The 60,948-nt window shown below is 48.0% G+C and overlaps 1 protein-coding gene and 2 long non-coding RNA genes across 3 annotated transcripts; all 3 read left to right on the forward strand.

Moving 5' to 3' along the window:
- The first annotated feature begins 2,242 nt into the window (after positions 1-2,242).
- On the forward strand, positions 2,243-8,415 carry LOC142602251 (uncharacterized). The gene is made up of 3 exons (XR_012835917.1): positions 2,243-3,699; positions 5,110-5,210; positions 8,244-8,415. It is a non-coding gene; the product is annotated as an uncharacterized LOC142602251 (long non-coding RNA).
- Positions 8,416-26,460: 18,045 nt separating this feature from the next.
- LOC142602326 (uncharacterized) lies at positions 26,461-38,927 on the forward strand. Its single transcript, XR_012836031.1, has 3 exons — positions 26,461-26,650; positions 31,639-31,823; positions 37,456-38,927. It is a non-coding gene; the product is annotated as an uncharacterized LOC142602326 (long non-coding RNA).
- A 2,960-nt stretch (positions 38,928-41,887) lies between these two features.
- Positions 41,888-51,429, forward strand: NABP1 (nucleic acid binding protein 1). Its single transcript, XM_075756207.1, has 6 exons — positions 41,888-42,209; positions 42,323-42,461; positions 45,568-45,639; positions 47,050-47,122; positions 47,394-47,460; positions 49,013-51,429. Exons 1-6 carry the CDS (start codon positions 42,119-42,121, stop codon positions 49,198-49,200), a joined length of 630 nt encoding a protein of 209 aa, XP_075612322.1. The 5' UTR covers positions 41,888-42,118; the 3' UTR covers positions 49,201-51,429.
- Positions 51,430-60,948: the final 9,519 nt, after the last annotated feature.

Below are 60,948 nucleotides of genomic sequence, written 5' to 3' on the forward strand. Positions count from 1 at the left end.
TTTGGGAGGTTTTCAGCAAGTTTGGCTGAGGTGGACAGTTTCAGACTCAGAAATTATTCAGTAAGTCTTCCTCTAAGCCCAGAAAACGTGTCGCGCAGCGAGATGCTGCAGGAGCATCCTGGGGGCCGAAGGGCTTGTGTGGTGCCTGGAAGGAGACAGGAAAGGGAGCTCTGGTGAAAATGGGGACGGAGCAGCTGTCGAAGCAAACACTCCCCCTCCTGCGTGCTCCAGGCTAAACCCCTGCGAGCTGGCTTTGCCGCAGGGCTGCAGGCATCGGCGCTGTGCGTCTCTGCTCCTGACCCACAGCTCGCAGCATGGACTGGGACTGCTGCAAAAAGCTCCAAGGAAAGACAGCAAGAGGTGTGAATGAGAGGTTTCGGTTTGGCAGGACAGGCAGGCAGGGGAGGAGGAAAGATATCCGAGCTCAGCTTTTTGTGCTGTGCTGATATTTCAGAGAAATGGATTTTTGCCTCGTTAGCTGCTGGCTCAACATTTATTGGTATAAAAATGCACCAAAAATCTCTTTTGCTTCCAATCCCTCCACCTGCTACCTGGGATCTAAATATTTAGGTCACACCAATATACTTTAGTAGGGTACTCCGTTCTAACCTGTAAAAGGATGCTGAGCTTCTCGGCTTTCTGGTACATTTTTTTACATCAAAGCTGTGTTTGTAGAACTGACTTGTTCCATTGCTCTTGTAGACGAGAGTAATTAGAAATCAGGCAGCAATTACTGGTTTGTTCAATCTGGTACATGAGCAGGAGGAGCTGTTCTGCAGAGGTATAAATTATTGGAGCTCACCGTCAGGGTTTTCATTACAGGGATGTTTCCGACTCTGGTGGTGTGGTCGTGCGTCAGCCTGACACGCAGCCGGTTCCTCTGTGAAAAGGCTGATCACCTCCTGAAGGACCATTCACGGTGCGGTGCAGTGCAGGGACACCAGAGAGCTGCCGGGTACCCCAGAAGCTACTCACCCATTTCAAACTCAACATACGCTATGGTACCTCCATGGACAAGTTCACCCAGGGCGAGTCCTGCATCACCTGGGGCTGCACGGCTCACCAAGCTGGGCTGGGCATCACTTTACACCAAAACCAGGAGGAGCTCCGAGTTAACCGGGTCCTGGGTGCATTACAATTACATAGGATGGTGTTCCCCAGGGGGTAACCTCACCTTGCTGAGAAGGTCTCCAACCTTCTCCCTGTACACAGCTGCCTTTGACCAGAGAAGAACAAGCAAGCCGTGAAACGTAACAAAGGATGATATTTTTCTTTCTGCATCATCCCATAAATTTTTTTCACTAATAATTAGGTCTTCTCTTGCAGGACAATCCTGGCTGCGCTACAGATGCTAGCTGGGAGATCACCAGTCTGCTATAACATCGGGGTTAACCACACGTCTCCATGCTGTGCCTTTTTGGGTGGCTGCCCTCTTGCTGAACCTCAGTGAGGCAGTACTACCAGCTCTCATGCGGTGTGGCAAACAACGGAGCTGATGAGCGGGCCGTTACAGCATGTATGCTTGGAAACTTCTCCCTCTCCCCTGCCATCCCGTCGCTCCCGAAGTCCCCCGTCCTGTGACCCGATGCATCGGGGCAGGGCTGCGCGGGGTCCCGCCGGCACGGGGGCCGAGTGGCTGCGTGGGCTCAGAGTGCCCGTCATTGATCTGCTGACAGATGGACACCTCTGGGGCAGGGATTTCTCACGTGAGCCAATGCTGTTGAGCGTAACGTGGGTCCCGCCAGCACAAGCACACTGAAATACAACTCTCTGTTAATGCAGATGTCCTAGAAGCCAAAACAAACCATAGTTTTACACCTTCTGCCATGAGGCGGTAAGTCACAATGTGCAGAACCACCTCTGTGCTTGCGTGGAGCTCTTGGGATTTCTTTAAATACTTGAATTCTCATGCAAGCAGAAATACTTTGTCCAGGGGTTGTAACTTTCAAGACTGGTCAAGTAATTCCTAGGCGCCTCACTCTGTGGCCAGTCTATGGCCAGACTTTATTGCTCAGTACCCTGTGAATGTGGCTGCACTAGAAGTAAAAATAACTAACGGTAATATTTTTGCTTGACTCTCATTATAGATAGTGTAAAGGGTAGCCATAATAGCTGATACTGAAGTTATCAGGATCTTCTTGCCAGCAATGGGTAAAAAGAGCTCTTTAAACAAAAGCTTTTAATGCTTTACCCTGTATTTGATTTTTTTTGTGTGTGTATACATATATATTTGTTTCAGAGAACAAAGCAAGCTGTTCCTTGTAGCACTATTTTCCATCCACCTGGATGCTGCAGGGAGTTTGTGCAGTTGCTGAAGGCCAGTGCAAATTCTGCAGGCAAGAATTGCTGTGTAGTCCTGTGGAGCCACACACCAACAAGAAACCTTGACGTTGGCACGCCTTGCGTGCCAGAAACATCTTTTCACGTAAATGAGAATTTAAACTGTGTGAGGGACAGAAAATGGGCTTGTAACCCACCGGAGGGAATGGATATATGGCAGCAGGCCACACCACCACCTCTTGGGCAGCTTGTGAGTGCCTCAGCAGGTGCCAAAGGAGAGAAGGATGGAGAGGGCTAATGGGCTGGTCTGCAAATGCGATTTTGCAGCTGGCATTGCCAGGCTGCACCTGCCAAGAATCTCAAACCTGAAGGCAATAAGCTAGAGTGGAGTGGGAGATAAAAAGGACTAAGCAGGTTTTGGCAAGCTGGTTGCTCGGGGAGCAGGAGGACTCCCCTGGCAGGTCTGCTGTATAGAGGCTTTGCACCAAAACCGTTTTGGAAAGAGGGAGGAAGGCAAGTGAGATCTTATGCCTCCATCCTTGTGGTAAGTGGAAAGTCATGCCTGGCTCACCAGAGCTAATGAAAACCAGCTGCACAGGGAGGCAAGCTTTTCCTTCTTGGTGCTGGAATGCCTGCTGAGGGGGGAGAGCTGGAGGCAGAGGGGGGGCTCAGCCTCGGGAGCTCACCACGCCCCTTTCCTGGCTGGAGGTGTTGATCTGCCCACGTCTTCATTCAGACAGCTCCTTCCCACCACCTCCCTTCCGAGAGCTGGGAAGCTTTTTCTTCCTTGGCCGGTGCTGCAGACACTTGGCTTGGCCTTCAAGTGGCTGATTCCTGTGCACCTACCAGGGAGATTCTCCAAGCATCCTCCCGAGCCAAAGGGAAGGGCTGTGCAGCGTTGACAGGCTGCCGGGTCGAGAGAAGTGTCTAAGCTTGCTCTTCCTGCCCCTCCTTGAGGCCAGGGAAAGAGCCCAACGAGCCTGCTGAGATACCCTCTTGGCACTGGGCAGCTGGTGAGAAGGTGTGGGTAGGAACTGGGGCTCCGTGCTGCCCATCTCCCGAGACCAGGGAACGTTCCTCTGCTCTCCTCATTGCTGCAGCATCAACAAACCTCTTTTTATAGGTGAAAGATTAAATGCCTACCACAGCTGTTGACCTGCTGACGGTATTTGTGTGCCTGCTGTCTCTGTGCCAGCGGTTTGTCCTGGCTGGCCGTCAGGCAGGACGGAGAGGGCTTCAGGTGAGGCTGTAAGCAAGGCAGAGATGTCAAAAGCCGCAGCAAGTGCCTCTTGGGTTAGCGGAAATGGAGTCGGAATTGGGTGTGACACGGGTCAAAAGAAAAGTTGGGAAATGAGAAGCATTTCTTACCACATTGAGTTATGACCGTTAAATCCAAATATAATTAAGTTAGAAAAGCAGGTAGGTGTTTTGTGGTTAACTATCCCGAATGAATGATACTTAAATTTCTTCCTCGCACTGATTTACTTACCTACCCGTGGAGAACCTCATCGCAGAGCATTATGTATTCAGAAGGAGATTTAGTTGTCTGGCACCTATTGTAATTAATTTGTGGCCAATTAAGGACTGCAAAATTTGGCCTGTAATTAGGGTATGACAGGTACACCGAGTTAGACAGTTAATGGCAAAGTGTTATGGCTATGGAGCAGATGTTTCAATGGGAGTTGTCAGAGCCTGATTCCATGAGTTGCTCTGAAGTCACGTACTAAAACGCTTCCTGAAGGTGCTCAGATAAGCACTGAGATGGCTTCTCCCACGGGTCTGGTTAGCCCTGGATGAGCCAGTCCTGTACAGGACTCTGGCAAGGCTGGAGTTAAAGGAGAGAACGGGCTAGACATGCAAACCAAAAAGCCTCAGAGCTGTCAAGATTGATAAGAAAGCTTAGGCTGAGACTTGGAAGATCAGTAAAGACAAACTCTAAGTAGCAGGAGGAGATAATCTTGGACCAGATAGTTGGTGTCAGTATGCACATATCAAAGAGAGGTAGGCAGGCACTTTGGGAACAAGGCTAGAGGCAGTTACAGGGACTATCCTGAAGGTCTGTCTGCTGAAGCCTGCTCCATCCAACATCTAGCTGGGCAGGATTTTGTGGAATTTGAAGAAACTGCCCGAGAAACCAAGCAAGAAGCTAGCTGTGACCCTGAGAGGGAAACAGCCAAAGCAAACTGAGGCTTATCACGTGCAGAGACAAAAGGATGGGTAATTTGGGTGGGCAGTGACTGCAGACCTGCTCACATGAGCAGCAGAAAACCTTGCACTACATCTGTTGGTTTGCTTTCCAGAAAATTGAGCTTTTTGACGCTTTCCTGCTTGCATGTTTCCCTAAAGGGGAAATAAATCCATTGAAAGCAGGAACCAGGCATCCCCCCAGCCCGGGAGCTCAGGCAGCCGGTGCTCACCAGCCATGAAGTATATATAATATCACAGTGCCCTCTTGGGGGCAGGTGTTCCTTGCAAACACTGTTATGATTTGCACACCGCGGCGCTCACTGCTCCCCATGTCATTTGTTCTAGGAGCTCGTGCTGCCCAGCTAAATCATGGATTTTCCCACCGAACACTGCCCTTTCTAAGGGAGAGTTCAGAGGTTTGGCTTTGGATTTTTATGTTATTATTATTTCAATAGAAATCCTTTCTCTGCTGCTGATCTGTACCCTAAAATAACAGGGCGAGGAGCTCCCGAGTGAAGATGGCAGTCTGCCCTCAGAAATGAAACCTGCCTTGTTTAAACACTTTCAGATGACTCAGCCCCAGCAAGAAACAAATTGTTTTAACAATAGATTTAATTAGCTGGTGTTTGTATTCCTTCGCAGCGCTTGTGTCCCAGTGCACCTGCTGGTAGACCTGTCTCAAAGCCCTGGCGTCTCCTGCAAAGGAGTGTGAAGAACGACTGAAGCGTTAAAGAAGGACACGGGTAAGTGCGGCAATTCTCCGCCGACCGCGGGAACAGGCTAGAGAGGAGGGGAGTGTGACGGGTCTCTCTTCTCCTCTGGCTTTTGCAGTACTGTCTCTTGTTAAACGGTAAAAAGAAATAAAACGTGAACAAAAATGCAACTTCCAGCAAATATTTGGGATGATCCTGTGGAACCGTAACTGTATCGCAGCCAGTGTGGCTCTCAATGCCCCACTGTGGCCATGGATGCTCTGAATGTTGGATACTTAAGACCAAACATTTTGCCTGTTTTTCGGTAGCTGCTCTGGTTCTCTAAAACAGGCAAACAAACAAACAAACAGAAACTTTTGTTCTAGCACAGGCCTATCATTTCCCTGATTCCTTATGCTTACAGGATTATAAAAGAACCTCTATTTTAAGGAGGATATGAAATGAAAAGTCTCTGACATTTGTGACAGTTTTCCCAGCATGTATACACATGAGACTGCATGTGTGGTTTTGGGTTTGGTTTTGGGGTTTTTTTGTGTGTTGGGTTTTTTTAACAAATTCATCTAAAAGCCCATCTGTGGAAAGGATTCAGTTGAAGAAGAAGTGCCACCTGGCAGACAAGTCCATGAACCCTGAAAGCTGGTTTCTCTGAAAAGCCTCTAAAATTGATGATGAGGGCTTCTGTATCTTTTCTTTTTCTATTTTTATTTCTACAGCTAGTTTACTTCACGTCAGAAGTAGAGTTTTCCTAAATGCCAGGTCTGAAAGCTTGTTCCGTGCTCTGGCAGCCACTCTTTCTGCTGCTTCTCCCCTCTTCCCGTGTCACCGTGTCCCTGAGGACGATGCTGTTACAGGGCAGCAGCCCTCGGGCATCATCCGACCGTGCCGGGCAGTGCGTGGTCAGTAGGGAAGACAGAGCAAGGGCAAATAAATCACGGCACGGGAACGCTTATCCAGCCAGGCATAGCTGGGGAACGCTAGGATAGACTTCCTTCTGTTTTCTTTGATTAGGTGCCCCTTCGTTAAACTGGAAGAGGTATTTCTGAGAACACCTTGCTTCGTGTACTGAAGTCTTTTTCCTTGCAAAGACAAGGCCTCTCCGACTCCCTGCTTTGCTTCCCAAGCTCCCGCGAGGCAGGATGCAGCATCTCTTCTGCGTTCTTCTCGCTTGTCCTCAGCCAGTGTAAAGGCATCGGCTGCTTTCGTTTTGCTCATTAGGGGCTCTGTCTTAAGGGGGCAAGTTGTTCCATTGCTACTTGCTGGACCCTGCTCCCCGTTTGCTGTCGCTTCGGTGAGATTTCACGGGCTAGCCTGAGCCGGTTTGTGCCAGGCCGGGCTAAAGCTGAGCATTTTAAGAAAGTATCTGTATTTTAGGAAAGTGTCGTTTCTGTGGACAAGGGAAGAGGAAGAAAAACCTGTTATTTGAGAAGCTGTGATAGTCTGACAGGGCAAGGCCTTGGCCTCTGGAGGAACAATACTTCTGCTGGGGACGTGGCTTACATCTGTTTGGTTTTGGCCAGCCTGTGGGCCTGAGGAGCGTGCGATCAGCAGAGCCCGGGCGATGTCCTGCAGGCAGCGGTTCCAGCCGCGGGGACTGGGCCCAGCCTGAGCGGGATCCCGCCGGACGCTGCCGCAGCGCTTGGAAAGCAAAGCAGGGACGGTGGCTGCTGCGCGGGGTGTCTCTGCCTCAGGTACGCAGGCCCTCTGCCTCAGCAGCAAGCCTTGAATTTTGGGCAGACAAGAGCTTCTCCTGCCCATCTTCCCCCCAGCTGGTTTATTTATACAGCTGTGCAGGTGTACTTAAAATTTATTTTTGGGGAGATGACAGAAAATATTTGCAGGTTCCTCCTCCAGCTCACAGCTTCCAGAGAAAATAGCCGATTTTTTTTTTATTTATTTGGAGAAGATTGTGCATTCAACCCCATCTTGCTTTCCTGTCAAGCCTGCGTCAGCGGGTAGTAACAGCAGCATGGAAAGCAGGAGTGCACTGATGGCATCTCCAGGCTCTTAGGCACTGCTCTAACGCTGGCAGCGGCATGAATCGGTTTGTCGAGACAGTAAATGTCTTATTCCCCCTGGATATTTGGGCGGCACATGGATGCGACAGGGAGCGAGGCATCAGTGTAACCGTTAAGATGGCAATGTCTCCCTCACGCTCGTCCTTCTCTCAGAGTCGCTCCGGTGTCCTGAATGCACAGGGGCATGGAGGAGTCATGAAGCAAGGTTTCATCAGTAGCTGTCAAATGCAGAAATAAATAACTTCAAGCAATATAACTTCACTCAATTTGTATCCGCTTGTGCCGGCCATACCTTGTATTTACATGGTGCCACGGGAAACCATTTTTAAATGTTAAAATTTAAATTAACACATGGTCCTGCAGGCTAAATCTGTAACAAATGATAACATTTCCACTGTAGTTTGTTTTGTAGCACCTCAAGAAAAGCAGCTGATTGGAGTGATTTATTTTTACTCCTGGGGGACAAAATAGCCTCAGAGCCTTTGTGAGCTCTAGAGAAAAAGCAACCGCAGCGCTGGGCAGGCGGTATCTGCAGTCACGGAAACAACTGATAAAAACTTTCCCATCTTATCACTTCCCAGACAGGTTTTTGCTATAGGATGGAGACATGAAAGAGTCTCTAGGGTCCCTCTGCCTGACACAGCAACACTAGCAACAGTCCTGGCATGGTTTAAGAAACTGGTGGTGGTTCTTGCTCTGTAAGACATGGCTGGCTGATGGGGTTGCAGGGGGGTGCAAGGCACGGGAACGGGAGGGTGAGAAGAGCCTGGGACTTGGCAGGGGTAGTACGTGGGGTGACTTACACCCACGGCATGAAGGGAGACAGGTCTGCAGGGCAGGACCCCCTGCACTGCATTTCATCCAAGTAAACGTGAATCGTTACCCTATGCACGTCTGGCTGTAACTCCTATGTCTGGCCCACAGGCCGTGGCTGTGCTGATCCCACGCTTCTCCATGGTACAGAGCTGAGCCGGGCACGTGTGTCCAAGCTCCAAGGTGATCTGGAGGCAGCAGTCTTAATGATGCTTGTGACTCTTTCTCCATCCAGACTGGAATTTGGATCACCCCATGGTAGTCTATTGATGGTGGTCACTGTGGCATGAAGACCCAGGGAGGGACCAGACTTCAACTACTCACTAGCTGCATTGCTCATAAGGTTCAAACTTCACCCTACAATAAGAAAATGGGCATCTGGGAGAATGGTGAAAAAGGTCCAAGAAAAGGACCAGCATGATGTGTTTGTGATGTACGTAGAGCATGCAGATTTTCAGCAATTATTGCCTTGTATTCGTGGAGGAGCAGGCTTATGTGTGGGAATATTTCCAGGGCCACATCTCTCTGATGTCTCTATTCCACTGTAATCAAACACATAACTTCTGTCCCCCCAGATACTACAGTATGGTTATTTTCTTCAGTATTCATTTCTTCATGGATCAAAACAGAAACGGTGGTGGCAAAAGGAAGCAGTAAGGCCTAAAACAAGGCTCTGACAGCGGGACCCTCGTGGCTATCTCCAGTGCCTTCTACCCAGTTCACAACCACGGCCAGTAGATGCAGGTGTGTGCCAAGGCAGGCTGGTTGGTCACAGAGGCTATATGGCAGTAGCAGTCCAGAGATGCTTCAGATCCTGGACATTTACCAGTTTCTTGTCTCTTGCACAGCAGCAACGACAAAATTAGACCATTGATAGGGTCAGATTACTTTCCCATGTGACACACACACACACACACACATATATATATGCAGTTGGTCTGACACCAGCTGAGAAAGCCCTGAAGGCCAGTGAGTAAGCAGACCCCACCAGTGACTAAGACCTTCCGGAAAGGTGTGGTGAGCCTGGTGGTGGAGCAGCACTGCACACCTCTGGGATGGATGGCTGGGATCAGCGGCGCGACCCGCAGGGGATGGATCCAGCCCCGGCACGCAGAAAGTGCCGTGCTCAGCATCTGCGCTGGGAATGTGTTAATGCCTTCCTGCCTTTTTTTTTTTTTTTTTTTTAAATATTCAAGTGACCCTTTTTTTGTGCGCGGTGGTCAGTTTTTCATGAGGTGTAGATCTAATTAAAAGCCCACTGATTGACCTGCATGGTTATCTCCTAAACTGGGTAGGGTTCTGTGCAAGCAGCTTTACACCAGGGAGGCAGCTGGTGATGGCACACGTGGCCCGTGCCGTCTCTCTTTCCTCCCAGCACCCCTCTCCATAGGTTCCTTGCATTGCTAGGTGAGATGCGTCATTCCTTTCTGGATTTTATGGTTTCTGAGACAGACTGTTTGAGGGAGAGTTTCTGGGTCAGAATTGCAGAGAAAAAAAGCCTGTTTAGGAGGAGATGAGGACTTGCTTCTTGTGTCTCATCTCCCCGCCCTTTCCTGCTAGGAAAATGCTCTTTACCCTTATAATGAAGGGGAAATTCCCACCCAGCTGCCTTTGTTTTCAGCTTGGATGTTCTTCCATCATCTCCTTGCCGGCAGAGGCAGCCTCTGGTTAGGGAGAAACTGCTCTTTCTCCAGCCCCTCTGAAATTCCTCCTCAGCTCTGGGAATACCAAACATATCTGACATGTCAGGCTTGATTGCAAGGTGCTGATCAGGCATTTTGGCCTCAGGCATGGGAAAAGGCCCTGGATTACGAAACCTTCAATTATTCTGCTGGCACATTTTGTGGATTGTCCCAGTGTTGACCCCCAGATGCCAGGTGTCCTCCCTGGCAGTGGTCAGAATAGCATGGCAAGCCATCACCAGAGCCTTTTCAGGCAGCACCTTTGCTCTTTGTAGCCCCTCTCCCTGCTCTCTCCCAGGAAGATCTGATTTTAGGCACTCTTGCTGCATTTTCCTAACTCCAAAAAAAAATAGGCATGTCTGTCTAATTATGCTTAATGCTCTCTGGGTGCGTAATTGGAAGAGCCGGGTGAGAGTGCACTGTGGTTCTGCTTCCTCTTCTCTTTTATCCGGGACTTCGTTACTGACAGCTGATCGTCCTGTCATCATTTTGCTTGCGTGCATGGTTTACAATCTCTTTCATCACAAATTGATCGTCCTTTTCCAGCCCCGTTTGAGCTTTCTTGTGTTAAAGAGGGAGAGATCCCGCTGTCTGGGCTGGGCTTCCCGAGGTAGACGTGGGAACAGGAGCGGCGTGTCCTGCCCGCTCGCTCTCCTGTGCCTGCCCACGCTGGCGTTTCCAGCCCCCCGCCGTACGTCTCAGAGGGCGGCTTCAGTTCCTCAAATCCTTGCATAAAATATTCTGGGGAGGTTTTGCTACGTGCTTTTCCAGTCTCTACAAGGTGGCTGCTGTCAGGGACAGGGACTAGCACTGTAAAGACCTCTCCTCTCACCCAGCCTGGCTGCTCTTGCATTTGTCTTGTCCTCAGAGGAGAGGGGAAAAAAATTAGCTGCTGGGTGTTGTCATGGTGTTGCCTCCTGCTTCCCATTTTGCTTTGCTCTGTGTGGGCAGATGTCACTTGTTTTCTCCTGTCTAAGGTGACTGCAGCCGGTGCCGTGATCCTGGGTTAACGCACCAGACCCTAAACGTTGCCATTCGCTAAGGCTAGTGACCGATACCTGGCGCAAATGCGATCCCCAGCAGCGCTGCCCCTGTCTGGGAAACTACGTCTCACAGCCAGCCTTTGCTGTTCTGCCTCTACCCTTCGCAGAAACAGGTATAAAAAGCCTTTGACCGAAACCCGGCACAAGCAATGTCTGCTCCCCTGCGCCCCTCGCGCCGGCAACTCCGTGGGGACGTGCGCCCAGCGCTGGCGCGACACGGGGGCTCCGCAGAGGTCGGACGTGCCCACCTGCTTCCAGCCCAGCATTTCTACCTACTGCAGGAGATTTCAGCTCGGTTGCCTACGCAGGGGCTCCAGAGCAGCTTTTCTCCAGTTAGCAAAGAGCAGCTTTCCAGCGGGGGACACCCTAGGTGCTGCAGGAGGGGCTAAGGGAGGACTCGTTCCCGTCTGGCAGCAGCAGGAACGAAGGGCAGCTGAGCCGGGGCAGCAGCAAAGGCCCGGCAAGGGGCTGTGAAGGGACCAGGAGAGCCTTGTGGAGAAAGGATGCTCGTGGCTGCGTTTCCCGCCGAGAGCCTGCGTGGAGGGTTATTCTTTATCATCCCTCCCCTCCTTTGGGGAATCAAATCCACTTCATAATTTGCAAGTTTTGGCCTTTATAAGATTTATTTTTCTACCGAACTCTGGTAGGAAGGGAAAATCTAGGGCGGGTGAGTAGCTTTAGCAAGTATCAACCTCTTGAACTGAAAACACGTTCTCTTTATCTCCTGTTCTACATCTCTGTAACTTCTCCAGCAACCTCTCTGACAGATCTCCAGGAAGCAAAATAAACACTGGGTTTGGTCTAGTTTACTCTGCAGAACAACTACTTGCAAAATCAATGGTTGGTTGTTTTTCTTCTTCTCCTGCGCTGAAGCCAGAAATAGGTCAAGCAGCAAACCAGCGTTTCTGAGGGAGCCGTGAGCGACTGGTGTACGTAGGTGTATTTCAGAGGTGGCCTCTCTCTGGGGTTAACGTTCCCCTCCTGCCTAAAATCCCCGCAGCTTCCTTCTGCTAGATGGAGGAAGTGAATTGTTTGCAGCAGAGAAATGAAACCACTTAGATTTTCTTGAACAAAGAAGGTAGGTTTTTCAATAGAAAATACATCTAGTACATCCTCCTACGATGCGCTGCACCCATGCCACCCAGCTTTGCTTTTTCATGTCTGACGTCTGGGCTTGGGAGCCTCACCCCTCGCCAAGACCCTCTCAGAAGGCAGAAAGCCTTAATGGCAGTGAACGCGAGTGTCTTGCATCGTATGAAGCTATGTCAGATCACATACGGTGTTGCCAGGTCTATTTTAAGTCACACAAAAGTTAATTTGGTCACAGCGAGACAGCAATATTCAGAGTATTTTAGGTCCCGCTCTTCCGGTTCAGTAAGGTTGTCCCACTTAATTTCCCTTGGAAAATCCCAGCCCTGGTGATTGGCTTTCCTTTCCCCAGATCGTTCAGATCTTTGCTTGTCTCTTTTGAATGTCTGGCAGCACTGTCAGTGACACAGGCTGTAACAAAGTGCTGCAAGGGCTTTCACAAGCAGTCGCTGCCTTGGAAAAAATAGGGGTCTTTGTTTTCTCGTGTGCCATGTGCCCCCCCGAGTGTGAAATCAACCCTTCAGAACACACACAGGGCACGAGGGCGACAGCCCGCAGATCGTTTAGTATTGCTCTTAATTGTCAGGGCAGCAGGCGAACAGTGATCAGACCCATGCGATGTTCTATTTCCTAGTTATACTGTGGTTTTTCATATCAAACTGGCTTGCTTGAAAGGCCGAGTTCTTGGAGCTGAAACCTGGGACACACTGGGCAGCTGCCACTGAGGTCCATGGGCTGAGCACTGCTGAAATGTTCCTCTTCTGCTTCCTATGAGCGGTCAAGCCAAACAGCAGAAGTAACTTGTGGGCTTTCTCCAGCTGAGGTCATAGGAAAGAATTTTTAAAAAGCAAACAAAGCATCAGCCTGCCTTGGAAAATGCAAATGAGAAACCTGCTTTATCGCAGCATCTGAACGGGAGCTGCTCGCGGAGGAAAGCAAAGGAAGCCAGAGATGGGAAATGACCTTCGCACGTGGCTCCGCGGCACCGGGGGTGATCCACTAGCATAGCCCAGCAGGGTCCTTGCTCTGTCACCTCCCTCACCGGTTCTTCGAAGCGATCGGAACAGCCACCTATCGCGCTCATGCTTGTTTTCTCTCCTTCCACCTCAAGGTCTCCCGTGGTAGTTGCTGCAGCCTCTTTCCCTCCTGCCTCCTAGTACGTACAAAACGTCCCTCCGATCCAGAGAACACACGGCTCAGCTGAGCTTTCTCCAGCGTGACCTTCTCATTTCTCCTCTCTTTGAATTCCTGCACGACCAAGCTCACGCTGCTTTTCAGTTTCAAGGTCTTTCATCAGTCTACTCCTCTCTGGGTTTTGCTCCTGTGCGGTCTCCTGTGATCCAACATTGTATCTCTTTCTATTCCTAAATTCTCTGATATTTTTTCCCCTTCCCATTGCACCTGCTGTACCACCCTGTCCTTCAGATACTTCGGTAGTGGTCTCTTGCAGTCTCCACCATCTAGAAGTGTCCCTGGCCTTCCTCAGGTAGGGCAGCTGATTGTGTCTCCAACACTTTCAGGGACTTGGAGCCAGTCCAGCATTAAATTAGAAGCCAGTCTGCGTAAAACAAAAATGGACTTGCATTTTTGCAAGCCGAACTAACTTACGGACTCCTGGAACTGTGTTTAACTCTGAACCCTGGAAAAAAAAGTGCTCTACCTGGGAGCTGAAAGTACTGGAAGCCTCATGATGGAGCATCTTCAAAACTAATTTGATTTATACACAGGTCCGATATTTGTCCAGGTTGAATTGTCTGTGATGTTTTTGGAACTCACTGATCAAATTCAGCGTCACAGAGAAGCTCGTTTCTTCGCTCCATGCGTGTTTGGTACGGTCAGTGTAATACCACATTCTTTTTATGGAACCCAAAGGTTCCATGACTTTGTATAATATGTGCAAAGAAAAAAGCTTTTACTCGCTCTTGTTGCTAATGACGGTTATGAGGGCAGGCACAAATAACAGGTAACCAAGCACGAGATCTTGGTGTGGTGCACAGCATATGAACACGGAGCGTTACGCTGGCCCTGCTTTATATTACAGTCTAATTACAGCCCGTCACAGTCAACAAACCAGTTCCTCCATAATGGAAACCACACATACCGTGTTTTATACAGTAGACTAAAAGATATTGTGAGCGTTGGAGAAAAAAGCCTCTGACTTTTCATTTATGATGGATTTGCATTGGTATGTATAATTTATCTATACAATAAAGGGTAGTTACTCCCATATTGACCCTCAGGAGTTTAATAAGTAACTGTGGACTGACAACCTTCTTCAAACTCCTACTTAAAAAGTAACAGAGGTTAGGCTAGCATGAATAATATTCTGTGAACACGTGGGGTTTTTTTGTGTGTTTTCTTTTAGAAATGAGAGATGTATTATTTTAAGAAACGGGTTACTTTACCCCCCTTTCCCTCCCTCCGTTACGTGTCTTTCGGAGGCACAGCCCAGCCCTTGTGCAGAACAAGGCGCTGGGGCACGAAGGCAGCAGGTGACCACACTCGATGGGTTACCCCGCGCCCGCCGAGCACCGCGGGCTGTGTGTACGTACCTGCTCAGCCCACCCCAGCCGGGCAGGACAGCGCTCGGGGCCCCGTTTGAGGACTGTCACTAACAGTGACAACACTGCTAACAAAGCCGGGGAAGGGGCAGGGGGAAAGAAACTCACCGTGGTGTTTTGTTCCGAGGCTTTCCTGTGGAAACCCCGGTACGAAGGGTTTTGCTCCTGTTTGCTGTTGCTAATTTGATATTTGTATCGGCGCTGTGGTTTGTCCTTTACATCCTGGTATTCTGGGGGGGAACAACAACAGATGCTGTTTGTTTGTGAGCCTCAAGCATCAGGGAAGAGTCTGACGAGAAAGCTTTGATAGCACTGGAGTGGTAGGGGAATGGGCAAATATTAGCCAGGAGAGTACAGATGTGCAGGGGATGCTCTGAAATGCGAAGAGTTTGTGCTAATCTGTAGTTTGTTTGTTAACTAAATTGACTCCGAAGCACAAACGCTTGGGCAAAATCAGCTCAGCAAAGAGTGTCCCCGTAACAGCAGCTTTTAGCAAAAGCCAAACAACAAAAAGCCCTGGGGGACCCAGACCTTGCATTCATCTTTCTCGTAGCATCTGCAGCGTCAGGGGACTTGCTTGTAACTTGCTGCACCACAGGGATTTGTGCCACGGCCCCCTTTCTCAGCCTGCGCTGCGAGGCAAGCAGGTCAGCCACCAGCTCGCTCTTCCCTCGGGACGTCGTCCCTCTGAACTCAAGGGGAGTCTCTGCGTTACCACCAGCGTCACAGACTCTGGAGCAGGCTCTGAAGCTTGTCTTCACTCAGCTGAACTCCAGTCAAGTCCTAAAGCATAATATTTCTTATTGGCTTCTCGTTTCCCAGGGCTGTGAACAGCCTTGCGTGAAAGACGGGGCTCAGGGACTTGAGTCTGACTCTACTCCCCGAAGAGCAGAGGGGGCTGCAAAAATGGCAGCGGTGGCTCCAGCCGTACCTGCCTGCCCTACCCTCTGCTAGCCCCCTGCGGGGAGCTCCTAAATGATGTCCTCTGATGCCTCTCACCCAAGTGGCTTTGGCAGCAGCAATAGCAGCTTATCGTTGTCGTCTCCTCAGCCGTCACCCACCAGAAAAAGAGATGCCGGGGTGCAGATGCTGCGGGGCTGGTGTGGGCAAAAAGCAGAAGGCAGGATGAGGGTAGGTGAGCGGTGCTCTGCTCCAGCCCCACGGAGCCCCGAGCACCACGCTGGTTCCAGGGGAGCACATCCCGCTCTCCTGCTGGGGAAATGACGACAGCCCTTCACACGTGCCCTGCTTGGCTTGTAATTCATGGCTCGCTGAAGAGAAAAGAGGAAGCTGAGGTTATCGCTGCTACGCATCGGCTGCTGCTGCTTTTTGGAAAATTCTTTTTAAGGCAGTAATCATTTTATACAGAGATAAATCCAGCTGAGCAACGTTAAAAGGAAGACAGCATTTAACACAAAAGCAGAAAAAAAAGACAGTGTGATGCAAAAGACAGACGCGATGGTTGTTCTAGATTTGCATCTTCCCACTCGGGCCCTCGTGTCAGTGAAGAAGCACGGGATGTTCTCCGCAAATACCCAAGTAAAGCCAAACCCATCGAGAACGTTAGGTGAATGGGGCCATGCAGTGGGAATGATCTCATCTTTTCGGATAGGTAGTGTGAAATGGGAGCTGATGAGCACGCAGCTCTCCCAACCGTAGGGCGGCATACCGGTTGATGGTTTAGGTGCTAACTATTCTTCCACTGAGGCAAAAAAAGAGATGATTGTTCTGGGTTTAAAAGGTATAGCAGGGCTGTTAGGAAGCTAATAGTCATCGCTGTAAGTCAGGTCTGATTCAGCTTTACTATCGCTTGGAAGGACTGCTGGAGAACAGCCTCTCCCAGGAAAGCCTGGAGGTTAGAAAAGCCACTGGGGAGTCCGAAGTCACAGGCTTCTGCAGGGCCAGAGTATTGCTCCAGGCAGATTTTGGTGCGAAAGGTGTTGCGAGGGAGGCCCTTGGCCGAGGCTGGTGGGGCTGCCTCTTGGCGTGCATAACCACCCTGGACATACTGAAGACCTTGCTTGGTCCAGCCACCTCTGCATAGCGCTCCGGGGAGCCTTGCGAGTAGGAGCGTTACACGGGGATAACGCAGAACTGACTATACGCATAAAAATATGCATAGTGCAGAACTGACTATAGGCATGCGGTGCCACGCAGCTGCACGCGAGCGCAGTGCGAGCGGAGAGGAGCGGTAATGGCGCGCTGCGCTGTCCCAGCGCTCGGACCAGGGCACTGGCTGCATCTCTCGGCCCCTTTGGGCTGCTGTCCCCCTCGGGCGGGATGCACGCTGGTAGCGGGCATGCGGGCAGGGAGGCAAGCCCATGCTGAGCCCCCCCGGGGCCTCCTGGCTTTCAGGACCTGGTTCTGCTGCCTGGCAGACACCTGGGGAGCTCGGTGCTCATCCTGGGTAACGCAAGGGGGCAAATGCCTGCTCCAAACTCCAGCCCAGCTGCCTGAAAGTCACCGGTCTTGTCTTCATCAGAGGGTTGCGTTTCCATGGCCGCATGAGCGAGCCAGCTCAGCCTCTCCGGGCGGAGGAGGAGGGCAGAGACCGAGAAGCCTGGCTAGCTCCTGGCCCCTGAGGTCCACCACGACCTCACCCCAGGTTTTGGTGGCACCGAGATCTTATTCCATCTTGCAGCTTCAGCTTTTCTCAGGTTGCTCTGGTGCCTGCTCTGTGTGTCCCGATGTCAGACAGATTAAGACGCGTTCAGCGTGTTCAGCTCTAGTTTAGTGCTTTTCCTGTAGTTACCTGGTGAGTGTATTTATCTCCGGCGAGTATATTTGCCTCGGTGTATTCACGTCGGTGATACGGCTGTTCTAGAAATGGCTACTGTGTTTGCTGCTGGATGTAAAATGCAAGAGCTACTGAACAAAAAAGCTTGATAGGAAGAAAAATTATAGTTATTCATTTAAATCAAAGAGGCCCCTTTCCCCTTGTTCTGATTTCCCCCCTTTTGTGCTTTACAGTTGCTGTAATATTTACGTGATTTTAGATATATTTGCCAGCATTTTGGTATGGTTCATACAAGAAGATTGATCCGTCACGGGTGAACTCTGGCACATACTGCAAAGGCGAAAAACCTTTGTGCGAATCCGCTTTGGGTCACCGTCTCTGCCCCAAACGGGCTCACGATGGGCCAGTCCCTTCTTCCCTCTCCAGTATCAGGCTGCCGGGAGAGGGCAGGTGCAGGCAGCTGCCCGCAGCCCCCCGGAACATCAGAAACCTGCCACGCACAGGTAAGAAACCTAAAGCCACCAAAGAAAAGCAGAAAAGCGTAATATCAAATGACCTCGCAGCATGTTTAGCGCCTGCTCATTGAAGTTACGGCAGCAGAAATGTAACGCAAATTCGCCGCGTTTCGAGGTGTGACCACGAACTAACAGCGACATCCGGATACCTGCCATGCTCACGGACTCTTAAAACATGAATCTAGCGCCACAGCTCGAGCCCCTTTCGCTGTTTCTAAGTGCTGTGTCTCTGCTTGCTCCTGGAGCTGACTTGCAGGATTTCTAGTGTGCGTCCAAAGAAGACTGATAAAGAAAATCAAGTGGAGATGCACTTTTTTCTCTGACTTCTCGGAGCAACAGAGGCAGGTGAGCCGGTACTCCTCACAGGTGGCCCAGCAGCCGAGCAGGCGGTGGCAGTTGGGTTCTGCAGCCCTGGTATCACTTCCTAAAATCAAGAGTAGGGTTTTTTCATGCTTTTTATTGCCAAGCTGCAGCCTGCCAGGTAGTTTGCTGCAGCAGAGGTGACATCTGGTCAAGGGTTTATGAGGCTTTTGTCCTCCTTCTAGAGTTAGGGGTGCATGGAGCAGGAAGCTTAGTCAGCCCAGCGCGCATTTTAAGTCCTTTTCCAGATTTTTTGTGTTTGGACTTGAGGTGTGTTCTTATTAGGCTGATTTTTAATCTACTTGAATGCATTTTCAAGCTCGCAGATGAACACGTACCTTTTTGTGTGCTGGCACGTGCATCCAGGCACTTTGAACGTTTAACCCATGAATGTCAGGCTCGAGCTGCTGCCGATTCCCTTAGCGTGCCTCTGCAGTGAACCTCCGGTGGCTCTCCACCCGCTCCCATCAGCCAGCGTTACCAGGGGATCTGCTGATTGCATCCTGATATTCACATTCAGGGAAAGACAGTTTATGTCAATACATAGTGGTGAACCGCCTTCTGAGACACTAATCCAGCAAATCCTACAGACCCAGTGTTTTCTGTTATTTTTGACGTTCCATAGGTCAGAGGCTTGTAAGTGCATAGAGCATGCTGCTACAGGGCCTTCTGCTTCAGAGAGGGTAGCTGCTAATAAGGCTTCGGGGTTTCCCTTTGCATCCCTAGGAACTGAATTAGAAATAAAGCTATAACCTTGTATTAGGCTAAGCTTGATTAATGAGGTAGGCCCCCCTACGTGCTGCAAGGAGCGACAGTCACCTGGGAGCCTCTGGCTACGATGCCTTGCTGCGCCTGCTTTCAGGAGGAGAGTGCCTCTTGCTCCTGGCAGAGCTCTCCGTGGGGTCGCAGTCCCTTCAGAACGTCAGCAGTGCCTTGCTCCTTTGCAAGCGAGTCTTTTTTTTGCTCTGCTGCAGCCTGAGGTGAGCTCGCTGTTTGACGAAAGAGGTGCATCGCCCCAAACCAGCATGAGCCGCCACACGTCTGGAGTTACTGTCTCCAGACTGGTGCCATGGGATGTGACTACAGGGTGTGCAGGTGGCAGAGCAGAGCAAGTTCTCCTGTATCTGCTTGCCAAAGATAGTGCGGGAGTTGCGTACAAGCAGAGACGCATCGCAGGAGATTGGCTTCCTCACTCTTGTATCTCCCTTGTATCTCATGGGAATTTGAAGACCTGAGAGAAAAGGATATAGCCTGCTGCCAGCTGTGAAGGACAGCTCCTATAGATTGTTGACACAGGGCAAGGAAAAGGGTTTGAGAGGTCCCCAGAGCTGTGGGACCCTGGCTGTGGGGTGTACCGAACTGTTCGGCTGCCCTGTAGGTGTGTACCTGTATTAACCCTGCGGTGTGACGCTCTGCTAACGCAAGCCCAAATCTAAACGAGTCGTCAAATGTCCTGGTTAGGTGCAGAGGGTGGGAGGCAGAAGAAATTAGATGTTTCATGGGTTTTTAGGCACAGCTTTGGAAACTGAGGATCTAGCGGAGCAAGTGAGCAGGAGTGAAGTGCAAATCTACTTAATAATAAAAATTATTAACACTAAGACATCGTTCCAGTGCTTTGTGATAGAAAAAATAATTAGCCTATAGCACAAACAAATGGAAGATCATGGATGATTAAAATTATAATTAAAGCACGGGAATGATGCTGGCACCACAGACATCTCTGCAGACTATTTGAACAGTGCGTTAAACAAAGTCAATCATTTCTTCATAATAATGGTATTTACAGGAGCACAATGGGAATGAATGCAAGGCATTTCACTGCAGGCAGCCTCGTGTTTTAAAACATACTCACAGTATTAACATCCAGAAAGAATAGGTACGGTCTGAGTTGAAAAAATGGTTAATGCTACAGTTCAATTTTCAGATGCCAGGCTTTAGTATAATAAGCAGCAGCAAAGAAAATGAAAATGAGGGAGGACATTGAACAAGGGCTTTTAAAAGCAGATTTCCTATAGAGACTTTAGAGCAGGATGATTTTGATTATGTTGCTGTACTAGATAAAATGAAGCTGGGGGGATTCATAATTATAAACGTCTATAATCCATGAAAAACAATTTAAAGATAAGGTGATAGAATATTATTAGCAACTTCAGGCAAAGCTTTCCTATTTGTGGTCATTATTCGTCGTCATCTTTGGATCTAATTAAAAAAAAAAGACAAGATATAGCTCTGTTTCAGCAAACAGCAGGAAAGGAAAAACTGAGATTTTTCTTTTGCTTTCAAGGGATAAACTCCCTTCTAACCGGATGATTTTTTTTTCTTTTTTGTGAAAAAAGGAGGCTTCAAAATTGGGCTACAAATGCATTAGTAGCCCTGGGAAACTTTAAAAGGTATTAGAAAAGAGTAAGGAGTGCCATCCCAAGCTGTGCCACACCCTGCAATATTGTGAGGAGGTGATCGGGTGCTCCATTTCCATTTTCTGTTTTAAGGATAAACAGGGGACACTCAAAGAGATGAAAACCAAGAAGAGCTAGACCAGTCAAAAAGATGTTGAGAATTAATTTGTGTAAATCCTTGCCACAAAATCAAAGAGGGCGGTATGGTGCAGGAGAGACCATAAAGTGAAGTTCTCAGTCCTTGCCATTGAGTTGTACCAGCCCCATGACGTGGGGCTGCCTCTTCTCTAATGGGTTTAAGAATTGCGTTTGCTGTTTGGTATTTTTCTGGAAGAACCTGTTATCATTTCTCGTTTGTTTTATTCCAAGCACTTGGTACTGTTCGCTTACAATTTTGGGTTGTTAGTCTGCTCCATGATGAGAGTTCCCATACTCCAGTTACCTGATTTTAATAAAAAACCCCCACCCAACAGATCAAATATGTAGATCTTTTCATCTGTTTTTCATTCACAGGTACAGATCCAGCTGATAGTGAGGCTGAGCTAGCAAAGCTTCATTGTGTGCTTGGAAAACCCACGTCTCTGCTCTTCCCAGTTTCCCAGCCGAGCACTGCGAGAGCCTCGGCACGCAGCCGAGAGCTTCCACCGCAAGGCAGAGGCCTGAAATCAGCAGTTCCTTCTAAAAAAAGTACCGGTGCCCTCCAAGGCTGATTTGGACAGCGGTGGTAGATGTGGAGCAATGCCAGGATCAGTCCACCTCACTAGTCACGGGAATAAATTTACCCCAGTTTCTACGATTCATCTCTCATTAGCGAGGCGGAGTGAAGGAGCTGCTTTGCGCTGGGCCCTATCCAGCAGTGTCATCCGTCGGTATGTCTGTGATGGTCCATACCGCGGGAACCAGGAGAACTTTGTTGACAGGGAGGCTAAGCTGCTTGATTTTGGGTGTATCACACCTTGCTTTGGGCAGGTTGTGGGGACAGATGCTGATCTCCGTTATACCAGTGGAACGTTGATTATGGTTGAGTTACTCCAAGCTAGAACAGCACGTGTTCTAGGACCAGAGACAGGTGAGGTTTTAGCCATGTTTCCAGGCATATCTACCAGAAAACATAAACCCGCAACTAGTAAGGCCTTTGTTTTGCATGCAAAGCTGTCAAACACTGGGCATACAGAAGACAAGGGCAAGGGACCTTAAGGAGGTTACAGAGATGCTGGTACCTCCTATAAATGTTCTGTTTGTGCCTTCAGAAGGCAGACCTTTCTCAGGGAAAATAAAAAATGCATCACGGAATCCAGCTGGTTTTAGTGTCCTTGAAATCTTTTAGTTGGATTTTTTTAAAGACTAAAGTGATAGAAAAAAAATAGGTACAGTGCTGTACACAGAAAACGGGGAAGACGGCACGGAAGTGCTGCTAGGAGAGTGGTGGTCTCTGTAGAACAGCAGTGAAAGAAAATATAGGCAGGAGGAATCTTCAATTAAGATAGTATAAGGAAGCAAATATTTGAGGAACCAGTAAATCAACTAGATAAGGGTAGAATAAATGTAATTCAAAGACCAATTTCTTGTTGTAGTATGTTACAAACATCAGAGCGCAGGGCTGCATTTGATGATGGACTATAGAGTACAAAGTTGGAAAAGAGGCAGTAGCCCTCTTTAAAGCTCACTGAAAGATAAATAAATCACAAAGGTTATTGTATCATACTGTCAGTGAGGTTTCTAATAAGTAGGTACAATTATTTTAGGCATGAAGAAAATATAAGAAATATCTGCCCCCAAGGGCTGTTACTTTCTCAACAAACGTGCTGGTGGAGAAAGTCAAGCAGAGCCATAAATATAATAGGATGGGAAACTATGTGCTGGGGAAAAGGAGCTGGTGATGCTGTTAAAAGTGCCCAGTGCACGAAGCAGATCCCCGGGGAAGACTTTCATAGAGGGAAAAAAACCAACCCCAACCCAGTTTTACATACGGCAATGAAAATGGGATACCAGGCACAAAGCTAGGCATCGGTAAATTCACACGAACCATCAGGCTTAGACGGCAGTAGAAATACGTTAGGACGATCTCTGCAGTTGATCAGTGCTGGGATGGGAGGTGTTAAGTCCCACCTGTGTAGGTGAGGGCCAGTTTAGAAAGTCTTCGCTCTTCCTGGTGAGCATGCCAGCAAAAGCAGTGGTGGATCTGGGGTGAATAAAGGCTCCATCGGCTCAATTTCAGGCCAAGTCTGATGATTCAGAGGAAGTTTTTCCAAAGTAATGATTCCCCGAAAAAGGACCGGAGGATTAGAAGCATTAGAGTATCCCCATCAGCAATACCAATGAGTGCCCGCAGAGGGGGTTTTAGGAGAACAACATTTATTTCTCTGTTAGGGAAGGTAAAGGAATGGAGAAACATCTAAGGTAAAGAAAGGTAAAGGTGTCAGATCAAGCTTTCACACTTGGATTCAAATGGTATGGGTAAGCGGGAGGATAAATTAAATGTACAACTTGAATTTTAGAATAGTCCTAGTGCCTTGGGCGCGTGCCACCTAAGCGCAGTCTAATGACATACTGTAGAGGGCAGTCCACGTACCCTACTTACAGGGTGCACAGCCACTTCCAGTCTCACACCAAGCTTGCTACTGGCTTACCAATGAGCATCCTAAATTCTCTTGGTTATTACTGTTCTTCATTTCTGTAGCTATTTCAGTTAGGTTTTAATTTGCAATTTTTTAAACCTGAGCATTGCATCTGGGGGGAGTAAATTTGTGGAGGCTTTTTTTTTTCTTTTTTTTTTTTTTTTTTTAAAAAGTTCTTGAGGGAGCAGTGCTAAGCCTGTAGCAGCCCTACGATGTCAGGAGCGCTGGCACTCCGTGCTTGGCCCACGCATGGACCAAACATTGCTGTTACTCTTTGTTTCAGGGTTAGTCTGTAGAGCCCGGCAGCAGCAGGGATTTAAGCACATGAGTTGAGCATACTTACAGTTTGAGGAAAACAACTCCTCTGTCTAGCCCTCAGAAAAGAAAATCGCTGTGGTTACTGTAGTAACCATGATCTCATCTGCCAGCAGATACCGCCTTGTGACTAGTCAGTCCTGCAGTTGTGAAGTGTTGCACGTGCGTGACGCCAGTAAATAGGGCTCGGATAACGCTTGCAAAGCCATGGAGGCTACCCCTTTGCCCCAGGGCCTGACCAGCTTTACCTTCACCCGGCAGGTGTTTGTCTAACTCGGTTTTCACAGTCTCCAGGATGGGGAAGGCAGTGTTTTGCCTCGTCACAGCTGTTGCCTGTTTCATAGCCTGCAGCACAAAATGGATGGCATTTCCATACAATTTTTATATTCGCTGCTGTAATTGTAGCTCGTGTCTCTGGCTGTTTAATAGATTGCACTAATGACCAACCATTTGGGTAGTGATCTTTGTCGTCTTCCTTTTTAATGTTGTGGGAGTCGGAATATAATCATGTAATGCTTAGGAGGTGGTGAAGAGCAGAGCTGTCCTCTGACTTTCCCTGGCTGGAGAGCACCTGGGCAGACTCAATATAAGCCTTTCTCTATCTAGTCTGTTGGGCTGTATTCCTTATTTATAGACTTGACTCTCTCCCAGGCTTGAAGTAGTATCAAATCGTTCTTGTTTGTGTCTCAGTTCCTTCATTTTGGCTTTTAAAGTTGCTGTCATCACTAAATAATAAATCTAGGATAACACCAGGTTGTGAGACTATCTAGGTCTTGAGGGAGAAAGAAATGGCCACCGAAGTAACTGCTGAGCAGAAGGTGTAACATGTTTATCAGATGCGACAAGTCAGAAGCCATAGTGTCTGAAGAAGATAAGAGGACGGTTGTTTTAACCAAACTGATAGCCTCAGCACGAGTGATCCACTCATTTGTTCAAACAGTTTAGCTTCCTGTTACTAGCACGCTTTATTTTCAACTAAGGCACTCCCAATTTTCAGACATAACAGTAAGCAAACTACTAACAGCACCAGAAATACCATTTCACTGGAAGCCCTCCAGTCCCGTGCTGTTTTTTCTGCTCTAATTATCACTTTGAGCTTGTGCCTCCTCCTTTCTCAGCCCGCTGCTGACTGACAGCACCTCGGTCCATCACCCCACACCTGACAGCACCTCGGTCCATCACCCCGAGGAGCAGGTCAGACGCAGACGCTGCCCTGTGGCACCTGCAGCAGGATGGAGACAAGGAGATTATTTAGCTGCCTTGCAATGCTTTTCTATCTCATGCTTTGCTCCATTCGCCACCCCTCTGTGAGCGAGCAGTTACAAATGCTTTTGAAGACTTTCAGCTTTTAATATATTAATAAAAAGTATGGAGGATTTTATATTTCTTTAGCTCTTAAAGTTCTTTTTTGGTTTTGCCGATTTCTACTTTGGGTTTTTCCCACGTAAGCTCTTTTGTGTTTCTTTTGCCAGGGCTGTGATTTTGTTTCCTGAAGGACAGGTATAAAGTTCAAAGCAATGCGTGAACTTTGCCGCTTGGCCATAAGGCTCGTCTCTCCCCTGCCTCCCGTTCCTCTCCCTCCACTCCGCTCTCGTTTCTGGACAGAAATGAGATTGGCTTCAAGGCTTGGAGTAATTTCTTGTGCAGCCTCCATGCAGAGTTTAAGGATTATAAAGGTTGCATGGATGCCGCTAAGAGCTCCCTTCCTAGCCCCCAGAAACTCTGCTGCTTCTCCCATCCTGCCTATTTCTCTAGTGCTTATTGAAACTTTTGTGTCAGAAGCTAAGCTAATTCCTTCTTGAAGATATGGAAATTTAATGATTGCCCAGTGAGGGCAACCGGATTTCTTCATGGACCCGTTTCTATCTGCCAAGCTGGATGCCATTTGAGGCCTGGGGCTTGCAGGCAGTGCTTGGAAGGGCCCAAAGAGGCTGGAGGCAGAAAGCATCAAAATCAGAGTTACTCATGAAAAGGCAGACAGGAAAACAGCTGAAGCCATCGTCCTTCACGGGGGGAGGGAGAGTCCTAGAGCTCTGTGGAAGAGAGGAAGGGACGGGCGTGGGGAGGGAGGCAGGAGGTGAGGCCCAGGTCAGGCACCGCAGTCCGAAACCGGCAGTCTGGCCAAGGAAGTCCAGAACCAGGGAAGGCGTCTGAGTGGCAAGGCCTTCAGCCCGCGCCGAGGCCCTGCTCCCGCCAGGCCACCTGGCAGAGCAGCCCTGTTACGCCCCTGCCCAGCTGGGGAGGACGGTCCTCTTCTCAAGCGAAGGGGTGGCCAGGGGACACCAGGCTTGGCGCGCTGACGCCTCCTGCCCGTGTCGTCACAAGGGCAGACCCCACCTCCAGACCCGTTCCCGCAGTCCTTCGGCTGAGTGACAGCACCGCCAGGCTTAATTTTTGACTGGTCAAGATTTGAGTGATTTAATCGGTGCGATTCTCCAGAGACAAAAAGAAGCCATTATTCCCGCTTCCCACTGCATTTGACTTTGATAAAACAACGGATCAGTTATCGCTAAGGTAACGGTACCAGCTGAGCGGAGTTTTCAGCTGGAGTATTGTGTGTTTAAATGATAACAGGGATACGTGAACACACAGCAGCTTTTTGTTAAAGGTGCCTCCTACTTAGGGAACTATTACATACAACCTAAATTGTCCCCAGATAGTTTTAGTCGGGAGTATTTGGGTAATACACAGAGCAGCAGCTTATTAAAATGGAAGAAGCAAACGAAAATAATAATGATGAAAGGGGTGCTTGATTCAAAATGATATTGCTTGCCTTACAGCATTGACATTTGTGTCAATACCGTATTAGTGGTAATCAAATTTCTCATTGTCTGCTGCAATGTAACCAACTCCTCGCGTATAAAACTCCATTAATCATGGAGGTGTGCTCTCGGTGCCTGTGTTGGTGGGAAGATAAATTAGGTGACGCTTTGCAGATCTGCTGGAAGAGAGGAGGGCATGCATCGAGTATACATGGGGAAGGATAAGCAAAATCTACTCCTAGATCGTTTTCCTTGACATTTTCTCTGTGCCAAGCCAAAGAATGGGTCAGAGACTGTAATTCTATTTACTATCCTGCATCATTTTGTATTATAGTTCTCACTTTAGAGCAAATGAAACCGTATTTCTATGCTTACAGCAACAGGTTGCGGGGGTCGAGTTTCTCTAACTGTAGATTGTGCAGGTGTTTTCACCAGCTTAAAATGGGAGAATGCTACTAAACTTCATAGCTGTCTTGGTCCTGACAGAAACTTGCAATGCTGTCAGCAGACTCTGGAGACCTCAGTCTGCCACAGCTCCGCCACAGACCTCTTGCGTGATGTTGGGTAGGTCATTTCATGTTGCTCTACCTCGTTTTCCCCATCTGAAATGCAGGTAACAGCACTCCCTGCATCCAGAAGGTACAGCGTTAATAACGCCATGGCAACGTTCATGAGATAGATCCAAACAAAGAACTCGTGGGCGTGTTTTTTTAAATGCTCGGGTTCCTGAAGCCGTGCGAGAGGAGGATGCACCGCACACGGCGGATGCCGGCTGGCTGGACGGGGGGCACTGAGGCTCTGCGCCCCGTCCCTGGCTTTTTCTCCTCACGGCTCTACGTACACCCCAGGGAATGCCACTGGCTGTGCGTGCAACCAGGAGGCCGCTCTGTAAATACACGTACAGTTTTGCTGCAGTTTGCCTGGATTATACGCGTGGGGAAGCCTCACTCCAGGGAACTTTCTTCCCAGTAATCCCCCCCGTTGTTTTCTAGAGACTGTTCTTATCCCAGTGACTCGCTTCCATATAGTTTGTCCATGCTTCAGCCCCAGACGGTGTGTGGGTTATCCAAAGGGGCTGTATGCTTGAGGAGGTGATTTCAGCTACTAGTGCATTTAAATGGGTGGGGTTACCTGAAGGATCACTTTTGTTTAAAACTGATCACACCTTCAGTTCTCTCCAGTTGCAAAGCGATGACAGTACTTTTCACCTTCTGACATAAAGCTGTTGGTAATAAAAATGCCAAGTGGCGTTACTGTGTACAGTGTGACAGGGCTCTGCTCTGTAAGACAGTTTAGAAATCTGTGGTTGTCCATAGCAACCTGAAGGCATTGAAATATCGGCTTGCACATACGTGGGGGTTTGAAACGCTGCTGCTGCTACTGGCAGCTGGTAGGAAGAGGCCCTCTGCTTTGTCCCTGTGTTGACGTTCTCCCCATCGCTCCTACCCACCCCGCAGAGATCGCTGCTCTTGTGAGCGCAGCGGTTTTTACCAGACCGCTCGTGACCATCCCCAGGAGGGGTGCACTGCGTATGGTCAGAGCCAAACTGGCACCAAGGCGGTGTGCAGGGAAGTCCTAACCACAGTGAGCCCCCATCCTGCAGAGACGTTGGTGCTGTGATGTCCACCACTACAGAGCGCGTGACAGTGCCAGAGCCATCACAGAAGTCTGCTGAGTTCACTGGTGGTGAACACGCTGTAAAAGGCAGACTTGCTTGTAGTTGGAAGTTACAGAGCGAGCGAGCCCAGAGCCGCTTTGTCTCATGCTCTCAGGCCGCAGGCTGGGCAAACCCCTCTTCCCTGTGCCACGGCCAACAAGCGGGAGACAGGGTGGCATCCCAGGCCGTAGCCGAGTCGTTGGCCCGCAGCAGTGGCTGTGTGACTTCACTCAACATCACAGGGTTCCCCCTCTGTGGTGAATGTCTCAAATTAACACATTGGGTCATCCTAAACCTGTTACCGACCGTAAAGGTTGCACCCCTCGTATACTTTGGGAGGCCCAGGTGCCAGCCAGCTAGCGCACACTCTGCCCTGGTACAGGATGTTGTGACAGCCCTGAAAGGGTCATTGCCGTGGGTGCTTCATCGCTGCCTGTCACCGCCTAGCTCCTCAATACAGCGCTCTGCCGGGAGCCCGAGCCAACTGCTCAGCTTCACTGAGCTGCTTTTGCAATACTGGACTACGAAGACATTTTCAGCAGCTTCTGTGCTTTTGGCAGCACCTCATCCCTGATGTAATTAGGCTTGGGTGTCCTCCAAAATGGCAGAAACTTCAAAAGCCCCAGCCTTAACCTTTGGGGAAGGTAGGTGGGGCTATGATCTCCAGGCAACGTCATCCTGGGAGTCTTTCAGCTCCAGTGACCAGTTTACATATTCAAGGCTTGACACAGCAAAAAAGACACTTCTGCTCCGATGGCCTCAGTCTTTTAATCCCTATTTCTACCAGTAATCCTCTTCCTATGTGTAGGCCCTACTCATGCGAGTAGTGCTCTTGGCTTCAGTGGAGTGTCTTTGACCTGCCTGCCTTTCATGTAAACTAAGATTACTTCTGGCATCTGTGGAATCCTAAAAAACTAAAACAGCAGAGTGTGATCCAGGGCAACGGGCTTTATAGACCTAGGAAGTCACGCGGGAGTTTACATTCGCTGCTGGCAATGCCGGGGGTCGCTAGCACAGGCACAGCAGATGAAGCTCCTTTCTGCTGCAGAATAAACACTGCGTGGGGGGTAAGTATTAAAGGAATTATTGTTACAGGAGTGGAAAGGAAGGAGGGCTCCTTTGTTCAAACGCAGAGTCAAAGGATGTCTGTTTACCTGATGCCCTCATGTAGCAGACACTGCTCATTGGAGTGTTTTGGAAGTCAAACGATAAAGCCTTAAATAGGGACAGCCAATGCACAAACATGACGAGTGCTTTTCCAGCTTTCTGAGTTTTGTGTAATTGTGGCCATTGCTAATTTTCATACCGCGATGGTTTAACAGTTCTGTGCCTGTGATCGCGCAGCCCAATTCTCATGAGAAATGGTTCTTGGAGCCTAATAAGCACTAAGGTGCACATCCCCTGTGCTGCCATGGCAACGCCGGGATGCAGGAGAGCTGGGAGCTCTGTCTGCCAGGAGCGCTACACCTTGGCAAGAGAACTGCCCTTTGGATGTCCAAATCAGTTTAATTACCGGACATGGACACTATCTGGTGTCAAGTAACTGATTCTTCAAACGAGTGGTACTTCCCTGAGCAGAATTAACCCTCTGGGTGCTGCCTTCAGCTGTGTGCTGGACTGCCTAGTGCAGCTGCGTGTAGCGGGGGGAGGCGGTCCCGGGGGGACCTCAGTGCTGTGCACGATCTGGCAGCGTTCATACAACATTGTCAGTCTTGATAAAGAAGTCAGAGGAAGCTTCACTGATGGTGTTCTGGCATGCAATGCCAGATTGTTTTGGGGGTTTTTGTTTTAACCCTGCTTTCCTAGTCATTGCTGCTGCCCGTCCCTTTCACTGCTGGCAGGGCACGCGCAGGGCTGCCATCGCACCCTGCCGACTTCCGGGCAGGGCCGAGCGGCCCCGGGCTTGTGGCAGCAGAGTTGGTAACCAAAATTTTGTCCCACGGAGAACGCTGGTTCTTATTTTCCCCCAGGGGAGGGACAATGACAGGCATTTTTGTCTCTGGAAAAGACCATGACTCCGAAATGCTGAAGCCGTGTTTGCCAGATCAGCTGGGCAGAGAAGTCCCCTGCCCGAGAAGCACCAGTGCCCGTGGGAACCGTGCCTTGGCTGCGCCGTGTTCTTGATTCTTCTCCATGGCCCAGATTTCCAGCAGGGCAGCATCTCCTGTGCTGCGTCTTGGCCGGTGAAACCACACGAGGCTCTGTCGCTGCTGAGAGGGGACTGTGGGATGGAACATTAAATGGGGGAACAAGGTCCATTAAGGAGAACGGGGGCATGAAAAAAATCTAACTGTAGTTCCTGTGAAGTACTCTGGCAACTTGGGTAGATACCTGTGAACGCCAAGCTGAACCAAAACCAACTGTTTTGTTTTGTTTTTGTTTTTTTTTTTAAATTCCATTTGACAAATGGAAGCGGTTGGATTAAATTCACACAGACCTGAAACTGTTTTGCCACATCTTTACTCATTGGTAAAGATGCTTTGCTGAGTGTTTCCCATTCTTAGATCTTGACATAAAAGAAAGTGTTTTGCACTAGCCACCACTGCCGATTTCAGTTGCCTGATGCACCTTTAGCAGTGGGGTTCCTGCCACTGTTACACGTCTTGCTACTGGGATGACAAGAGCGATGGCTGACCGAAAGCCTGGGGCTGTTTATAAAGCCCTTAACCTGGCCTGCAATTTGCACACCAGATACCTCCATGTCAAATCAACACCATGAAATCAGAGGGTGGCTATGAAAATGATGCTCTTACATCATTCTTACACTTCTCTGCTGAGGTGTTGGGTAACCTGTACCTGATGAGCTCTCCCAGGAAGAGCCTGCGTGGCCATCATGCCAGCATGGAGTGGCTTGCATGACACATGCTCCACGTGAGCTGTCTGCACCCTCCTCTGGTGCATCACTTGGCTGAAAACAGACAGCACTTACTGCTAATTACATGTTGCTCTGCTACCTGCTAATTAAGGAGAGCTGCAAAGTTGAGATGTGTGTTATCTGGGGTAGTGACCACCAAATTCGGTGAACGTGGAGATGGAGGATAAAAATTTTCATAAAGAGAGAACCTGGAGTGCCTAATGCAACTGTGGGATTTTTTTCTTTTTAATCTTCTTTGGGATTTACTGCTATTTCTGTTCAGAAATACAGCAATACTGATTGGGATAAATACATGTAAACGTTACAGTTCCTAACTCTAGGGAAAGCCATTTCTGCTCATCCAGCTGGAAAAGCAACCCAGTTGTGTTGGCACAGATGCGTTTTGGAAAAACAAACAGCAGGGAGAGAGATGCGGCCGTGGTTCTGCCGGCTTGCAGAAAGGCCGTCAGGGGAGGGAGCACCCTTGCTCTGCGGGCTTCAGAGAAGGAACTGCAGGAGTGGCTCCCGGTGCTGGGGATTCAGCGCGGCTTCCTGGGGGTGAGCAGCTGTGGCAGGGGCTGTGCTGAGAGAGGGTTTCCGTCAGGCGAAACAAACCCCTCTGTCTCAGCAATGCATCCTTGGTATTGCTCCACCGTCCCCGTGCGTTGCCGATGGGCAGGGATGATCAGACGCGCAGCTCTGTTAGGCTGGACTGGCCATGGTTTCACCATGATTTCACCTCGGCAGCTAGGCTGACAAACGTCATGAGGAGTTTTTCTTAAAATAGCATGTGTGCGATGCAGAGTTTCATTATAGTTCCAATACGAGGCTGGCTTTCAAAATCAGAAAGCTGCCATCAAGCTTCTGAAATTAACACCTGGTTAAACCCTGGCATACATGAATGTTTGAAGAACTCTTTGTTGTATCATGAGATAAAAATGAGCTTGAATATGGAAAACCTGAACAAAAATATTCATAACATGTCATTATGTACTTTCTTTTACGTGGCATTTGATGATGATCAGGATCTAATTTATTTAGGGGATTATTGAACCGTGCTACTCAGGTGTTCGTGTCTCTCAATTCTGCATCATGGCAGCAGAAGCTCGGTCAGAAGGGACTGATGACTACATGACTGTGTAGACAACAAGCGGATGATACACCTCCTAGTGATCCTGCGGGAAGTAAACCAACTGAACCCAATGGAAGACTTTCCGTGGACACGTGTATGTCCCTGTAAGTACTTTCTCAGTCAGACTCTCCGTGCGTGAGCCCACGTGGAAGGGAGAGGCAGGCTGACTTTACCCAGATCTGTGAAATGGGCTGAGGGTATCACAGGAAAATACTTTTCATTGAGGAATGAAGTACTAGTCCTACTTATGCCAAGATCACTTTAATAGCTTGCTCTTTGCTGCCTTTGGAAAGAAATAGCACACATTCCAAAACAACTGAGGAAATGCAGATTTTTCACAGAATCACAGAATGGGAGGGATTGGATTTTACTCCCAAATTAGCAAGTCTCAAACTGAGAAGGCACCCATGTTCCTTAGTATCTCCTCGTCTGTTAACCAAATATAATATCCATTAATTTACAATCATTTCAAGAAGTTAAATTAATATACCATTGATAACATGCCTGGATTCTATCCAATGGAAGATGCTACACAGGTATAAAATATTATTCGTTTCATCAGTATTGCAAGTGGGTTATTCTTCTGTGATTTTGTTTAGTTTACCTAACAATAATTTAACAGTGTATGAAACAGTAGTCTGAACACCCAGGAACGCAGATGACATTCAAAAGAACAATGCCAGGAGCAAACCTATAGCATAACTTACTGGATAAATTCCCTCTTGGTACAAAAAAAAAAATCAGAGAACACAGCAGGAGCTAAAATACTGCTGTAGAAGGAGTAAGACAAAACTTTGATAATGAACATGTATTGGCTTTAATCTTTCACACTGAAGTCCAGGGTACAGAAGCAAGCCCAATCGATGAGAGGCTTTGATTACAGTAAAGCCTTCATCATATCAAGTAACTCAACATGGCAAGAACCATACTCTAGGCTCATGGTCATCTGCCCAGGAAAAGCTCTGCCAGTCAACCATCCCCTGAAACTTTTACCACTTGCCTTCAGGTGGTTGCCACTTTAGGAACATCTCTTTTCGTCACTGCTGTCATTGACACTACTTGCTCCATAGTCAGTCTAATCATTCCAGAGATGTGAGAGAAAAAGATGACCGAGTTTCAGATTTCAAGTAAGGTCCTTCAGATTTTTCTTGCCATCGTATTCAGCCTTTGGAGTAGAGGAGAAGGGTATTTTTATGCAATGGCTGGGTGTATTTTTATGGATCGGCTCCTCGTGGTGTTCAAGGTGCCAGACACAACCGTCAGATTATATCAGGTGGAGGTCAATACCCACCTACAGTAAAGATGACTTTCATCAAACAGTCGGACTGATGGGCTTCTCTTTTTTTATAAATTACAAAAGAAGCTTGAAATATCTGCAATACAAAATAGTTTTCTTGTATGTTTTCAGTATTGTCTAGCTTGACTGGAGAACTTAATGAAACTACAGCATCAATAGATAATATAACCAAAAACTGAAAAAACCTGGAGGAATTTTTGGTCCTCCAGCTATATAAGACTTCTTCATCTATGTTTGCTTGTTAAGCTTAATTCCAATAATTAATTACCCTTTTGCAGAAAGTATATTTTATTCAGTATTATCTAATACCACCATGCAGTAAAGATGAGACTCTTAGAAATGGTATAAATACAACCTCAACAGGAAGTTTACTTAGCAGCACCAATGGTTAAAAACACACAAAAAATACACAGAAGAAAAAAACCCAGAAAAATTACATGGAAGAATCAAATTTTTAGCTCTCATTTATATATCCAAAAGTAACAGGAAAGGAATGGAGTGACTTGCTACACAACATGAAGACAGTATTTGCTATTTTAACATTATTAAAGCCTTTGATTGATCAAGGAGCCCTAGCAGAACAGAAAGAATAGTTATTTCATGGTAGTACAAGTTTTACAATAGCGGAAATGCACCCAATTGGCAAGCCTCTTTAAATAAAAGCCGTGAAGGCATCTGGTGCCTTGGGATAACCATTTCCCTAGCAGTGCCAGCGAGGAATCATGCTCATCTTTCCTAAAGTGAAGTTGCATTCACTGAGACATCCGATACGGGTTGGCTGGGGTTTTTTTAAGCCTGGGTAAAATCCCCTGTGACTCCGCGGTGCCTACTCCGCTGGCACTGCCTTCTCAGAGGAGCTCCTAGGGACTGCAGTGAGAACTAAATCAGGCCTCTAAAGGTTAACCTGCTGGTAGGCGTGAGATGCCAGGAGGGAATGATCACCCAGCTGGTTTGCAGCAGGTGATGTGAGGCAGTAACCTGAGAGCCTGTTGCTCAGCCTTCCTGCCTGGAGTTGCTGTGGGATATGGCTCCGTCCCCGTTTGTGCGATGCCGCAGCGGCTGGGCCGTGTTGCCCTCCTGAGTGCATGCCTTTCAGTTGTGTCTGAATTCAAAGTGCAGTGTGGATGGTGCTATTCTGAGCTGCCCTGCCTGGACTATTCAGGAATATCTGGGAATGTGTGTTCCTGAACTGTCATGTTATCAACAAGCCCAAGAGCCGGGAAGCCCTGGGAAGCTTTCACTGTATTCTGTTTATTTTTCCATTCCCTCCCACACCCTAACACAACACAGGGCAACAACGTCGACTGCAGTAAAATGGTTCCTACAAACACGTTATCACTATGAGTTAGGCTTTTTTTTTCCTGTTTTAAAACATCCCAAACTACAACTTAGTTTCAAGCAGTACCTTCCCAGAGGTGCTCATCTCAAAAGACCACTTAGAGTACCCATTTCATTTGGTGGCTCTCAGAAGGAAACACTTCATTACCCTATCTGGGCAGGAATGTTGATTTTCTATATGCTCAGAAAATTTAAGTGGAAATGCAAAAGCTGTGGTACAAAACCTCTTCGTGTTGCCAATGGCACTTGAAATGTGCTGCATTGCCAGGTCTGATGTTCTGAAAGAACACTGTTTACCTGCTGACCCTTTTTGGCCCAGGCGGATGATTCTTAGGTCCTTTCTTGATGTGGTAACTAGAAGTGATAATGTGCTGCCTATGGAAATCTGCAGCAACTGTTAGGTACTCATTAGTCACTGACAATGCTTTGCACATCAAAATCTATCTACAGGTGCCACAGGGAGAAGGCGAGAAAGAAAAATGTGTGGTACTCTGAAGTAAACAGCTTGATTCCCTATTAGTCTCCAGGAGGCTGAATTAGTAATTTATGAAGCACTTTGCCATGATGAGATTTGTTTAGTCCGCTTCGGATTTGGTTTTTGCTGTTAACACAGAGCTAAACAACTGAGACTGTGTCTGCATGCTCCTCTGCAGATACGAGCTTGCTCTGTGCCCTGTGCCTGCCAGCTACAAGCCACATCACCGGCAGCGTGGCTGCGTTGTTTGCACAGCATGGAGGGTAGGGCTAATATTCTCACAGTTACTCATCCCAGCACCGCACCCCCCCTTTTTCCACCAGGTGTTGCAGCCGCTTCTGACTTGTTAGTGAAGCTGCCTGTGTAACAGGAATGCAGCGGTCACACGTGGAGCAGTGTTGGTAGGTGAGGGAGGAGGGGTGGTGACTACCTGGGGCAGGGTGGGGGTCACCACATCTTCCTCCAGCTCTGTGGCAGTGTGAACAAAAGGTTATTCCTCCACCTAGGGAACAGACCTGCCAGAAGATTGGGTTTTTTCCATCTTTAGCATACCCTATTGCTTATGAAGATTTGAGAAAGGTAGAAATCCATCTTGTTAAGACCACCAACAAACTTTCAGGAAAAAGCAGAAGCTGCTAAAGAAAAAAAGAAAGAAAAAAAAGAACATAGAAAAGAAACCCAAATCCCCATTACAAAAAATAAATCCAAATCAAATCTTCAAAGCCTCCTTCGTGGACATAAATCCCCTATTTTTCTTTTGAAGGTCAGCATTAGGTGATGCAAGACCAACAATGAACTTCCAGCCCATTAGCCTCTGTGGAGCCAGGCGGCAGACAGGGTGATGTGGTCTGTCTGCATACCTCCTCCAGGCACTGGAGAAGGGGTGAGAAGTAAAACCCTTCCTGGGGTGGAAAGAGTTGAGAGATTCTCCTCACCTCTAAGGGCCTGTGTTGCTGCCTTGGAGGTGTCACGGGCCAAACTTGTGGCCAAGGAATTCCCGCAGGAATCAGCCCCGGCAGAGACAGGGCTGGCAACAGGAGAAGGCATTTGCAAAGCCTTTTGAAATGGTTAAAACTGATAGGAAAGGGCTTGCCTTGCTGGTAGTTTCAGGGTTTCTGAGCCACTTCAGACAACTCCCTAATGCTGGCTGCCCTGTGCTGAGCCATGAGTGTGTGTGAAACAAGCGACTCGGCTCGCTCTGGGGAGGCGCAGAGGGGTGCGCAGAGCTCTCTGCCCCACCGGAACTGCCTTCTTCCTCTGACTCCAAGTGTTTGTCTCTTGTATCAGCCAACCATCCATGGCTGTGGGACTAGCTGAAGGGATCACGCCATGTTTTTGTTGGTGTAAAGCTGGTATCTATTTCCCCTATGTAAACAGGAGTTACTGAGCTAGTTTAGGCAACTGTGACTGGTGTCCTTGTGAGCAGAGTGGGGGTTATTCTGGCATAGCTGCAGTGGGAAAGTGCTAATCCCCCCCATCTGCACTTGTTAAACCTTTTCAGTAAAGACCAGCCTGATGAAGGAGCAAGGCTGTGAGGTCTGGTTTTTGCTATAGCACTCGCTGGAGACCCCAAATAACAGCAATTGCAAATGTTAGTGGGCTTTAAGCCCGCAAATCTTTGCGACTTGTTGTGCATAGTCCTTTGGATCTCTTAACTGAAAAGCTGAGGAGGCACTCGTTCCTATGCTCTCCACTTCTAAGGGGCAAATTTACACCCAAATTCCTCTGGTCCAAGCCCAGATCCACAGCTGAGCAGGAGAGTCACCCTAGAATTGCCCCACATCAGAGATTTCACGTAAGTCATGGTACTGATGAGTGTGGGATTAATTGAATGAGGGAACTAAAGAAGCTCCATAAACACCTTGCAGGACTGGGTCCTCTAATGAAAACGTCTGCTAAAATGTATGGAGCCCGGGAAGAAAAGGCTACGTTAGTGCTGCAGGACAAGCACGCGGCTCCTTTGAAAGAATGCTGCAAATTCAGAATGTTTACTTTGCAATTAGGGGGTTTTTTTTGGTGGTACATTACTGCGCCCTAATACTGAGTCTTGCAGTCAGCTTGCTAAGCGAACAGCTAGGTAGGCAGACAAAGCCGTCTGAAATCCCGGCGTCAGACACCAGGCAGTCCTGCTGGCCTCAGGCATCATGCAGGTACACGGCAGCTTGGATCCGTGCTCCTGACTCAGGAGCATGACTAGATGCATGAAACTACCCCAGACCGCAACAAGAGTGGGGATTCCCCACCGCATCCGTCCCACTGACTTCTGGGCTGAGGTTCCTCTCAAGCCTGCGTGGCTTCCTCTGGAGTCATTCATATTTCCTTGGGGAAATCCTGACCCTGCTGGCCAAATATGGCGTGTTCAAAAAACGCTGCAGGCACCAAACCACTGTTTTCTGGGGTCTCCAGAATGCCAGACTGGCTGCCAGCTTGTTAAACGGGCGCTGAAGTGTCATCTGTGTTAAAAACCAGCTGATTGAACCTGTAGCTTAATTTAGGAGCTTGTCAGACGTATGGTAATGGCCTGGTAAGAATTGCTTAAAGGTGGCGTTTGGGGGCTTCTGTACATTTTTAATCTCTGTGTACAATAAAATATTAAATGTTAGCTCTTGCTGGCAGATTTCTTGCAGGAAGATCTATTCTGGGACTCCAATAGCACTGAATACTGAGTAACTGAAAGAAAAGAGGGAGTTTGGACCAACGTCTATTGAAGCCAGAGGGTGAAACCCCAGGCCTGCTGAGATACATGGGATTTTTGCTAGACTTGTGACTGCTGAGAACTCTGAACAACTCGACCCTGATTGTTTTGGACTGAAACCTCCCTGTGAGTCCGAGTCTACAAACACATTTCTTGCAAACAGAAGAAAAATGTTCTGCAGCAAGCACTTGAGCTTGGAAACGGATTTAACTTCACCAGTGGAACCCCTGCTGTAGACACTCATTGTGGGCTAAATTTGGCTTGTGTGGTAAGACACTGACTGAGTGGTACACAGACATTCAACTCCCTCAGTGATGGAAAGGCTTCTGCTTTGGCTGCAGTCCCACAGTTTATTCAACACGCTCCCAGCTGCTCCCCTGAACTGCATGAGCAAAGTTTTGGTGCTGTCTCTTGGTGTGACCCACTCATGCAGTCAGTGCTCATTAGCATTTTTTTAAGGCCAGGTTATTGCAGGAACCCTAGATACTGACAATGCATCTCTCTCTCTTCTTTCCATTGCACGTTGCTGTCATGGCTTCCAGACTTCTTTTTAGGCCTACCTGTTGTTACAGGGTATCTGCAAGTCTTCTGGAAGCTCTTGTGGCTGAAGATACACCTGCATCAAAGCCCTCCGTGCTCCTCCTGCTTGCGGAAGACTGACTACACTTCCAGCAAGGAGGTTAGAAAGCCGGTGCTTCCATCACCCACAGCTGCGACCTCATAGCCTTATGGTTCTGAGGTTTAAAAAAGAAGCAAGAAAGAAGATGCTAGGAAACAAAATAAATTAATCATTCTTCTAGTTTCTTAATACATTATAAAGAAGCAGGGGAGAAAAAACTGTTTTGCTTTGCAGGTCACCTTCACAGCAAATAGGAATCTTTCAGTCACTGCTGGGTAATACCAAGGGCACTCTGAGGGGCTGGCAACTGGAATGACGATTAAAAAAATATGAGCAGGATTTGAAGCGTCGCTTTGTGAAACAAACAGAGCAAAATTGTTCATCAGTGGTGGAACAGGTACTGTACACACTACCTTAAAACAAACCTGGAAGGAACATGTATGTCCCTGATGGTAACATAGAAGATGACCAGCTCTGTCTTCCCAGCATAGTCCCAGCCTCTTACAGATACAGAGGGAGTTTGCAACCTTGCCTTCCTCCTCCACGCAACCAAGCTTTCTGGAGCCATGTGTCTTTTTACATCGGAGAAGACAGATAGGAAATATTTCACAGAGACAGTGAAGCTGGCTGGGACCTCTTGTGACCATTTAGTCCAACCTCTATCAAGCAGGGTGAGCTAAAGCAGGTTGCCAAGGATGGTGTCCAGTTGGGTTTTGAGTATGTCCATGGATGGAGACTCCATAACCTCTCTGGGAAACCTGCTCCAGTTTTCGAGCACCCCCACAATAAAAAAAATGAAATAGAATAAAATAAAATAAAAGTTTTCTTGTGTTCAGATGGAATCCGAGGTGTTTCAATTTGTGACTCCTGTCCTATCAGTAAGCACTACTGAGAAGAGTCTGCCTCCCTCCTGTCGCCTGTGCTTCATTCCCTCCTTGTTGGGATGGACCTTCCCTCAGCTTGGAGGAGATGATCTTTGAAAGCCAGCCAGCTCTTCTGGACCCCTATCCTCTCCAGGACCATATCTCAAGCAGATCTCTGAAGAGTCTGCTCTTCAAAATCAGAGTTGTGGTCCTGCCTTTTGCCCCCCTCTCCCCTCTTAGGATCCTGAACCCCACCATCTCACGGTCACGGCACCCGATGCTGACTCTGCCTTCGTGTCCCCAACCAGTTCTTCCTTGTTTGTAAGCGTGAGGTCCAGGAGAGCACCATTCCTTGTTAGCTCTTCCATCACCTGTGCCAGGCAGTTGTTGGCAGTGTGCTTTTGAACCTTCCTAGATTGCTTGGGCCCTGCTGTATTATAATTTCAAGTTTAAACCTCTTCCTACCAGCTTTAAACCTGACCTTAGTATAAAATAAATCCACCTCCTTCTGCGCTCACTGCTGGTCACCACACTCCCTGCTCTGCAGGCCTGGTGGCTCTGTGCTGGCCGATGAGCACCAGGCAGCCTGGGCGTGATGTGATGCAGAGAAGTGGCCACACTCACTGTTCCAAAGGTAGCCTATTTGCAAGTATACGGACTACAGCAGCAAGGTGGCTTGGAGGCCCAGATCTGGCGTCCTTTGCACCTCTCCCAGCTGCTGTGTTACACTGACACTTGTCTTCCTGGACAGATGTTCACCTGAAACTATCTTACCCATGACACAGAACTAGAAGCGTGTCCTGGGTGAAGTGTTTTTTAGTATTTTCTGCTTTTGAGCTAACCACCCTTGTGACTTCCTCTCTGCCCAAGACTTGGCAGGTGAGTATTCTCTTAACTGTTTTTCTTGCAAAATTAAGGAGTCTCCTCAAATCTCCAATGAGATTTGCTGTATGATCCACCTTCTGTTTTTTTTTCTCCTAGTAAGTCACAAAGCAAGAGCTGGGACTGGTTGTGGAAGTTTACCCCAGGGTCACTCTCCATGAGGCAGAGCAGCACGTGGCCTTTGGCTGTCCTGTCCCAGCCGTTCTAGTACCCAGAGTCATGCTTGGTTTTGGTAGGGCCTGGTGAGTGATCCAGGACAGGCTCCTACTGTGCTTGGGGCTGAAAACACAGGATACAACATGATTCCTTCCCAAGGGATCTAAATAGATGGGGCAGACAAAAGGTGGAGAGGAAGGCAGAAAAACCCTATCTGTATGGAAAAATTTTACCAGTTCTATGGATAAAAGTATTTTTGTCCAACCTTTGCCAGGGACACTATCATTCCTAGAGTTTGGTTTGAACTCTTTCCAAGTGACTAAAATAGCACCATTCATGTACTGACATACAGTTGATCACTCTGATGGTTGTAGCATTACCAGATTATAAAGCCAGTCAGGAGAGAGGCCACCAAGGGAGTCTGTCATCTCCCGTATCTGCACCGACTGAAGGATTCAGGACAGAAGTGGATTAAGCTCTTGGGTCTTTAAGCAAATTCTCCTGTGGCTCATGTTGCCTTCCTCTCCAATTCTTGCAAGCAGCACATTTTATTCCAAGCACCGAGTTGCACCCAGCAGGGCTGCTCCACTGCCTACAGATAAGCATTGCACAACATTTGTTGTACCAGAGCTCCAGTGTGGCAGAACGTGTGGCCAAGCATTTCACAACTGCTGTCATCTATGGATTTCTGTTTACAGAAATAGAAGGGGAAAGCCCAGTCTTCTAAGTCTGGCTCTGAAAAGGAGAAGCAAAGTGCACATACACTGTTCTGCCACCTCTTCTAAGAGGGAGAGCTGAATTACGGTACCATGTTCAGGTCTTTGCGCTGTTCTGTGGCAGGGAGCTATTTCCTCAGAACCCTCCAGCCAAGCACGTTGCAAGGCTGAGGGGGCTTATCGTGGGTCCACCACTTTGGTGGCTTTCCCCTTGGAGAAGCTGTCCCCCCTACAATGTCTGACCCAGCCTACATCCAAGCTCAAAGAGTAGTTTCTCCGCAGGTGGCTCCTGGCAGAGTTCAGGGAGCTTTGATGGCCTTTTTAGTGCTCAACAGGCTTTAGGCTCATGTTTTTGGCAAAGTTCAGAGCGCGGTACCTAGACTTTCCCTACATCCACTGAGCATTTGATTCCAGGAGCATTATGATGTGGTGCAGCTCTGTAAAACCACAGGGTGCCACGCAGCACCACAGCCCTCCTGCTCCTCCCTTCAGCCCCATCAGCCATTTCTGCTTGGTGGAGGGCAAAATCAGACTTCCCCAAGTAACACCACCACCTCCACTAGCTGACGTCCCAATGGACGCATACTTCTCCTAAATATGTATTATTTTTCTCAGTGAAGGAGGCTGGAACTACCGGGGAATCACCCGCCAGGAAATCTCTATGACAAGACCCCTCTCAGTGTTACGACCGGGCCTTAAAATGGCGCCGGAAAGGAGGTGAATCACTTCCTAACTCCCCTCCGCTCTGCCGGCCGCGCATCGGGGAACTGCAGGGCTTTTTCTGGGGGAAGATATGAGTGATCCGAGCACGGGTACTCGGTGAGACAGCCCCGGCAGGGCAGGGAAAGCCTCGTCTCGGCACAGCCCCGGCACGGCCCCACCCGCCTGGCCGGCAGCGCCGTCTGGTCCCGCAGCGCCCCGAGAAGGAGAAGATGGCCGCGGCGCGGACCAATCAGCGCGCGGCAGCGGCTCGCGCCCGCCTGTCGCCCAGTCCCGGCGCTCCGCGTGCCCCGGACGGTTCCATTCGGTACCGCCCTCTCCCCCCCGCCCGGCGTCCGGGGTGGGCCCGCCCGGTTGGTATAAAAAGGAGCGCAGCGCACATGTGCTCCTTAGTGCCGGCGGGAGCGGGAGGGTGGGTCGGGGCTCTGTCGGTGGTGTCAGTCGGGAGAGAGAGCGGTGGGGGTCGGGCGTGCCGCACAGTCACCGCGCAGCCCTCGGTGCTCCTGTCCCCGTCCCCTGTGAGGGCTGCCGGTGCCCCCCTGCCCGGCCCTGCGCTGCCTCCGCCGCTTCCCCGCGGCATGCGGGCTCGGCTCGCCCCGCCAGCCCTGCCCCCCGCGCCGGCCGCAGCATGAGCGCGGCGAGCGATACGTACTTCCTCATAAAAGACATAAAACCCGGATTGAAAAACTTAAATGTCGTCTTTATTGTGCTGGAGATCGGTAAGTGGCCCCCGGCACGCCCCACCCCCGGGCCGCCCACGCGTGTCCCGCGCGGAGGGGTGGCTGTCGGGGCCGTGCCCCCGGCCCCCCCTGAGCCGCGCTTCTCCCCGCAGGGCGAGTCACCAAGACGAAGGACGGGCACGAGGTGAGGTCCTGCAAAGTGGCGGACAAGACGGGCAGCATCACCATCTCCGTGTGGGACGAGATCGGCGGCCTCATCCAGCCGGGGGACATCATCCGCCTGACCAAAGGGTGCGTATGGGGCCGGGCCCGCCGCCCCGCTCCCCGGCCCAGCGCTCCGCTCCGGGGCAGCGCCGGCTCGGGGGGAGCCCTTTGTCACGGAGGCGAAGGTGCGGGGTTGCGAGCAGAGCAGGCTCGGCCGCCTTCCAGAGGCACGGATGACACAGCTCGCCCCCCTCTTGCACTGGCGCCCTGTTTCCGAGGCAGCACCCTGAGACCACTTGCCAAATTAAACCCACCTTTTCCCTCCCGAACATGCCTAGCGAGAGCGTCCGACCTAGTAAAGGGCTAGGAGGGGCTTGTATTTTTAATGAGGAGGCGGTGGTTAAGAGACTTGGTTTGGCTTTAAAAAAGCTCCTTAGGAAAATACTTATTTTAGGATGGGGGGGAGGGGGATGCAACAGTCCGTCCTGGTCTGTAAATCAAGCAGGGAAATCAAAAGCATGTTCTTATTTTTACGGCTAATTCTTTACTCTAGTGGTCCGCTCCTTAATGAAAGGAGGGAGTGATTAATGTCTCTCGTGCAGAAAAGTCACTTTTCATTGCAGTGGGTTTAACAGAAATGACAGGCAGAGGAGGAGAACCTTTTCAGTTTCACTGTAAAAAATCATGCTAGGGCTGCACTGTAGAGCATGTTTGGTTAGGTGCAATTAATTTATCTCAGAGATGGTTTAATTTGGAAAAAAAACCCCAAACAACAAACATATGTTTGTTGTGAGAGACTACTACATTCAATTTGAAAATCCTTTTTCATGTCACTTAAATTGTCAGTAGTAAAGTGATAGTCACTTTCATTCGAGTTCTTCGTGACAGGTTACACTTAGAAATGCGTTACACTGATCCTTTGGCCTGCAGCGCTCCAGGAGACGGTGGAACTACAGCGTGTGTAAGGCCCTTTTAATTTGTTTTTATGAAAAAGTAGGTAAAAGGTTACTCAGTGGAGCTGCTAACTGAAATGCTCTTAAGTCGTTCATTTGAACGTAATTCTTGGTTTTGGACTGAAATTGGATGACTTTGCCACCAAAACTACAGCTGCTTCCTCCTATGCAAATGTCCTCTGACAGGAAATAGGCTGACTCCTCAGCAGAGGTGCTTCTGGGGAAGCCTGCTTGCGTGGAGAGCACGTGGAGGGCTGACACGGGTGGAACTAAACTGGAGCTCTGGGCCAGCACAAAGCCCTGTGCGTAGATCCCATTGAAACAAATTAATAGCGGTACTGTCCAGCACTGTGTTACTAGAGCTTACTGTAGCTGCTCTGGTGTTTCAGGGCAACAAATGGGAGGGTCACTGCATCCCTTCATGTCAAAAAGTGAGTTTGGCTTGTATGAATTAAATCTATGAGCTGACATCACTATTCCTGGTGGGTGGATAAGTCATGCCTTCATTTACATGAATCGTATGCTCACTTAGGACTGTGTAGTGTGTGAAATGGAAAAAGCTAAATACATTCTGGTTTGGATCTCATCTTAAGAAAAATGCTGTCATGCTGGCATACGAGGGTCTCCAAACCCAATTTTATACCTAACCCAAATAGGATTAATTTGAGTGTGTGATGTTGCCATTGCAAGGCAGGTATATTTCAGCTCAGTAGGCTAATCTGACTTTCAGTGTGGGAAGCTCGCGGTTACAAGCAGAAAAGCTTAGCCAGGCCCCACATGTAAACGTGTTTTTCTGCTGAGCTTCAAGCTGTAGATGCATTTCTCTGCAGAAGCAGACACTGTTGCTGATTTTTGTCATTGGCTGATTAACTTGTTTACAGGAAGCTGTTGCAGTTAATATTTCTAAATTTGAAGTTCATTCTGGAGGTTAGTGCTTTATAGCAAGCTCTTTCTGAGACAAAAAACAATGCTTGCATATGTGGAGTAACTTTGTGCTGGAGGTTATCAGTCCCATGGTTTGCTGAGTCTTGTCCCAGTAAATGTATGTTTCACTTACATTTATTATTTGGTAGCTCTTTTCCTTTGTGCTCTGCCATAAGACTGTCCAACTGGCTGGTTATTAAAGGTTGGGCATAGAGGGGAATCTTTGAAGTGGCAGCATTAGGAAGTGAAGAGCATTAATCCTGCCTCTGGATGGAAAACTCTTGAGGTTGGCACCATAGCTGTAGGTACTATGCTTTACTGGTCGTGCTGAAGTACAGAGGTGGTTATTGTTGTTTGGCATTATGGTCCTGTTCTGCTGACCTGACTCCTCCCTGGTGCCTCTGTTCGAGGCCCTGTGTGCAGCTGGATGGCTCCCAGTCTCGGCAGATAAGGCAAAGGGCAAGAGGAAGGTTTGTTATCTATGTTCCAGAGAGAGACCCAGAGCATAAGGAAGTGGTGACTTGTCCAGGTTATCTGTGAGAATGCAATTGCTGGGGCTCCCTATTCCTTTGCTAGAAGACACCCATATTCCTGTTAACACCCTCACACTGCACCTGGGTTTCTGGTCTGTATTTTCATTGTTTTCTTCACATACATGATGCCCCTCACTGAAAGGAACAATTATACAGAAGGTTTTGCATAACTCAAATTCCAGTGCTTGAAGTCAAGTGCCACTACAAAGACTGGAGTGCACTCATGCTGTCTTGTAAGTGAATGTTTCCGCAATCAAAAATGACTTCATTGCATTTCTATATGTCACTTGGAATACGATGGTCAAACTTACGCGTTTAAAAAAAATCTGTTAGGGACCCATACTAAAAAAGTAAGCACTTCCTATTATACACAGTCAGTAGCAGTATCTGTGTTCTCCAGTGAGGAATGGCAATTCTTCCTGGCTCCTCCTGAAAGCAGAACTGAGAGTTGTCACTGAATGGTAACACAGATACGGCTTTTGGCAAAATGCCTTGCCTTTCCAGCCAAGCAAAAAGCACCCAATCCCAGAATAATTGGCCACTTTCCTGGAGTTGCCAAAGGAGTCAACTGAGCTTCCAGTACCTTTTGCTTGAAGTAAAACATGGGGATCTATGAACTCTTAGTGCAGTGAAGTTGGGGTCCCTGGGAATTGTTTTAGTCCATTCATGCTGATATGTAATACTTGATAACTCTTGGAAGATAGCGTGCTTCTACTTCCTTTTTTTGACAGTAGTATTTCTCATTCGCTAAGAGCCTGCTTTGCTTCTCCTTTCTTTGGCCAGGTATGCATCTCTGTGGAAAGGATGCCTGACGCTTTACACGGGACGAGGAGGCGAGCTGCATAAAATTGGAGAGTAAGTATTGCGTGTTTATACTTGCGGTGTTATGTCCTTTTCTCAGCAGAGCATTATGGTAAGTATGGGACGTGGTGGCTCTTGGTAAATGGAAGCTCTAGGGCAGCAAAAGGGTGCTGGCTGGTCATGGATAGGTACAGTACAGGCAGCTGTGGTGTGAGTTTCTGTGTGCTGTTGTGGTAATGAGCTTTGACCCCCTCTGGATTCTAGGTATATTGAGGAAAATTGGCCTCCGTCATGGCACAGGTCTGGGCTTTATCTAGAGGGGGGAAATTGTATTAATGACAAGGGACTTAATCTACATTGCTTACCTAGGCCTCAGCTTGAATAACCACTTTATTTTGTGCATATCCTGCTTGAGAGACAGGCAGTGCAAAGAAGGAAGACAAAGGTAACTCCAGTGAATCATATCTAAACAGAAGCAAGCCTCATTAGACCTTCTTTAAACTGCCCACAAAGTGAGGCGGTGACTCCTCCTGACTAAGAACAAACATACTTGTCAAGCAACAGGAGAAATAACACCATTTTCTAACCAGAAGAGTACTTGTGCTGTTGCACAAAGTGCAGCAGGAGGCCTTGTAGTCATCAGGGGAGTGGGGCTGTGGGGCGGCCACCTCTCGTCTGGGTGGTTCAGAAGTGCCCAGCTGGATTTTGTGAGGGATGACATGTAGATTTTCTTTGGTGTAATGCCATCCCCTCAGAAGTGTCATCCAGTAGGCTTGCTCTCCAGCAGGCTGGAGTGAGGTGTGTTCTCATTTGGCTTGTGACTCCCAGCAGGAGATGGGAGCTCCGCTTCTGCTTACCTAGTCCAAGCTGTGTAATGAGCCAGACCTTTGTTGCCCTCTGCCTTAATTTCCACGTGGCGAGTTGGTGGGCCTGTTCTTCTGTAGTCCCCTTGAGTGGAAAGGAATGCTTTGAATTTCATTCCCTGTTTTGGACTCCTCTGTGCTGTTATGTTAATGGGGCACCCCATAGCATGGGAGTGTGGGGAAGTTTTTTTCCCTAGAGATCTAATGCAGTCAGAGTCTGGGAGCAGGCTGGGTGACTCTGTGCCTCAGGTGACCTTGTGAGTGGGTGCTGGACAAGATTGTGCAGCTGGAAGAGAGGCAAAGGGAGCCCTTTCATCACCTTTTGTTTTCTTTAGGCCATTTTACCTCCTAGAGTAAATGTGTACTTGCCTCTGCTTGACTGAAACACCCTCACCAGGGAGATGTGACAGCTTCACCACAAGCTTATAAAGAAATCAAAGAGCCTTTTAATACCTATGGGTACTTTCTGAACAGTGGGGTCTGGATTAGTTACTTCTGGGTGGTGGGATATGTCAAGAACATACGCTCTTTGAGTTGTGACATTGAGAACTCTGTTAAAAAATGGCTTTAGGACTTCCTCATAATCCTAATTTCTCCCCAGGTTCTGCATGGTATACTCAGAAGTGCCAAACTTCAGTGAGCCCAACTCGGAACATATCGGGCAGAACAAACTGGTATGTTAAACTTGTCTGAGGCTTCTGGCATAAAGTGCTCTTTGTTCTGAATGCTTCATGCTAGGCTGTGATCAGATGTGACTCTTCTGGAAAAAATGGACTTGAAGTGATACATAGATAAAAATGAGCCAATAATTAGAGTAGCAGATAAATTCCATGTGGAGCCACTATAAGAATATAGGAAAAAAAATCAGCCCCTTTCTGTAAAAATGTGAAATTTCTCTCTGATTCATGTATTTTTCTTTCTTTTTTTTTTTACATTTCTCTGAAGGCACAGGGTGAACAGAATAATAGTTCTGCATCAAGTAATATGGGTTCTTGTACTTTTGGGCCACTGGGTAAGTTTTTTCATTTTGTGAAAGTGAAAGGATGAGAAACACTTATTGGGAATAAAAAAGAAATTTGTCCTGCTAAGGGTTCTCCACTCTGGGGCAAAAGTATACCATGGGGCCTGAACCTGCAAGCACATAAGCATGAACATTTCCTGAATAATGGTTTCAGGGTTTGTTCCCTAGAGGAGGAAGAGGTCAGAATATTGAAGGTGCCTGTACCATGTAAAGGGACTTGACTAATCCTAAGTTGTTTGATGCTTTCAAAGAGTTTTTGCAGCACTTGAAATTCTGGGGTTTTTTTAAATGGACCAAGACCTTGGCTTTAAAAATTACTTTAATCTTGCCAGTCACCTTGGCTTTCCTGCCAAGTGGGCTCCCCAAAACAGAAGGAGTAGTAATCAGAATTCCAATATTTGACCTGGCTGGATCATTTCATGATGTATTTAAACATTGCAGCTTAAATAAGAAAATGCTTCAAAGACTTGAGTGGGTGTAAGCTGAGAGGGAACCTTAGTTTTAGCCTGCCTAATGATGCCCTGACTAAGTACCTGGTGTCGTGTAGCTGAGCTCTGCTGGTGGATGACAGCAAACTGATCCATAACCTGCTGTTAAAAAGCTCTGTGTTGCTTCAGTTCAGTGACTGCCTGCTTCCTCTTTAGCAACATGATTTTAATTTATCTTATTTTACTTATCTTACGAGCCCTTTCTGTTCCTTTGAAAAGAAATACTTCTGAGCAAAGAAGGGCAATGCTTTCAGGCCAGTCTTTCCTCAGTGCCAGGGTGGGGCAAGTAGCTTTCATCCAGTTAGTGTGTAGGCACCTCCTTGGTGTCCCTGCTTTGGGTGGTGGACAGCTTTGTTTTTGCTGAGCTGGTGTGTGCCTTCTGAAACTTTGTTCTCTTCCTGCTTCTTGTGCAGTCTTTAAATGCAATGATTTCCTTTTGTCTCTTCCTTCTCTCCCCATGCTTCCTGTCATCATTCTGCCTTTGCAGCTCTGTCCCTCTTCCTACCAGCAAAACATGAGCAGTGACGCTTAGGAGGCTCAAGTTCATGAGAACTTGATGCTAGCCGAGTTGCTTCTGTGGCTGGGTTTCACAAGGCAGCTTTCTGTTTCTGTGTGCTTGGTAGAGGGGAATGACGCAAGGGGCTTTGTGTAGCCTGCTTTTCTTTTGTTTGTTCTTGACTTCTGCTGCCCTGCTGTATCTCTGGAATGTCTTGGTGTGTGACCTACAACACAGTGCATGTTCGTGAAAGCACCAGTCTAGTTTCGTGAGACTCCAGTCTCCTTCCTGTGCAAAGAATCAGCATGCAACTCTCCTTGCTTCAGTTGAGAGTGGGGAGTAGGGGTGGAGGGGAGGTAGTTGGGGCAGGGGGCGGGCAGTGGGAAGGTAAGCTGTGGTTTGGGGTCTTGAAGGGCCAGAGGGGCTTTACCTCTTCCTTCTGGTGCTGAGGGTTTGCTGGTTGCTGCAAACTCCTTGTGTTCCCTGTAGCTAAACTTGTGTAAGGGAGCAGTGATTTCAGTGAGTGGAATGTGTGATAACCTTTTTTCTGTCTTTTTAGGAAATGGTTTACAAACTGGACCTGAATCAAGTGGATTTCCATTTACATATAATCACGGCCATGCTTATGCAGGTAGTGGGAGAGGCAATGGACGAGGACCTGTAAATCCATCACCAGCTAATAGCATTCAGCCTCTTCCTCCTCCTGTCAGTAACGGGAGGGACCCACGCAGAGCCTTTAAAAGATGACTATGCCAAATGTGGTTGTACAGCTTGCTTAAACTCTACACTCTACTTGAACACTTATTGCACTTTTATTTATAGTTAACTGTGAACCAGTTTGTCTTTTATTGTTGTTTTTTACCTTTTCGTCTATGGAGCAAACTTGATGTGATCTATTCCTTGTTTTGCTTAGGGAAGCACGGTGAGTCTTCCCCATAAATTAATGGGGTAAGGGGAGAAGGTGGATGTAAGAAAGTAAGGGTAATGGGTTGAAGAGTCTCAATTAAATCTTGGTACCCTTTGCTAAATGGAAGAAAATTTCAGTTACATGTATGTATTTTCCTGTTTCTGTTGGTCAGCCATATAGCCTTAAAAGGTCTATTATGTCCTGTGCACGGATATGTTGACTTCTGTTAGGATTAATGGGAGTTCTTCCCATTCTCTATTGGAAGAGAAATGAGGGGGAAGAGCAAAGATGCCCTAGTGAGCTAGGTGTCCTGGGAATGAATATAGCTTGTAAAAGCAGTAAGCATAAGGAAATGGTGATGCCAGCACCTAGTGGTGTCTCCTAAATCAAAGAATGGATAACTCAGATGAAAGTTGAAGACACAGTGAGTGTCTTGAAGCTTGACTTCTGATTCCAAAACAAGTGTACGCTATTTAAAAGAAAAATTATCTATAAACACCATTATCACTGTCAAGGAAAGTGACGCTCATTTTTGCTTTGGATAGAAGTGTGGATATTCGTTGTTGCTTTGCATGAAATGGCAGGAGAGGAGAACCTAAATTCAGACAGCGTTGGAGAATATGCTGTTTGTAGCCACTCCTGGTGTAAATGCCCAAGGTTACTTTGCAGGAGCCTGAGTGTCCAGGAAAGAACTGTTGAAATGCTGCATTACCTATCTCTTCAATGAGGCTGCCTACTTCTCCTTCCCTCATTCACTTTTCCAAATTAATTATGTATTAGATGAAGCTGTACGTGTGGGTTGCAGAGGTACTGGCCAAGCATACAGCTGCACTTCTGATGCTGTTAAGCTGCTAAGCTTTCCTCCTTTTGTTTTATATGAAATACGAATTATCCCTTATGGAACTTAACCCCACTACCACCATCTCCTGCGGGAAAATAGCTGTGGTTTTATTTCTGAGATCACAAATGCCTTGACTCTAGGTAAGAGTCCAGTGCCAAATTTCAGATCAGGTTCAAAAACAACTTGGAAGCTGAGGTGTCATACTGGATTCATCTGTTTAACTCTTCTTATAGCTGACCTCTCAAATAAAAAAAAAATTGCACTAACAAGTTCAGAAACAAATCTAACATTCTTTCTGTCAAGCCATAAAGACTTGATGACAAAAGGCTGTTGCTGAATTGCAAGTTGTCTCTCTGGTTGTTCGTGTTAATTGAATCTACTCCTATGTCAGTAGTGTTTACAGATTATTTACATTTGATACTTCTGCTTTTGGTACTCTATCATGATGATTTGTTGAAAATTGCTTCTAATTGGCAAAGGTTCCTTGCTTAGTCTGAAATACTGAACTTTCTTTTAAATGCAAGCAGCAGCAAGAACAAACTTCTGAAGGGAGGTTTAGAGACACCTGTGTGCCCATCCGCCTGAGGGCTGTTGGCCTCTGGTCTGGTCTAGTGCTATCCTGCCACCTGCTTCCAGGTGGGACTACTGAAACTTGTTTTGGACACAAGAGGGTGGCACACCTCCTGAGATCACCCGTGGCTGCTGTTACGGAAGAGCAGTGCTAATTGGTAGAGCAAAAAGCACGCAGTGGCTTCTGGGGAAATGGCGTAAGGAGGTGGTGTGTAACTCAGGGACTTCAAATTGCTTACTTATTTAAGTAAGTCATGTATAGTGTAGATGCATGGACAGCCTCTTATGCAGTGTTGCATTAAGACATTTGATATGCTTGGGAGAAGGAAGCCAAGAGGACTTCTAAACATGTGAAGTATGTATGATGTGTTCCAGAGGTAAATGAGATGTAAGTATGGTGAGAGGCATGGTTTATAGTAGTAACTGTAAAGGTAGCGAGTGAACCTGTAAGTGGTGGGATGGTGGGCACTTCATGCTTGTGGGGTATCTCCACCATGGATCTCAAATCCTGGCGATCTTATGTACAGCCTCGAGAAGGTAGAAATGGGAGGAATGCTGTGTTAGTGTGTGCTGAGGTGCCTGATGTTTGTAGCTCTATGCGTTTGAGCTTTTCTTAAGCTAATAAACAGACTACTTGTTCACACATTGCAAATAAAAAGTGAGCTGATTACTGCTAAGTGGCTTAAGAACAAAAGTTTGCTGTCGAGTGGATGATTGATTTGCAGTTGAGAGGAAAAAAGCAAGAGGCTGGTCTTCATGTTTTCAAGGTTAGTAGCATTCCTGCCTCCCTGTTTCTTATGTGAAACTATTTCACTTTATTAATAAATTTTTACTTCTTTGCAGGGGAAATCTGTGCCCTGAAAAGTCACATGGACTTAAATATAATCATAGTAACTTTTCAAGGTCTTCTGATCTTCCAGTGAACCTAAGACAAGAAACTTGTTTCCCTCAGAGGTATCAGTGTCAAGATAGTGAGTTCTCGGCTTGCAGCGGAATCTGGGAGCCTGCCTTACATCTGTTTGGATCATACCACCTCGGTGCACAGCGAGACAGAGCTGCGTTTCTCTGTGTAAACAAGCAGTTGTCATGAGTTCCTCTGTCACTGTAAGGCAGTTCAGGGTGCCCAGTGGTTAGGTCATTAGGGAGTCTCTTTACAGATGTCTTCCCAAGATTTAAAGGCGAGGCTGCTTGCTAGGGTACTCTCATTCTAGATAATAGACTACCAAAGGGAAAAAACCTCTGGAATGTGTTCACATCTCCGGATGCAGCTGCACGGTGCTGACGTGCAGTTGAGTAATCCCAACACACTGAGTCACCAGACACACAGCTCTCATCACCCCCCGCCACCCCGCTCCTCTCCCCTGCCCTAGCACAGGGACTGACGGCAGGCTGCAGCAGAGTGACATGCGGTTTTGCTGTATGTCTGCTGTGGCCTTCCATGTGTTCCCTCTGTCTGTCCTCAGCATGAGTCTTTCACCTTGATCCCAAAAGTGGAAAAGCAGCCCTGTACCGTGAAGCACTGTCCTAACCTGGGGTGCGTGGTGGAGTCGTGCACTCCATGTCCGTGGTGAAAATGGGGTAGTGCTGTAAGAGCAAATAGAGATGCTGGATCGAGGCATGTGATATATAATCACTGCTTTCACAACTCATTTAATTAGCTTTGACCTTAACTTGAAACGGGCAAGTTGCAGTCCTGTGTGCTCCAGTAATGCTGTTCCTCAGCATCTGACGAGTTCTAGTAAGGCTATCTGCAGCTGGCGCTGCTTGTGCGAAGCTGCAGCGGGCTGTGTGACGTGTCAGTCCCTCTGCCAGTGCTGTCTGTACGGATGACCCTCTTAGCAGCGCTGCAGGGATATCAGCCATGTTCTGGTTTTGTGTGCATTTCTCTGGACCCAGGGAAGCCTTCGGTAGAAAAATGCCATTCCCTGCAGCCTGTTGGGGCCTTAAATTTTTCATAGGTGTTAATGCTTGTGTTTTGCTAAAGACCTGGCTGTGCTATGGTCATCCTCTGCAACTCATGTCTATACCCCCAAAATGAAGGATCCTTTCCTGTTCTATAAGGCAGTTTTCATCAGCAGCTCCCCAAGTGCTTTGTTAGGACTAGGAATCAGTAAAACTCATGGTGGCTTGAGTGTTTCTGGGGACATTTCCTGGGCTGCTTCGTGGCCCGTGTGTTCTCAGCCACCAGATTGTTCCCCTGCTTCTCTGAAATGTCCGTAGATGTGCCCTTTCAGACGTACTGTACTGAGCCCTCGAGCCAAGCGGTTCTTTGCACTGCCTCGTGCGGTCTCTGGCAGTGCATTTGGGGAGGGGGGGGGCAGGGAGGTGCACTGCTTTCTCCCTGTAGCTCTTGCAGGCAGCCAGCTCTTGAGCTAGAGTTGGTTGATTTGGGGAGTTTCCCCTTAGTCTGGTGCAGGTTACTGAGGAGGCTGCAGGGCCGTAGCTCCCTCTCTGGCTCTGATGAAGCTCTGTCACCGATTGCGGCGGAGCTAACGATTGCTGTGCCTGAGCCAGACGCTGCCCCTGTCGTGCGATGGTGCTGGGGAGCGCGGGGATCCCGGGGGAGCCCTGCCCAGCCTGGGCTGGGTTACCTGCTTGGGGTGGCCTGGAGCATCACCCGAGGGCGGGTTATCCAGCAGCCCCGTCCCCTCTGTGCCGCAGGTGGAGCGAGGGGCTCGGCGGTGTGGTCGGAGGCTGACGGGGGCTGTGTGTGGGTGCTGAGGGTGCTGGTCCCCGCATGGCCCCAGCTCCGGGCTGCTGCGTTTGCTTGGCCCTTCGCAGGGGCTTGTGGCCCCCACCAGAGCAGCAGCCCCAGGTGCTGGGTTTGGGGAGCTCAGAGGGGCTCTGCCTGCCTGCCTCGGTGGCTGGGGGGGGTACTTCAGCCGCTGCTGGTAACGCTCCACGTGCCCAGGGCCTGCTCTGGTTTGTGCGGGGGAGATGGTTGCTTCGGGCCAGGGAAACACCCAGACCTTACGGCGCTGCGTGCCCGGTTGATGTAACAGCCTCTTTGCTGGTGTGCTTTTTTTGGCTTCTGCATAATTAGGGAGATACGAGCTGGCTGAAGGGGGGAACCACTCGTGGGGACAAGGCTTCGACGAAATCAAACCAGAAGAAAGCTGTTGTGTTCCCACTGGAAGACATGTACCAAACCAGGGGCTCCGAACTGGGACTGGAGTTTTCAGCAAAGCCCTTCAGGAATTCATTCAGAAATGCACTTTCTGACTTTGGCCTTAATCAGGCTACTAATTCCTTTATTCTTGATTCCATAGAATTTGAAATTGTTATGGCTCTTTATAAGGATTAGGCTTTTTTAATCTATTCTGTGATGGACATTTGTGTCTGTATATAACATGTATAAACATACACCGCGTCTTGTAATTGGGATGGAAAAAATTAATCCTAAACAAGCTGTTGACTAAACTACAAAGGACGGAGTTCAAAGGGATTAGAAAAAAAGTTTGGAAGTGACTAAAGGGAACACTTAAGGACTTCATTTAGCTTTTTAATTTCTCTAAATTGCTGATGTTTTTCTCAGGAAGAAAGCAATGCAATTATAAGAGCTTCATCTAAAACTGCCCACCCACCCACCCAGCTGATAAAGACTGTCTGGATTTGTACATTTCTTAGGGAGCAAGGGAAGGAGTAAACCATCAGGATTTAGCTTAGAAAAGAAAATTCTTGTGCTGTAAGTGTACCTTCAGAGCTATATGAGTTTAAATGGGATGGTGTCTGCTCTGTGGAGTGCAGAACCCAAAGTAGTGCAATTGCTGCAGGGCTGACTAGCTGCTACGTGCTAGATAAATTGACATATAAAAGGTAAAATTGGCTAAGTCATTAACTGAGACTCCACAGGAGCGTAGTTGTATGTTGTAGTGTGTCAGCAGAGCCCTCTACCAAGCTTTCTGCAGGCTCATGGCCAGAGAGTGAAATGGTCTTGCAAAGACATTTCATTTGCATTGTCATTTGCAAAGACAACTATTTGGGAAATCCGGAACCACGCTTGCCCAGCTCTGCCGTATGCCCCGTGGGGATGGCTGGGACATCCCACTGACTTCAAGCATGGTTTGGATCAGGTCCTGGGCAGGCAGTAAGTTCTTATCTGTAAAACCAGGATAAGGTGGTAGGGCAGATCTATCAGATGCTAAATTCATAATTTATGAAGATGCTGAGTGCTGTGGAAAGGCTGAAAGCCACGGCCAATGTGTAGATTTTTTTTTTAAATCGAGATGTTTAAGAATATATGTTCCTAAGCTTGAATTCTTTGTAGTTATGTATTTGGGTTTGCTCCTTTTCCAGAAGTGCCAAGTGCTGCAGTTCTGTGCCCAGAATTGCAAGCAGTCCGCCAGTCGTGGAGAGCTCGTGGGTGCAACCGGGAGAGGCGGCTGCTGCTGCCGGCTCCCCTCCTGCCTGCTGCCCGCCCCTGCTGCTTCCAGGAGTGCTTTGTGCTTCGGCTGCACAGCTCCGGCTCTCGCGGTGCTGGGTCCACGGGTACGTGTATGGCCCCTAGCAGGTAAGGCAAACATGTCCCTTCCACCCCAGCACCAGTTACCAGTACCTGTGAGCATCCGGGGGGAAACTCCGGCTCTGGACACGGCAACACCAGCTGCCTGCCTGGCAGAGTGGTCCTGCAGCGTAGAAATTGCTTGTGCAGGACCCGTCAGTGAAGCTTGCCTTTTTTAAAATTATTTTTTCTGAAGAAAAGGAAAAAACACACATCCTGGCAGGTGGGAAGTGCAGCCGTTAGCAACTGACCTGTTAGAGCTGGCACTTCTGCTCGGGTCAGGTCCTGCTGTGCATTCCCACCAGGGCAGGTGTGGGGGGACACCCCAAATCAGGAGAGCTGGAGGATGCTGGGGCAAGGTCTGCAGCAGAAGGGCTGGCGGGGCCCTGGAGGGCTCTGGCCGGTGGCTGCTGGCACCTTCTGGGACCTGTGTTCTGGATAAATTTTTAACGTGGTTGGACAAATACCTGTCAGGAGGACAGGGAGTGGGGAGTTCATTCTGGTGTGGAACAAGCATGAAGATGCATTAAATGATCTCCTGTAGCCGTTTCCACCATTATTTTCTATGATTTATGCATTAGCTTAATTTTTGTAATTTCCTCCTTCCTAGGTTGATTGATACTAAATTTAATTTTCTGTAATCAACTTGAGCATGTAACTTGGAGAGATGAGGTTTAGGCTGATTGGGGTAAAAATCTACCTATCCTGTCTAGCTTGAATAAAGCAAAACTATTTTTATCTCTAAATTATGCAATATTTTCATGGAGCTCTGCAGCCTACTTATATTTAACCTTTGAATGGAGTGCTCTATTTTTTCAGATCACCTAATGCAAACTTTGTAAATGGGTTTTTTAATTATGAGAAACCCACCTGCATGCCATCAACCAAATTATTAGCGAGGCAGAGAAGGATAACCAATAGTGCTGTCAGACTTCAGCTGAATATGAAAAAATATTTAAATGCCAAGGACAGAAGTTGCCAAGAAATAACTTTAAACACCAGGTGCTGGAAGAACAAATTAATATGACTTATTTTATTTTTAGAAATAGTGAGTCGAGGCCTGATGCAGATAGACATTTCTATGTGCAGCAGCAGCAGCATGTGGCTGTGTAATAGGACCGACAAAATCAACACAATCTTCTTTAAAAAAAAAAAAGGAAAGATCTAATTTAGTTTTAAAAAGCCCTAGGTAAGGAGGGAAAGAGAACTTGATCTATTCTCTTAATGTTTGTAAGGCTCTGGTGAGCTGTTCTTGTGCTGTTGCTTATCAGAGCTGTCTGCGATGTGGTTTGGGATGACCTTGAAGCAAGAAAGCCCTGTGCAAAAGCCACTCTTGAAAGCTTTTTGCCGGTACATGCACTCTAGTTTCATTTTGGCTGTGCTTTACTGTTAGCAGGGCCCATTGCTAGGGACAGTGAGTCTAAGTGGTCTTGCTGAGCTTATTTTCCCCAGTAGTGCAGGGAATCAGAGGTAATTTCCGGAAGAAGCAGGACCCAAAACATCAGTAAGTCAGTGTCACGAAGTAAGAAGTGCCAGTAAGAAGGATGTGTCAACTTGGGAAAATCGCTGCACTAAGCATCCCATAGCTTTTTTTTAGCAAAGTGGATTTGCGGAAGCCACCTGCGCAACTTCATCGGCGTTGTAGCTGAAGGAGTGAATTACAAAAATCTGTCTTCTAGTAGATGCAAATGGCTGGAAGCCACATTGGAAAAAAGGTGCATTGATAATGGTTGCTCTGTTGGATGTCTGGTGACCATCGAACAAAAACTGGTAGTAGGTCTGTAATTACCTTGTGTTGTTGTGGATGTGCTTCAGCAGTCTATTCTCGCTGGGCTAATTTTTTTTTTTTTTTTTTTTTTTTTTTTGGAAGGTGCTACAAGCAAATAGATTCTTCTATGGCCGTGGCTATTTTGATGTCCAAAGCTGATGAGCCACAGTTGTTATCACAGGCTACTTCTTCAGTCCAGGCATGAAGGTGGCCACTTAGGAATGAACTGACTGGTGATGTGTGTAGGGATTTGGGTGATGTGCGTAGCCTGTGATGAGCAGTAAGAGCCTGTCAGAGGGCCCTGGCTGTCAGCAGGGTGCTCTGTCGGTGATGCACGGGAGGAGGTCTCCCTGGCACTGCATGTTTAGGTACTGCAGGCATTTCCATCTCCTCCAGAAATGTTTGGTTCACTCGGACCCAGGATGTGTTGACTTTAGGTTGGTTTTTTACTTGTTTCAGGTAAACTTGAAAGATCCCTGCTGTGCAGCTCTGTTTTCTCTGACTGCCCTCTCTTTTACCTGTTCTGAGAAAGCCTCTGCTGGCAGCCGTGGAGGGGGCTGACCTGCTGTCCCGCCGAGCCTTCCCCTGCCCGCTGCTCACCTCGCCGTGTGACTGCTTGCACTGCTGCTTATGCCAATCCTCAACTTCCTTAACATAATTCTGATTTCTCTCTAACGTGCTATTTTGACAGGTCTGTCTTACTATTTCTGCTTGTTACGGCTCATTTCTGTTTTACCAAAGCAATTTGCAGGCCTGCCCAATTAGAGCCCCTGCTGCCCTCCCCAGGTGGGTATGACCTTGCCTGCCCTCCAGGATAACCGCGATCCTCTGCAGTCCCATGGAGCGCATCCTCCGAGGCTGGAGAAGGCGTTTCATGCATCATGGTAACAAGTTGTTCGGAACTCCCTGGGCGCTGGGCTTCAAATTCAGCCTTTCAAAAGACTTTGATAAAGACGAAAGGATCGTTTTTTTTCCCTGACTGCTGCAAATGAAAAAGCTTTTCACTTGGGAGTCGTGGGTCATATTTATGGAAATGGGGAGAGCACTTGCAGTATTTATAGCGGTTACAGAAGCAATTGAATCTATCTTTTATTGATATGTATTTACATGCCCACAAAAATCTTATTGCACAGTAGTTGAGAGAACTTTATTTAGATTTAGTATTTTGAAGTAATTTTTTAGTGCTTCTTTATTATCCATGGAGTGCGAGATTCAATATTTCAAGTAGGACTGTCACCAAACAGCCGGAGGTTTCTAAAAGATTTTTATTTTACATAAAGATAAATGTTGAAGCCACATTTTTCAGATGCACCATCTGTTCCGTGTTGACCTTAATTTTCTGGATGAGTGCTTTTCTTCAAACGTTTTAAGTCTTGTCTACATTTCATTTGGTTGGGAGTGTTTAGGTTATTTGTTGAACAGGAAATCAGATATTCAGAATGCAAACACACCATTACATTGCAAATTATTCCCTTTGTATAATTTAGCAAACTGCTTTGTAAATACACTGCCGACTTGCGGGGGTAGCTCTGCATCTCTGACATCTGGCAGGTCGGCCCTGTGTGGAACTGGATGTCTTTTGAATGTCACCGTCATGCCTTGCACTGGGAGATGGGGCGCAGGACACCAGGAGAGAACTGTGGAGTACCCTTTTAGGGTAGGATGATAAGGGTTTGTTCGTTGGCTTCATGGCCTTGTGGAAGGGTTTGCTGTTCAGGCTGTCTAAACAATACCTGATACTACTAAAAGAGGGTCACTAAAATAGCTGTATGTCTACGTATATATAATTTACACGGGACAATACCTCCCTTCCTTCAAATTCTTGCTGTCATGTCTGCAGCTGAAAATAGGCTTATAGATGATTTTTGCCTTCCTTTGCCTCCAGCCTTGCTTCATGGCTTGTCCAAACTACTGTGGCTACGGTGGTTCAGCTGTTCATTCCCCTGCCACTTTCAAGGGCTTTCAAGATCTCAAGTCTCTCTGCTCCTTCTGCCCTGTATCAGCTTCGTGGGCTCGGCACCTTGCCCCGTCCTAAACTCATCTGCCCCCTTGCCAGCCCCATAGAAGCTTCTCTGCACTACCTGTCACTGTCCCTTCCAGGGGGCAGCGGCGAAGACCTGTATAACATATATGTTCTCTATTGATAGGTGGTTGAGCTGGACTAACGTTGACATGCAGTAGCAACCATTTTAGTGATAAAATGTACTCTTGGCAGGGATGGTGATGTCTTCATGGCTTTGGATTGCAAGTGGGATTGTAATCCTGCTGTTACGGTTTTTTTCATACTGTAGTAGATCCTTTTGCCCCTTTTGTGCTGCAGTGTTTGTAGCCTAATGCAGAAGGGATATTGCGACTTTTTTTCCCTCAGAAAATGGATTTGGAAATAAAATTAATGATGTGGTAGGAAAAAGTGATTCACATTAAATTTTTTGCGTGCTTCAAGAATATCCCAGAGGGGAATACTCTAAGGACTGCCCTCTCTTGAATTAACCAGCTGGGGTTTTTACAGCTCTACTATGTAAGTGCCTAGTAAAGCCCATTTCAATGAGATGCCAAGATGCGGGGGAAAAGAGCTGAACAAATAACAAAATACCTGCTTAAACCAAGACTGCCATGTTTCCAAATACCACAGCCCAGGGTCTGTCTCACCAGGCCGGCTGGGTTTGGAAATACCTATTGCTACACCAATTTTTGAGGGAAGTGATGGAGGGGGAGGCTTGGGGGAGAAGCGGCTGTTGGACTTGTGGCTCACGCTGGCGGCTGTTTGCTGTCCAGAAAACCATGTAGTGCTCTGCTGCTGGAGAGTTGGAGGGTTCGTGGCTGTTCGCATGGTACGTACCATGGCCGAGGTCCCGTGGCGAGAAGGCAGCGTGTGGCCGGGGTGAAGGAGGCAGTGGGCTGGGTCTCCTGCTGTCCTTCCTGCCCACCGTGTCCAGGGGACCAGGACTCTGCTGGGAAGTGGGGACGTCAGTCTCTTGCCTTAACTCCAGGCTAGCTCAAGCTATTTTACAGGGATCTTTTTCTAATCTGTGCATAAAATAATTAAATATAGAGTGGGTAAGTTTTGTGTCTCCTGGTTATCTCTAGCATCTGGATTTGTATCTCTGTATGCAAGCCAGGAGTGATTAGTACTGGAGAAAACGAAGTCTGCTGTCCCTCTACCACCAAAACAAATGTTTTTCTGCTTTCTGAAAAAGCACTGAGTCTTGCAAATGGAAAATGAGAGTGGTTTGGGTTGTTTCGGTCTTGTTTTGAGGCAGTGATTTATAAAATAAGTCAAATTGCACATGTGTAATTAGGTGAAGAGTAACTCAGCGGGAAGAACTACAGCATCAAAACTGTCCCCTTGCACCTGCAGGATAGGCTCTTTCAGCAGGCAAGATGTCAGGCTTAACTGCCGGAAGGTCAGCTTTTAATTATTACTGTAATTAATCTCAGTTTGATCTCTTTTTTTTTTTTTTTTTTTTTTTAAATCTACTCAGCAGTGAGAGAGGGAACTGTTGAAGAAACCCATTAAAAGCAGGACTCTTCAGCAAAGCAGGGAGCCGTTCCTGGGCTCTCCCAGGTGTGGGCAGTTGGGGGAGGGCTCAGAAATAACGCGTTGGGCTGACGGCAGCATTTAGGACTTCAAATACCACTCTAGGACAGCTTGAAACCTTTGAACTATTGAAAAGTTTGCTTGTCCGTTTGATCCAGAAGTGTTGGGCGAGTTGTGCTAACCGCCCTGGCAGCAGGAAGCCCACCTTCGTGGGGGTTCCCATTCAAGGGTCCCAAACAAAATCGAAACCTCCCAAGACTGAGCCTGAATTTGCAGTTAGAGGCTGTCGGAGACTACGGCAGCAGTGGGGTAAGTGACTGAATGAACAACAGCCGTGTCCTTTCAAAACAGGTCTACATTAAAAATAGTA

This window comes from Balearica regulorum, chromosome 6, assembly GCF_011004875.1.
Source record: "Balearica regulorum gibbericeps isolate bBalReg1 chromosome 6, bBalReg1.pri, whole genome shotgun sequence".
NCBI lineage: Eukaryota > Metazoa > Chordata > Aves > Gruiformes > Gruidae > Balearica > Balearica regulorum.

Excerpts from the sequence above, each read along its gene's own strand:
- NABP1 (XM_075756207.1), top strand. The coding sequence starts at position 42,119 with ATGAGCGCGGCGAGCGATACGTACTTCCTCATAAAAGACATAAAACCC. Across the intron at positions 42,462-45,567 it reads ATCATCCGCCTGACCAAAGG|GTATGCATCTCTGTGGAAAG; the intron begins GTGCGTATGGGG and ends TTCTTTGGCCAG. Across the intron at positions 47,123-47,393 it reads ATATCGGGCAGAACAAACTG|GCACAGGGTGAACAGAATAA; the intron begins GTATGTTAAACT and ends ATTTCTCTGAAG.